General features: G+C 44.6%; 2 protein-coding genes across 2 annotated transcripts; both read right to left on the bottom strand.

Moving 5' to 3' along the window:
- Positions 1-3,847: 3,847 nt before the first annotated feature.
- LOC119442817 (glutamyl-tRNA(Gln) amidotransferase subunit A, mitochondrial-like) lies at positions 3,848-7,311 on the bottom strand. Its single transcript, XM_037707850.2, is given in 2 exon segments — positions 3,848-6,738; positions 6,740-7,311. Coding segments are annotated over 2 exon segments (1,536 nt in total). The 5' UTR covers positions 7,256-7,311; the 3' UTR covers positions 3,848-5,718.
- Positions 7,312-13,261: 5,950 nt separating this feature from the next.
- LOC119442816 (ATP-dependent RNA helicase DDX42-like) lies at positions 13,262-54,727 on the bottom strand. Its single transcript, XM_037707849.2, has 19 exons — positions 54,579-54,727; positions 54,114-54,441; positions 53,413-53,572; positions 51,684-51,769; positions 51,319-51,472; positions 49,650-49,910; positions 48,921-49,028; positions 43,249-43,317; positions 40,789-40,917; positions 40,213-40,312; positions 32,643-32,690; positions 30,463-30,660; positions 29,503-29,583; positions 28,911-29,012; positions 25,682-25,783; positions 24,409-24,533; positions 18,328-18,444; positions 16,909-17,130; positions 13,262-13,936 (listed from the first exon to the last, which is right to left on the bottom strand). The coding sequence occupies exons 2-19, from the start codon at positions 54,347-54,349 to the stop codon at positions 13,592-13,594; spliced, it is 2,643 nt and encodes an 880-aa protein (XP_037563777.1). The 5' UTR covers positions 54,350-54,441; positions 54,579-54,727; the 3' UTR covers positions 13,262-13,591.
- Between the last annotated feature and the right edge of the window lie 17,362 nt (positions 54,728-72,089).

Here is a 72,089-nt window from a genome sequence, read left to right as displayed (position 1 = left end):
TAATTGGTGATGGTGTGCTTTATATGTTGTAATGATTATTATGAAGTGCGGCACATACGCAGGGACCAAAGTTGGCATCGGAGAGTTTCATTGAAGAGCCGCACATGCCCCGTGGCGCACATACGAAGTGGCACATACTCAATAGAACATGCCCAATAGCAGGTATACCCAGCAGAGTTGCGGAATAACATTCCATTCCGGAGAATGGAAATCCCCGTTAATTACAATCCTTATAACTCTTCTGGATGATGACAGCTGGACCATTACCACTCCTGGAGTAGCTTAGCTGATCCATTCCCATCCTCAAATTCCAGTAAATTATACCCTTTTCTCTATAATTGTTTACTACTTGCGCTTGTGTGCCTCCTAGGAGAAACCATATTGTTACTCGAGCGAGGGATTAATACATTGAAGACTATTTACAACATATATTTATAAGACAACTGCACCGCTGGCCAGTTCAGCCGACAGCTCAATTTTGGTTTGGTTTGGTGCCATATGGGTATACTTCAACCCACTACGAGGGGTCGGCCATGAAAGAGAGAACAGAAATCTTTATTATAAAGTGAATCTAGCTTTGGAGAGGCGTCGTCGTTCCAGAATGCCTTGAGCTCGGGCCCCGTCCTGGGCCCTCGCGATCCTCGAGGTCGGAGCAGGCCAAGGCTCTCTCCCAAAGCTCGTTGGTGGGATAAGGAATCGGAGGATTTAGCGGTGCCTGTCTGCAACCCCCTACTATATGCCTAAGGGACCCGGGTTCTCTGCAGAAGCGGCATTCCGGAGAGAATTGTGCAGGGACTATGTGGTGGCGTGGAGCAGAGGTAGAACACCGGGCTTCTAATCTGAAGGTCGTAGGCTCGAATCCTCCTCCAGTTTACTACATTTTCAGGCATGGAGTCACGCCTGACACCGGCAAAAATTATTGCCGAGAGATAGTGGGGCTATACTAGTCCAGGTGCAACCAAATTAGGAAGGGCCACTAATCTTCAACAAAGGCACTCCCTCACCAGAACAGGAATTGGCCTCCCTGGTGACTCCTGTGACAGGGGTAATTGTAAATCACAGGGAGAGGCCTTCGTCCCGCAGTTACAGTGGCTAGAATGGGCCACTGTACTGCAGTGGACATAAAAATAGGATGATGATGGTGAGGTGGTGTCAGGTTGGGTGGGGGAATGTATTGACTTGTGGAGCTCGGTGGAATCTCTCCTGCTCTCTAGGTAGTGACTTGTGTGGGGGAAGACATGTTCCGCGGGTTAGCTTGTAATGTGTGATGTCTTGGTACGAGACTAGAGGGTGCATGCGCTCGGACTCAGATTCCTCGCCGTCGGCTCGGCGATCTCGTTGCCAGGAATGCCGTGGCGAGCTGGCGCCCAGATCATCATGACTGGTCTCTTCTGAGCGTGTTGGTATGAATTCTACCGCTAGCTAAGTTGCGACACGCCTGTTAAAGAGTCGGTCACTATGACTTGAACCTCTGTTTGGGAGAGCGCGAGAGCTATGGCCGCTTCCGCGGCTTGGAGGGGATTGCTTCGGGGGAAGGAAATGCTGCTCCGGTGTTCTTAATTTGTTCACGATTACGGTGGCTGTTGTGGCATCCCTATGGCCACAGACATAAATCGGGCGACAGCTGGTAAAACGAATACTTAAATGGAATTTTGTAACTATATAGAGCCCAAGGAACAGTTCGACTTCTTCGTCAGGGCTCCCACGCGCATCGTCCAAAAGAAACACGCAATGTGCATGTAGCATTTTTTGAATCCTTAACAAAGTTACAAATAATCTTACGTACTATTGTTTCGCGCAGGTACTGTTATTCTGCCACATTGAAAAGCAAAACGCATTGTTAGAGCAACTTGATTTCCCGCGAGCTGGTTCATCTTGAATATACCTTGCAGCGCGAAGGGACAGGAACAAAACCACGACAGGACGAGCGCTGACTGCCAACTGAAATTTATTTGAGGAAGCACCAGCCATTTATTATCTGTCGAAAAAAACAAGAATTATCAGGATCGACTAGCATGCGCACAGGGGCATTTCACGTATAGGTGTCGTACAGGTAGGTGTTTATCCAGAAAAAAAAAAACATCTCTAGCTTTGATTGTTTCCGCTCGGATGCACTTTTCTGCTTTAGCTATGCAGTAAATGCCTCAACGATTTCTCTTTCATTTATTTTTTATTTTCTCTTTTACAGATTATAAATTGGCTGTTGCTTCCCTGAATAAACTTACAGTTGGCAGTCGGCGCTCGTCTTGTCGTGGTTGTTCTCTTGTTCCTGTTCTCGTCCCTTCACGCTGCTTCAAGTTATATTCGCGTTGTTATGTTTTGCAGAACGATTTTTCTTTTTCTTATTTACTAGCACATTTTTACCAGCATCATATTTTTCAAACACACCTCTGTGGCCGCCAGTTATCGCGCTTTCTGGGTAGACAATGTGCAAGACAACATGACACATGTTCCAAATCACCTTGGACTGACGCAGGGTACGTGCAACCGTTTGCGACATCGATTAATTTTGGCCTCAATCCCTGTGTCGTAAACCAACATATGCTCTTGCTTAATTGAATCAGTCTTAACAACTAAATGTTACTGTCTTTAAATGCGCTTAATCCTTGTAACGCAGAAAAGCTTCCGGGTATTCATAAATGTAGAATGCCGTTTTGTTTGTAATTACCGCGGTAGAGGCGGCCACCTGTAAGTAGATACTGAACAAGCCAGTAAACTTGGAAATGTAAAAATTGACCAAGTCTAGCTTAAGGCAACTGGCAACTACCGGAGTTGTCACTCCACCACTCTGATACCCTGCAGTGACCCGATTTGGCGAGAAAGGAATGCGGTTCGATCCGGACAGCGATGCATGGACACCGGAATGTGCCTGAAGTATATCCTAAGAATGATAATCGCATTAATATTGAACATCTAGGTTCTTCCAATTCTTTTCGCGCATTTCGTCACTGCCGGTCTCGCGCCGCGCGGTTTGCGAGCGTCGTTTTAATCAGCACAGTGTCGGAACACTTCCACAGTTGCACTTCAGGAACGGCCACTATATCGTATCGACGCTGACGCATGAGAGTAATTCTGTGGGTTTTCCTCGCCGGTCGTCAGCGTTCTACTTCCGTTCATTTCTCGTTTAGCGAAACGTCGCCCTTGGACACGCACCACGTGTTGCGCAACGCTGGTGTGCTTCCTCCGGCACTTTCCGAGACTATATATATAAATAGACAACACAAAAACTACATGAATTGAACGTTCATAGTTCACTCTTTTGTCAGATATTTCGGGGAGCCCATGTGGTCAGAATAAGTACATAGCCTTCAGTTATGGCTCCTCTCATCGCAAGTGCAGTTAAGCTCGTTGTTGGTGTAGTAGTAGTAGTAGTAGTAGTAGTAGTAGTAGTAGTAGTAGTAGTAGTAGTAGTAGTAGCAAACTTTATTCATCGAGAACACCGCCCGCCTAGGGTGAAACGACACCTGCTCCTCTGATAGATAAAGCCAAAAATTAAGCTAAAACAGCGAAATTTCAAACAAAACGCCACGCACCTTCCCTCTCGTGGAAGCCCGCTCTCAGCCAGATAGCCACGGTCACAAGCACAAATCGCTCTTCGCAGTGCGTGTTTTGTCACTCACCATGACTAATCATCCAATGCAGAAGACGCAACGCCGCAAAAAAAAAAAAAAAAAAGAAAAAAGAAAAAAAAATAAAAGAAAAAAAAGAGGGGGGGGGGAAGGAAGATAGGGAAAGAAAGGAGGCGGGACCCAACGTCCCTTTGGGAACGCTAGTTTCTTCCACACACACACACACTCTTTCTCTCTCGCGCGCGAGCACGCACTGCAAAGAAAAGCAAAGCACCTTCGAGCGCGCAAAGTGGGGCTGACGCTAATCGGCTTCTGCTTTCCTCAACGAGTATGACACCGGAGGAACTTCCGTTGTCGTGCTCGTTACACAATACTGTACACTAATTAACGCTTCAAAATGGAAATAAATATTTTATTTACATTATAAAGTAGCATTGTTCAGTTCAGAAACCTAGCTGCCAGTCGCAGATTCATTTGTGAGCGGAAAAGCTTGAAGCACTAAGGGATGTGGGGAGCAGCACCGCATTTTTGACACTCTCACATGTTGTCCCTTTTTTTTTACCCTGCTTTTCACACTGCCATGATGGATATTGTTTGCCAGGATCAGTGGAATAGCATGTGGAAAATGTGCCCACTGCACTGCTTCGAGGCATATATGTGTCAGAACGTGTGCTACACATGCACAAATGTTTGACAAATAAACTAAAAATAAAAAATCTCACCATCTTGAATAAACCCCAAGTTGCATCTATCAATAACAATTGCAAACTAGTCCAGCTTATATTGGCTACCCCGCCCCCCTATGTAAGAATAGCTCTTTAAACCAACAATACCACCCATCCAGCAAATTGCCAGCGTTGGCAATATGGCCCCTGGCGATTCGCCAGTTTTGGAAGCCAATGGGTTAATGTGCAAGTATGAGAGGGACACATGTAATGCAGTGAACAAAAAAGATACCATATTTTTGGGGTCATGAAGTTAAACTGTGCCGAATGTTGGTGCTGTATTATGCTAGACAACTAGCCTAGGGCAATAGTCTCTTGAAAACGCATTGCCATGTTAAGTTTTTCACACCGCATAGCCCACCTATCGGGCACACAACTTGTGTATTCCAAGAATGCATTACAAGGAAACTGTATACAACAACCATGTGGAAAAATATGTGCACAATGGCGAGGGAAATTTTAATGATAAGTGGAGGGGGCCAGCCAAGCAAAAGACTTGGGATGCTACTACAGTATAAATATACAAGAGATGAAAGGAAGATAAAAAGAAAAAAGAAACCACACACACATCCACTTGCACACAAACTCGGAAAGGTAGGCAATAGTGAGCACCATAAAATGAAGTAAGTGGAAAGTGGAGCTTTATGGCACCGTCAATAAACAAAATGTTATACATCTCTGTCCTGATGGCTGCACCAGTGCACACCCTGTTTAACATCATCGAAAACAACAGCAGCAAATAATAGCTTGGGAACGTAGGTAATGACTTTTTCACAGGAAACCACAATATCTTTTTGTTCACTGCTGTAAGACCGAGCACACGTAAGATGTGATAAAGCTAAATACACAGCCAATGCATGCAGTGATGAAAGTGGCCAATTTTCAGCAGCAGTTATGACATGTAACCAGAATACAACCAGTCCAACGGGAATTCACGTGCACAAATATGATGATGCTGCCATGTCACAGTGCATGTGATAATGTTGGTATTAAGTTGTATGTATAATGGTGCTGTGCTGGTCATATGCATTTGACATCTAAAGCTTTTTTTTTTGCCTTAGGTGTTAACAGCAACAGTACAACCTATCATGATGTGCCTAAATGTCAACATTTTTCTACTTCAGTAATATTGACCCAACTCACAAGTGACCGAACTATTCCACATATATATTTTCTAAAGTAACTGAAAGTGTGCTTGAATCCTTTCATAAATCTCTGCAAATTACCAAAAAGAGGAAACATCCTCTTACAGTTAATTTGCAACCGGCTATTGTGTACCATACAACATTCGAAAATGTATGAAACAGGACGGAATAGCAAGCACAAATTAGTAAGGATTGGAGCTTTATTGGTGGGCCTGCGACTGCTCCTGGAATCTTTTTTCGAAGATTCACTGAACGTAACTACATAGGAGAGGAACTGAATTACAAAATTGATCCAGACGCAGCATTCCTACTCTGGCTGCACGCGTGGAGCTGCAAGTCCAGCCGGGGAAACTGAAGCTCTAGCTCCAGTCTCTTAGCAGCAGACAGCAGGTCCCGTTCTGCAAACCTGGGAGCAATGAGCTGCAGGCTCAGCGGGAGACCGTTATGTGAGAGGCGACAGGGCAGGCTGACTGCAGGAAGGCCAGCCATGTTGACTGGTTGTGTGCAAAAGTCTTCGACAGACACTCTCTCCCTGTTGTCCTTAAGTGCCCAGCCTGAATACTTAGGCGCTTCAGTGAGAGTTACAGGCGTTAAAAGCAGTTGAACACCAGATTCGAACACCCTCTTGAAGTCATCGCATATCAAGCGACGCACTTGCAGAGCTTTCATAAAGTACTTGTCGTAGTTTCTGCGCAGCAGGAAAAAGTTTCCAGCCAGTATTCGGCCTCGAACGACTTCGTTAAATCCTTCGTGTCTCGAAGATGCGTACAGGGCTTCCGTTGAAGAGTCGTCGTCAGCGCGGTGCCCGTACTCGAGACCATCGTAACGAGCGAAGTTCGATGCCACCTCGCAACAGTTGAGCACCGAATAACACTCTGTTGAATACTGAGAGTGCGGTAAAGACACTGAGGATACGACGGCGCCTAAGGAATCCAATTTATCGGCCACGTAGCGCCAAGTATCTACTACTTCGGGCGCCATGCCGGGACAGTGATACTCTCTCGGAACGCCAACTCGGATGCCGGAAAGCGACGGCTCGTCGTCCAACTCCAGATTCCGCGCGTGCTCGGGAAGAGACACACAAGTGGAGTCGTTTTCGTCGACGCCAGCCATAACGTTAAACAACAAGGCGGCATCGTCGACTGTTTTCGCTAATATGCCGGGAACGTCCATGGAATTTGTTAGCGGGATGAGCCCATGCCGAGAAAGTGCTCCATACGTGGGTTTCAGTCCGATCACGCCGCACCGTGACGCTGGGTTGCGCGTGGAACCACCAGTGTCAGAGCCCAAAGCACCGAAAGCACAACCCGCCGCCACAGGAGACTGCACTGCCGCCGGAACTGCCACCAGCGATATGCCACTCATCCAACGCGTTCTTACCTAGATACTTCCACGGATTCCTAGTCGGTCCAAAAGTGGAGTCAGTGGCACCGGAGCCCATTCCAAACTCGTCCATGTTCGTCTTGCCAAGGATGACCGCGCCTTGTTTTCGAAGACTCTCGACAACAGTCGCAGTGTAAGGTGGGTGAAAGTCGGCGAGCATTCGCGATCCACATGTTGTCCTTACACCAGACATGCAGAAGTTGTCTTTCACAGCAATCGGAACGCCATCCAAGGGCCCTAACGGTACATTCTTGGCCAGACGTTCGTGGCTTTCCTTTGCTTGCTCTTGGGCATCCTCAGATAACACCGTTACAAAGGCATTCAGATAGCTGGTTTCTTTGATATCTTTTAGACAGGCCGAACATACTTCCAACGGTGAATATTTCTTGCTCCTAAAATGCGTGGCAAGCTCTCTTATGGTTAGAGAAAGCATTTTAAACGCACAATCAACGAGCGAAAGTCCGCTTCGCTGTCTCCTGCCATGTGCAGCAACGGATGTTGAATGCAGCGCTCGCGCCACCTATTTCCTTTCAAGCAACAAACGCCGGAAAGCTCAACAAAAATAAAACTGAAACCGAAACCGCAATTTCTGAATGGCGCGAATGTCAAACCTGTGGTAAATCCTCTTCAGGCCACGCATGCCGCAATATTGCCGGAATAACGTGCCTAAATAAGCTTTTCACTGCAAAACCTTCGATCTTCACCACCACACTATATAGAAACAACCGATGGAAACAATTTCGAAGCGTGCTGATAGCCATGCTCACGATGATGTGGCGATGTTTAGCTTTGTTTTAGTGGTCATAGCCGGTCAGATCGTTGCTCTGCCTGTGTTATCAATGGGATCAGCTGACGGTGAACAGTAGATAATAGGGGTGACATAGAATCGAGTGGAAGGACTAGCTACGAAATCGCGGCTCTGATTTGTATGAAAAGTCGTTTCGCCTGAAACCTGCCTATCTGATTAAAAGAAGACTCGCATGCGCATCGTAAAGCTTTGTGAATGAACGTGAGGGAACGTCAGCAGGGATGATATTCTCGAGCGATAATTAACTTTAAGGGATACGATGAGTCACGTGAAATCTCGCGAAAGTGATCGCTCGAGGCGCACGCTGTCGCATTTTCGCAGCACGACCAGCTGCACTAGTGATCCACCGAGAGTTAATACTCAGACTGCCTTGTTTACCACGCAGTTAATACTATCACTGATCAAACAGCTATTTAATTTGACCTTAAACACGTACAAGAATGGCGTAATCCTCGACGAATTTGTCCACTGCAGAACCATAGAAAGTGGACAATATAGGCTGATGATGAAAGGAAACAAGTTCGAGTTTACAAGGGTTATATGGGAAATATAGTGGACGCCTTTTTGTATATGGTGTATACGCACTAGAGTTGCTGGAGTGACAACTCCAAGGTTAGAATGATTTCGGAATAATTATTTTCATATAGAGAGGTTGATTGTACTCCACAGATTTCCCTGTGATCTCCAATTACCCCTGTCTTAGCGCTAGCTGATTTCAGCTTGCGCCTGCAAATTTCCTAACTTCATCACCCCACCCAGTTTTCTGCCATCCTCGATCGACTGCGCTTCCTTTCTCTTGGTATCCATTCTGTAACTCTAATGCTCCACCGGTTATCCGTCCTACGCATTACATGGCCTGCCCAGCTCCACTTTTTCCATTTAATGTCAACTAGAATATTGGTTATCCCCGTTTGTTCTCTGATCCACACCGCTCTCTTCCTGTCTCTTAACGTTAGGCCAAACATTTTTCATTCCATCGCACTCTTGGTGCAGTCCTTATCTTGTTCTCGAGCTACTTTGTTAACCTCCAAGTTTCTGCCCCATACGTTAGTACTGGTAGAATGCAATGATTGCACACTTTTCTTTTCAACGACAGTGGTAAGCTCCCAGTCAGGATTTGGTAATGCCTGCCGTATGCACTCCAACCCAATTTTATTCTTCTGTAAATTTCTTTCTCATATGATCAGGGTCCCCTGTGAGTAACTGACCTAGATAAATGTACTCCTTTACAGACTCTAGAGGCTGACTGGCGATCCTGAATTCTTGTTCCTTTGCCAGGCTATAGGACATTATCTTTGTCTTCTGCATATTAATCTTCAACCCCACTCTTACACTTTCTTGGTTGAGGTCCTCAACCATTTGTTGCAATTCATCCCCATTGTTGCTGAATAAGACAATGTCATCTGCAAACGGAAGGTTACCGAGATATTCGCCATTGATCCTCACTCCTAAGCCTTCCCAGTCTAAGAGCTTGAATACTTCTTCTAAGCAGTGAATAGCATTGGAGATATTGTGCCTCCTTGCCTGACCCCTTTCTTGATAAGTAATTTTCTACTTTTCTTGTGGAGAACCAAGGTAGCTGTGGAATCCTTGTAGATATTTGCTAAGATATTCACGTATGCCTCCTGTACTCCTTGATTTCGCGGTGCCTCTATGACTGCTGGTACCTCTACTGAATGAAATGCTTTTTCATAATCTATGAAAGCCATATAGAGAGGTTGATTGTACTCCACAAATTTCTCAATTAACTGATTGATGACATGGATATGATCCATCATAGAATATCCTTTCCTGAAGCCAGCCTGTTCTCTTGGTTGACTGAAGTCAAGTGTTGCCCTGATTCTATTGGAAACTATCTTTGTTAATATTTTATGCAATACTGAAAGCAAGCTAATGGGCCTATAATTTTTAAATTCTTTAACGTCTCCCTTCTTATGGATTAGTATAATGTTGGCGTTCTTCCAGCTCTCTGGTACACTTGAAGTCATGAGGCATTGCGTATAAAGGGCCGCAAGCTTTTCAAGCATGATATCTCCTCCATCTTTGATTAAATTGACTGTTATTCCATCTTCTCCAGCAGCTTTTCCCTTGGTCATGTCTTGCAAGGCTCTTCTAACTTCATCGCTAGTTATAGAAGGAGCCTCTGTATTCTGTTTGTCACTACTTCGAATGAAAGTAGCTTGGCTGCTCTGGGTACTGTACAGGTCAGTATAGAATTCTTCCGGAAAGGTGGTGGCATGGAGCCGAGGTAGAACACCCGGCTTCTAATCCGAAGGTTGCAAGTTCGAATCCTCCTGTAGTCCACTACATTTTTAAGCATGGAGTGGTGCCTGACACTGGCAAAAAAAAAAAAATATATATATATATATATATATTGCCGAGAGCTAGTGGCGCTATACTAGTGAAGGTGCAACCAAATTAGGAAGGCCCACTAAGCTTCAACAAAGTCACTCTCTCACCAGAACAGGAATTGGCCTTCCTGGTGCAGTATTCGGCCACTACCTCCTTAATGGCAAAACTATGCTCGCACACAAATATTACATTTCCAGGTTTGCTTATTTGTTACGCCTCGAAAGACTGGAATGTCCTTCCTCATCTAGTAGTTGCCATTTCCTGCTGATCATAGTTTGTTCAATGATTAAACTTTTTCTCTATTTGAAAACTGTGGTAACTGGCAACGCCTTTTTGTATATGCTGTATACGCACCAGAGTTGTGGAGTGACAACTCCAAGGTTGGAATGATTTCGGAATTATTTTCAAACCTGCAGAATGAAATCGGGAATAGAATGAGAGTCCAATGTTCCGGAATGGAGTTGGAATGGAATGGGCATACAGCCCTTGAGTACTAAACGTTCATTTTAAACAAGACTACAAAACCGGTATATTTGCCAATCTTACCCTAAACCAGACTTGGCCAATTCTTTACATTTCTCAGTTTTTCACTCATATAGTACATACAGGTGACTACCTCTAGCGTGGTAATTACAAACAAAAGAGCATTATACACACTCATTTCTGAAGACCCAGAAGCTTTTCTGCATTACAAGGATTAAGCGCATTTAAAGACAACAACCTTTAGTTCTCAAGACTGATATCAATTTAGCAAGAGCATGTTTCATTTATGACACATGGATTGAGGCTAAAAACGATGTCACAATTAGTTGAACACTCCGCCAGTTCAAGGTGATTTGGAACATGTGTCATGTTTTTTCACACACTGTCCACAAAGCATGATAACAGGCGGTCACAGAGGTGTGCCTGAATAAAAATTATGCTGGTTAAAATGTGCTAGTAAATAAGAAACAGGAAAGATCATCTTGAAAAACATAACAATGCAAATATAACTTGAAGCAGTGCTAGCGGAGAACAGGAACAAGAAAACAACCACGACTGGATGAGCGCTGACTGCCAACTTAAGTTTGTTTGAAGAAGCAACAGCCAATTTATAATCTGTAAAAGAGAAAATAAAAAGAAATATAAGAGAAATCATAGAGGCATACTGCATAGCTAAAGCAGAGGTGCATCAGAGCGGCATCACTTAGCCTATCAAAGCTAGAGGTGTTTTCTCGGGATAAACACCTGTAGTGCCCCTATCAAAGCTAGAGGTGTTTTCTCGGGATAAACACCTGTAGTGCCCCTGTGCACATGCCAGTCAATCCTAACGATTCTTTTTTCAACAGATGTTAAATGGCTGGTGCTTCATCAAATAAACTTCAGTTGGCAGTCAGTGCTAGTCCTATCGTGGTTGTTTGCTTAATCTTGTCTTCGTCCCTTTGCGCTGCTTCAAGTTATGTTCAAGATTAGGCAACTCGCCCAAATGAAGCTGTTGCTATAACAATGCATTTCGCTTAGTATAAAAGTGAGAGAATAAAGTACATGCTTGAAAAAATAGCATGCAACATTATTTGTAATGCTTTAAAGATTCAAAAATATTTTTGCTGGGAGGCACGTAAGTGCACAAAGTAAACAATTATCGAGAGAAAAGCATTTCATTTACTGGAATAGAAGGAGCATAAGGGATCAGCTGAGCCACTCCAGGAGTGGGAATGGCACAACTCTCACCGTCCTGAGGATTTAAAAGGAGTGGAATTAACAGGTATTTCCACTCTCCGAAATAGAGTGGGAATGGAAGGCCATTCTGCAATTCTGATACCTACCCCTTATACATTACCTTTATATGGAGCCAATAATGTGCAGTGAAATAAACCTACAAGTGCCCCAATCGGGACGCACACCATACATGGGCACATTGCAACGAGACCACGGCACTCTTTCATCCTTGCATCACACCTCGTAATTGAAGATGCCATTTCAACAATCAAGGAAAGAAGAATTCCATGCTTTCAACCATGATACAAACAATAACTGTAGCATTTCTCCACATAAAATAGGTCCCCTTCACAGCTACCATAGTTTCCATAGGAATCTGTCATGCTGTTACATATTGTGTATGTGCCAACAAACACAGTGAGTTTCTTCATGCAAGAAACACCGTTTGATTTAGTGTTATTACAGCTTTTTCTAAAGCAAAACAAAAAAAAAATCACATTATTTAAAGTGCTTTTGCTGTGTGGTATGGGAACCTATTAAACCATACATGCACTGCTGACACACATAAACCTCAATTTGATGCGTTCGAAAGCGTTAGGCTGCAAGTGCAACTTTGTTAAATTCAGGTTTACAACTGCAACATCCGAGCTGTAAAGCACAAAATCAGGTTAAAGAGGGCAATCGCATGAAATTTAACAGCTGAGCCACCTTCATTCAGTATACTTTGAATCAGCACCTTGAACCTTGATATGTAGGGGCATGCGCTTTTAACCCCTTCGCTTCCGTTTGTTCGGTGCTCTGTCGTGCCTAGTGTTCCACGGCACATTTTCCTGCTTCATTAAGCGTGTTCTGCGTTATAAGAAAATTGCTCTAACATCTGTTACAGACATCGTATTTACAAAATGTCTGATTTATTTTGTTTACAAAAGCCTTCCACGCCAGATGCATTAAAAAACTAGAAAGTGAGAAGAAAAAAAGTTTTAAACTTGCAGAACGTGGTGCATAATTTTGCGTTTCTTGCACTCAGAACGCCTCTTAGACTTTCAAACTTGGCCCTATAAAACTAAGAACAGCATCGAATGGTTCTGCTTTACAGTTTTCAGTGGTATGTGCGGAATACAATGAGTCCACTCGGAAGCTTGTACACTTTTATTTTACCCTCATACTTTGGTTGCAACGGCTACAACAACAAAGCGGAGTCTGATGAGCAGGAAGCTTTCCATTGTTTTACAAAGTCCTTCTGAAAGTGTAGACAAATATGCCGATCTAGTGTAAGAAACCCAAAACAATTAATAAAGAACCTGCAATGTGCTGCCATCTATGAAAAATAGCCAGAAATAGCCATTCATAGAGTGTCCGGCGAATCTCCGGTCACTTCGACTTTGGCCTTGGCCGTCGTGGCCAGCGGATCGCCAGCTGTGGAAGCGAATGGGTTAATATGTTATGCTTTAGAAGTTAATTCACCAAAAGCACATAGCTGGAAAATTTTACTGAAAGCAGATTCTGACAGGACCATACTGCAGTGTTGCTGCAGCGATGGTGCAGCAATGAAGTTAAAATGAAGTCAGACTGCAAACTGCATGATTTTTTAAAATATGTTTATTTTTGGGGTATAGCAACAACTGATGAATGCACAATGAGTAAATCTACAAACAAAAAAGAAGGTAATGTCAGGTTCATGAAGCATGCCGTGTCGCTTAATATTATATGACATTAGAAATGTGACATGATTGGAACAAAGCTCAGCCACACTGAAGAGTGAAGCCATAACAGCGGTGCAGTCCTTGACTTCTCCTTTCTTGGCTTTCGGTATCAAGCATGCATGCACAGTAATTATCAAGGAATATGTATGGTAGGCTATTTAAAATGGTCCTTGAAGTACATCACACCACTGAACAAAAAAGCATCGACCTAACAATCCCAGCGTGACTTCCTGTTCTTCCGCCTTTCCTCTTTAGAGGTGCCACTCGGCTGCTGTCCTTGTTGCTGCCCCGAGTCTGAGCCGAAAGATCTGTGCTGGCTCGAACTGTCCTGAGAATGAGGACGAGTGCTGGAGTCGCTCCCTTGTGAATCTTGATGTGCCTCGGTCTTGGAGGCTGGTGACGTAAACTGCAGTGGCGAAGGTACAGCGAATGGAACAGGAGGAGTGAACGGTGCGTGGCGCGGTGGCGAAGGTGGTCGACGGGGTGGTGAACGTGGCAGTCCGAGCTTCCACGAAGTGTCCGTAGCTGCTGTGAACTGAGACTTGTACTGAGCCTGTAAAATACAATGCACACAAGGTCACTGCGTGTGATGTGTTGCAAATCAAGACATAGGCTGTATCGAGGAAACCATGATATTTCCGGATTTTACAACACGGATGAACATAATGGCAAACGCCGGCAAGGTAAACTATCTGAAACGACAAAATTTTAGTTACATACGCTTTGCTTCATAAGGAGTCTTGCCTTTACATTGGAACAACAAATGCAAGCCCATGCAGTAACCATTGTAGATAGAGCAACACAAATTTTGCATACAGCTACAAAGTTTATTATAACTGACATAAATGTTGCCTTATGATTAATGTCATCTGAAAACAGATTAAAATGCGACAGCTCCAATATTAATGTTGTATTCACTGAAATGCAATACCTGCAGCCACAGCTGGGTGCATAACATTCTGTATAGTACGAGAATCTCTAGGGTTGTTTGATTTAAGAGTGAAAAGAACACTGAAGTAAAGTACATCAGTAAGAATTGGCTAGACATATATTCCTTACACACAGTTTAGCTGGCTTTATTGCCTTGAGAATATTGTGGTAAAACGTACCAAATGGTTCATACTATTCAATAAATGAGATGCCTGCAAAAAAGAAAACTGAGGAAGAAAGTCATTTGGGGATTCCTAGACGCAACAAGCGACTCCTAGCAGTCCAAATGCAGCTGTGTAATGAAGGTTCGAATGAAATCGTAAACCGGTTTCTCTCTAGCCTTGCGTGACCTCCAGCACTAAATGTGCGAGAAGACAGCACACTTGAAACCACAGCCATCTCGGCTCACCCAACTTTGCACCTACTGCAGATTACCTCAAAGATAGGGCGCGTGCGGCCCTGACAGCCATGCGCAGTCATGGCTGGGCTTGACGAGAAGCTGCACACACACCTTCCCCCCACTCCCCCCCTACCATGCGCTTGATCATGCTACCACGCTTTTCTAATTTCATCACCCCACCTAATTTCCTGCAGTCCTTGACAGCGCTTCCCTTCCCTTGGCACCCAATCTGTAACCCTAATTGTCTACCAGTTACCTGCCCTACGTAATAAGATGGCCTGCCCAGCTCCATTCTTTCCTCTTAATGTCAGGTAGAAAATCGGCTACACCTGTTTGCTCTCTGATCCACATTGCTCTCTTCCCGTCTCTTAACATTGCCTAACATGTTTTGTTCCATCGCTCTCTATGCGGTCCTTAACTTGTGCTGAAGCGTCTTTGTTAACCTCCAAATTTCTGCCCCATCAGTAGAAGTTCGTTAATTGATTTCACAGCAAATGCTTCGAATGTCGAATTATCGAGGGTTCAAGAAAACAATAAACAAATGCTTGTCAACACGCATTTGCCAGCAATTGTTTCTATTTTGTAACAATGCGGAAGCTGCAATTCTCGTCATCGCGACTGTAGAGCTACCAGTTCGCGACTTCCTTCCTGCGGCCGCGGCGCGCGTGTTCCTGAGACGCGTTTTTCACTACATCCCGTTTAGCCAATCGCCGCCCATCGCCGGTGCACAACCGCTCTTTGCACTGAGTCTTTCCTCAACGTGATTGCACGGCGACCTTGCGGTTCTCACGCACGCATAGAAAATACCGTTTGGCAACTGCGGACGAAACCTGTCGATTCGCCGCGATCTCTGGCGATACCCACATTCAAAGCGCTGTTTCGGAATCTTCAAGACGATCGTCTCTCATAACATTAGGCACCAAATAACATCCAGTCCGTCGCTTGTTCCTAATCGCGGTCATTCTTTCCTCTTAATGTCAGGTAGAAAATCGGCTACACCTGTTTGCTCTCTGATCCACATTGCTCTCTTAACATTGCCTAACATGTTTTGTTCCATCGCTCTCTATGCGGTCCTTAACTTGTGCTGAAGCGTCTTTGTTAACCTCCAAATTTCTGCCCCATCAGTAACACCTTGTTAATTCGGTTTTCACGAGACCGAAAATAAATGTTTACATTAAGCGAATGTCGAATTATCGAGGGTATCAAGCAAACAATTAACAAATGGTTATATATCAACACGCTTTTATTTACTGAATGAATCAGCAAATCCCGTTTCTATATTGTAAAAAAAGCAGTGTGGAAGCTGCAATTCACGTCCTCTTGTGAATGATTAGCACTGGCAGCTGCGAATGCCTCATGACTTCTTTTGCAGCAAGGCCGAGGCGCACGTCTTCATCTAAGACATACTTTTCACTACCGCACGTACAACCCGATTATTTATTCGCTAGTGTACTGTTCGCCAACACATCGTCCGTCCATCATGATGTAGCCGGTGCTCTTCATCGCGGGCAGCTTTGCACGGAGTAAAAACGAAACTACCATTTGCTGCAACAACTGCGGACAAAAAAGCAGTCGCTATCGACACGATCATGGATGGCGACTACACTACTTTGAAGGCACGTGGCAGACTTGCACAGAGTCATAACGAAGCTGTTTGCCGCAACCGCTGCAGACTACAGATGGCGACGACACAGTTATAAAGGCACATGGCCAACGCAGTGTTATGCAGCGGCGATAAATGCAAGAATAAAGGCTTCAAATGCCCAAATAGGCACGAAGCGTTCTGCAGTGCTGTCATTCACGTACGATTTTATCTGACGACTATGGCGATGCAAACACCGCCGCTTTGTTTTAGTTGTGCGCTAGAGCTGTTATTACTGTTTTGCGTCGCACATTTGTGGCACTCCCTGAACTCCAAGAGTTGTCCAAATTAACCAATGTGCGGCCAAATACGTCTGAATTAACGTGAGTTTGATTGCATTAAATCATGCATACACCTGCCAGATCCAGACGACAAGTCTGAATTATCCGATTTTTCTGAATTTATAAAGGTCGAATGAATAGGTTTTACTGTACCGCTAGGCTCCCATTTATGATTTAGTAATGCGTGCCATATGTGCTCCAATCCATGTTATTGACCTCAAGTAAAAGCGAAGTAGGTCTTTGAGCAAAAATTAAGAAGAAAAAGTGCTTACCTGGAAAGCTGCCCGCATGGAGGACAGCCTATCTGTCTGAGGACCGGCCCCGTGGCGAGGCATGGAGGCGGATGAGGTTACATTGCTGCTGGCACTAATGTCAGAGGAAGTCTTGTTTCCTGAAGCAGCCACAAACCTCGGTCCTGAGAGCACACTCGCGGTATAGCTGCCCAGCCCAGCCATGGGTCCAGCTGCAGGAGCCTGCCTCTGGAGTCCACCACTCTGTTTAGATCAACAAAACGGCAGTTTTACACAGAGAGCTTAGGAGACAAACTGATTTCTCTGCATATTACTCCATCATTCACTCATTCTCGAACAAATCATGAAGGATCTGCAGGCAAAGAAAGCTGTCATTAACTATCCGGGGCAGCTTGAAGGAAGCATTTTACCCATGGGTAAGTTTACCCAATGCTATAAAGACTTTGTACAAGTGATAGCAAATTGTTGAATGACAAAATGAATTACACTTGCACAACACTTTCCATCACCCTTAAACACGTCCTATGCAACAATTTACCATCACTCATGCAAAATAGCTCAACCATGAGCAATTTCTACCACTGGGTAAGATGCCTTGTACAAGCAGCCTCTGCACTCAGGCACTAATTGCACCTGCTCATTGGAATTGAGCTTAAACGAGATATGCGCTAAAAATTTGCAATGGAAATGGGTTGTGTTTGCTGAACGCACAGCCTGATGTACTCCAGGTATCACACAATACAGCAATCTACACTGCACAGGTCATGTGTGGCTTGAACTGCTGGTTGCTGGTAGTCAGGCTTGTGACAGGCTGGAAATCCTGGTAGTACAGAGACAACTGATGTGTGCTCACCCAAGTAAAGACTTGAAGTTTGCTAACTTTGAGTGATGTCTAGAAAACAAGTAATCTCAGAGCAGCTTAAAAAGCAGCCCATAGTGGCAGTCAAGTTTTTATGCCTGTGCAACTTCACTTCAAGATGCTTTCGACTTGCTTTATGAATGTACCATTTCAAGCATGCTGATTTTGAAGAGATTAACAACCACAGGTGGCAGAAAATAACAGTGTTAAAGAATCACAGTTTGGTGTGGAGTTAGACTGCTTCGTCATTAAACTTGGCAGCTACATGACGTATAGAGAGTTAAGAACACTGTGTCACTAACCATAAATAAAAGTGAAGGCATGCATGAAAATGAAAACAGCAGCAACTTTGATCACGGCAGCATTCAACACAGACAGGTTATGCATATCATGTCTGGGGCAAGACGTCCTTGGCAGCCAAAACTTTGGTCACTGTTAGACAATGGCCAATGGGATGTGCAGGCATGCCACATTGTTTTCTCAAAAGGAGCCTGGAATAAACCGTCACACTTTGATCCTCGATTTTCACACACTACACTAAGAGGCATGGTGCTATCAGTCTGAGAAGCAAACACACTCACACTGTTGGCGCTGCCAAGGCCCGGCCGCTCCCTTGTTCTGAAACCAAGTCCATGGCCTCCCACATTGAGTTTCTTGCCATTGCCTTGTTTGAAGCGTGATTTCTTGAACCACTGGCTCTGTAAAAACGAAAAATACTCCAATTCAGAAATTACTGCTTTGTGCAGATAATTCTTAAGGCTCAGGAATAACTCCTGCTGGTATTTCACAGCCTAACACAAACATTAAAAGTACTTTAGGACGTAATGACAGGCTGTATGGCTGTTCGTAACTTTGACAAGGTATACACTGAGAAAGATGGTGTGCAGTGGTAAAAGGAAATAAATCTTGAGTACTGCTTTAATTTGAATACTGTATTTGCTCGCATAATGAATGCATTTTTTCCCCTGAAAAATATGCGCAAAGTTGGGGGGTGGGTGCGGTGCGTTCATTATGCGGGGTAAAATTTTGAGCAATTTTTTTTCCACAGCCACCTCTAAAAAAGTGGTAGTTTCGCCCGAAAGGCAAACCATCGATTGCGATAGCAAATGTATGGACAGCTACACGAAGTAAGGATAATAGTTTTATCAGCCGTATAAACTTGCAAACATTCGCTAACTATGTAAATTAACAAGCATGGTGTCAGTGCACACAGGCAAACACTCACTGTCAAATCGTTGGCGTGAAGAAGCGCAGCAGCAACAGCGAGCGAAGTGACCTTCGTGCTGTGTATCGCTTCAATGCAAATTGAGCGGTGAGAACGGAGCACGCACAAGGGTATAAGCTGCTGTTGCACTGCTAGACTCAGCTCTCGACGCAGATTGCTTTCAAGGCGTACGCGGCCACGCAATGCTCAGTTGCTGCACTCCCCCCCCCCCCCTCCTTTCCTCCCGCCGGCCGCCATACGCGCGATGGAATACGGCGCGTTTCCTCCCCACTTTCCTCCCTCGAACGCAGGAGATTGAGGCGCGATCGTCGGCGTCGAAGGCAAAAATGCAAAAAATGGCAATAATTGCTGCCGCAATAAATGTAGGAGACAAACGGTACGATTCGGCGTCCGATACAAGCGTGCTCGCCCGACGACATATCAGACGTCGAATCGTACCGTGTCTCTCCTACTTCACGGCAGCAAAGTTCAGGGTGCATTCACTATGCGAGGAAAAGAAAAAAAAAACACTTCTTGACTGGACAACTGGGGGCTGTGTTTATTATGCGAGTGAGTCCATTATGCGAGTAAATACGGTATACGAGGGCTGTACCGAAGATCTCGGCCTAACATTGAAAACTTGTGCAGCGACACCAAACCTTGCTTTATGTGTCAGGCACCCTTCAAAAATCACCCCACAAGATTTCGTGGATTGGTGGTGCACAGTATGATTGTGCCAGCCTCTGGTAGGTGTTAATACAAGCAGTCAAATCAATATGGAGAGCTTGAAAGCATGTGTGGTTATGGAATTCTTGATTCAGAAGGGGCTAACTGCAGCTGAGATACATCACATGTTGGAATGTCCTCTCCTACTTCATTTGTGCAGTGACATCAAACTTTCTTTTATGGTTAAGGCACCCTTCAAAAGTTGCTGCACAAAAATTCATGGACAGGTGGTGCACAAACAGTTTTGGTGTGATCCTGGCGGCTGGATGTCCTTTCTTATAACATAGTAAAAAAAAAAAACGGGCTGCTGTATTCAAGCAAGGACAGAACAGCATTGAAGACTGCAGGGTGTTGTTTTCTAAGAGAGATAGTAATACAGTTGAGCCCGTTTATAACGAACTCGGCAGTTCCGCGAAAAGTGGTCATTATATCAGTAGTTCATTATACAGGGTGTTTCAGCGAACACTTTCAAAATTTATTTAAGGTTGCCTGTGGCAGATAGCCCAATTCTAGTTAATGAGCTGGTCTACTCGAAGAGGCGGACATTACTTGCACAAAAAATTGGAATGCATAATCAACTAATTAATAAAAGTTCACTAATTAAGTTTTAACTAATTACCTGATGGCCCATATTGCAATTTACAAATTGTAGCCGTGGAGTTCGCAAGGCGGATTCACTTAGAATTAATTCTGAGGATGACACCAGTTTCGAGATATTAATTCCCGAACTTTGCGGAGAAATGCACTGGCGTTCCAGTTAAGTTTGTGCTTCAATGCATAAAACGATGTTTTGTTAAGCAAGTAACTGGAATGCCAACGCATTTCTCCGCAAAGTTCAGGAATTAATATCTCGAAACTGGTGTCATCCCGAGAATTCGTTCCAAGTGGATCCGACTTGCGAACTCCACGGCAACAATTTGTAAATTGCAATATGGGCCATCAGGCAATTAGTAAAAAAATTAATTAGTAAATTTTTGTTAATTATTTGATTATGCATTTCAATTTCTTGTGCAAGTAATGTCCGCCTCTTCGAGTAGACCAGCTCATGAACTAGAAGTGTGCTATCTGCCACAGGCAACCTTTAAGAATTTTTGAAAGTGTTCGCTGAAACACCCTGTATATGAACTTGCCCTTAAAACTCTAAAAAATTAACCGCACTGAAGCTGACGTCAGCAGTTACTATTCAGCGGCACTTTGGTACGAAAACCAGATTTTCAGTGTCATTTTTGTTCATGGTGCGTTCCCACACCTAGCTGCAAACTTCCATTAGAAATGTCCGTCTGCAGAACGAAATGCGGCGTCATGTAGCTCTTTCAAAATGGTGCCCGGTTCCAATCACCTGCCATTTCGAAACTGCAAGCGCAGCCAGCATTTTTTATTCGAGAGCTTGTGATATACACGAGAGCGAAGCGTTCTAGTTGCCCGGAAGTGTAAACTTTGGAAACCATTGCGGCATGCCTCCATTCTGCGAAGGTCTCAGACATCATGGTCTCGGCATTACGACTGCGTGTCAGCCACATAAGAGCTGTAAAATTACGTCATCTATCTTGCTTTGGGCGAAAAAAATGCGATGTTCGAAAGGCAATACGTCACCACGAACCGTTATCAGCAATTGGCAACGCGCAATCGAAGCGCCGCCGAATTGTGATCTCCTGATAACGGCGTAGTAACCGCCGACCCTTTGCAACATGGCGTGGCATCAATGCGTGGCGCAGCGTTCTCACCGACTCAGGCCACGTTGACAGGAACGCTTGAGCAGCCATTGTTCCCATGGTGGAAAGACATAGGTGGTCATTCCAAATCGTTCAAAGAGGTGTAATGCACATGGTGCCACACGGACAATTGCACGAAAATGGGACTGACGCCAGTTGTGGCATTCGATATTGCAGTGGCGCCCACACCAGCGCATGCCCTGGAGACATGCCTCAAAAACGTGACCTTCTTCGCCAGGAGCGTAGCCGGAGGGGGGGGGGGGTACAACCCCCCCCCCCCCACTTACACACCCTTTTTTCTCGTCGCTTCGCGCTGACATAATTCAAGAAACCGGTGCTACTATCACACTTTCATTCCTGGGCACTTCCGTTTGGGTTGGTAATTTACAGCGAATCATGTCTGCATATGGAAAAAGAAACTGTAACAGTGTTTGTCAAGGCTTTGATACTCTGCGAGGTTTTGGGCGAGAATGCGGCAGCCGCATTTTAGATGAAGACGAAAATGCTCGAGGCCCGTTTAGATTTAGGTGCACGTTAAAGAACCCAGGTGGCCTAAATTTCCGGTATACATTTCCGCCGCTACCCTTCAGGTGCCGGTTAGGCCGCGCTCGCGCAGGATCAAAAACCAGCAATGTACACACGAAGGGGTTGATGATAGTAGTGAAATTCCACCGACTCGCAATAGAATGCACGAAACAGACAGCCGACAAGCATGAATTACTGCTGTGCGCAGTACAACGTAAGTAAACTCTTGTTGCAGGCGCCGACAGTTCTCGTCGGAGTTCACGCGTCCTGAGAAATTGATTATGTGCACTATGCACTGAACAAGACCGGAGTTCATTCCTGCATCACTAGTACACCAATCAGTCGAGATTCTGTGAGGTACAAGGCCGCTTCCTGTTTGCACCAGCGTAATTAGTGAAGCAGAAATGAGTTGCACGCACTACTTAATATGCGTACACATGCCATATCTATGCTGTGTGGTGAAATATTCTGTACAATTCTGAATCTGTTGACGTAAAGGCAAATGACGGCTGCACGCTCACACACAGCGGAAGACACAGCGGTCCATGCACTTGCCGCAGGAAATGCAACCCTCTCGTATGAGGGAGCAGGGCGACGAAAGCTTCGAAAAAAAAAAAAAAAAAGCATTACGCTTTCTTGCGCGTATTTAAGTTTTATAGCGCAAAGACGCAGCGAACAAGCTATTGCATGGGAGTAGGTATATAGCCTGGTCACACGTGCATTTTCACGTGTATAGCCGTCCTTGACTTGCGAAACGCACTTCGCCCCGACGAGGACGACGCCATCTACGCTTAACGGAGATGAACAATTAATGATGTCTTCTCCGATCGGGCGGGTCGTCTCAATGATGCGTTTTCGAAGACTGGTCCATTCAGTGGCGCGATGAGAGACCGTTGCTCCAAACGCCCACTGTACCTGTCGTACTTACTGTATTTTACTGAGCTTACTTTACGTTTTACTTAATTTCTTCACAAGCACACGTAAGGGGGGGGGGGTCCCATGTCTTTGATATACATGTATAGAGTCTGCTTAAACTACCGATATTTATTATCGAACCCGTCACATAGAGGAAAGCAGACGCTTGCCCCCCCCCCTCTCGGGCCGGTGAACCCCCCCCCCGGAAAAAATTTCTGGCTACGCCCCTGTTCTTCGCGGCCTCCAAAATCCATACGAGGTGGTCGGCTGCTCATTGCGAAGGCTGTGTGCTTAGTTTGGTCGTGCTTCCCCTGCTTTGGCACTTTGCGTGTGCCCTCTTTTTACCATGACTGGGTTCGAAGCGTTCGTCGTAGCAGTAGGGCGATTTAAAAAAATGTGTATCTGGAAGCTGTTTCCATAGGGAGGGTTGGAATCAAAAATGCACTGAAATGTGGTCATTATAACCGATAGATCATTATATCTGGGATCGTTATAAGTGGGTTTGTACGCTGACAAATTCTTGTTGGTAACAACACATGGCTAACACAACAACACAACCATAACTTTGAGCCAAAAATCGGGCTCAAAGTTATGGTTTCTTTATAACCGCATGGCTGTACTATCATCCTCAATGGCTGAAGCAGGCATTGACGCCACGCTGTGCAAGTGGACTGCGGACTCATAGGCGAGCATCCCAGAGGAACTTGCGTGCTGTGCTTTTAAAAAGTGCGGCATTTTGAATGCGCTAGATGGTGCAGGAGCTGACTGCCTCTGGGAAGAGTTCTCAGATAAGGAACTGTCAAAGACAGTGCAACTGAGGACATTGAAGTGTGAAGTCCAATGCAAATAAATGTTTTCGCTGAGTTTGTCCCACTTGTATTATACGTGGATAAAACTTATTATTTTTTTTCTTGGCTTTCTGCTATCCCTAAATCTTGCTTCGTATTGACATGCATACTAGATTTTCTTTTTCCGGTGACTGCATTTCACCAGCTAACAAATGTTGAAAGTTATTGCTCAGCGCAAGATGTGCATGCGTCGGAACATTCTCGATTGTTGTTGCCAATTCTATCTGTTGCCCATGTTGCTGAACCTTGTGTAATCAGACTGCATGCACAACGCGAATAGTGTTGTACATTCGGGAAGGGACGTGGGCACCAGCGGTTACGCTGGAATTTTTTACAAGTCATGCATAAATAACCGATGCACTTGGCCCACAGATAACATTTCCATGATCGACACATGTACTCATCACTATCGTTCTGCTCGAGTATAACTTATTTTTTGGGGCACAGTTGGTTCCCTCAACAATAAGAGCTAGTTTTGTGAATCACCGTTGTGCCATGGTCCGATTCTTTATCATCACGACAATGTGACAGTATTATATGTGGGTTCATATAATATGCAGGTTTTTATGGAGAATGCATGTGCTTGCTGCTTGTAGTTCCTCTTGGTTTCACATGTTCAGAACAAAATTCCTTGGTGCTTGTGTTTTCAAGCAGCCAAAATGAGGGTCTGTTTGTTTTGCAAATGCAGCCAACTACTAAGAGCGAAAACCTGTCACTGTTGTTTGTTGTCACCTGCATGGCAAGGTCCATCAGCTGCTGAGGTACGTGCTGGCTGGCCCCTTCCAAGTTACGCACGAGGTGGCCAGCAAACTCCTTCTCTTTGTCCATGATCAGTGTGTATGCCACCCCTTTCTCACCTAGAATAGGGAATACAATGCAATGGGCAGTGCTCAGCACATGTAGATAGTAGTTTCGGCCTAGCTATAACTCTGGTAGTGACGAGCTCTTTTAAACTTAAACATGCTCAAGCATATGACTAAACAGGTGAACACCCTCATTAGCAAGACATTAAAAATCAACTTACAAATTCAAATACAAGCGTGTAAAACACGGGTGACCTTGCACACTCTCATTTATCAGTGGTGTATCTATACCTCGTATGTCTTACAAACTTGCGATTTCATGCACACTGTGACGGGCTTACATGTGCTCAACACACCTTGAGTTTTCTTTTAGACAACTCTAAAGTGAAAAAAAAAAAAAAAATTAAATTATGGGGTTTTACGTGCCAAAACCACAATCTGATTATGAGGCACGCCGTAGTGGAGGACTCCGGAAATTTGGACCACCTGGGGTTTTTTAACGTGCACCTAAATCTAAGTACACGGGTGCTTTCGCATTTCGCCCCCATCGAAATGCGGCCGCCGTGGTCGGGATTAGCGTACACAAGCAAACATGAATAGATCACACTCCGATGACTGCAGACAACCGCTGTCAAAACGCCGGCGTGAGCAAGCGCTTTAGCAGCAGTGAGCGAAGGTTCGTGCTGTCTTTCGCTTCAACGGAAACAGCGGCGAAAGCACAGCGCATACAGAGGTAGGAGCCGTGTGCAGATCGCTTTCCAGATATGGTGCGCGCGACTGCCCGCAGCCATGCACAAGTACGCTGCTGCTGGCAGAGTAGAAGCCGCACCCCCTCCCTCCCGCACTGCCTTCCCGCGTTCCTCCTTTCGCGTGCGAGATTGGGCCGCCAGCTCCCCTTGTGCCCGGTCGCAAGATACGCCGTTGGTGCCACAGTACAACGTCACCCCTTCTCACTCCCTCCCATCCCCCCACAGCCTTTCGCGTGACGGAAGACGTAGCGTTTGCTCTCCCCCATGCATTCGCTCTGCATGAAAGCATGCGTCCCTCACACGCTTTCACTCGCACATACAGTATACGGCACACGGCGACGATTTTATCGCACTTGGACTTTATACGGAACCTCACGGCGACGGTGATGCTGACGGCAGGAATCCGCATGGAGTGACCATATAATTGCTATCTCAATAAAAGTTTTGTGTTACCTGCACGGCCAGTCCTGCCAACTCTGTGCGTGTGGGTGTCGATGTCACGAGCGATGTCATAGTTCACCACAGTCTTTACGTGGGGGATGTCCAGACCACGTGCTGCACAAGTAGGAGAAAATAGCACCTTGAAGAAATGCACTTCCAATAGAATTTAGCACCAGTTTGCCATGTCTACAAGACTGAAACTACCATGGTGGCCAACATTCATCAGGCCTGGTCGCAGCAGAACACTTTAAGTCGCAGCAGAACACCTTCACCAAAAAAGGAAGGCCCACTCGGGGTCGGCTCTACTTGCAGTAATGCTGCTGATGATGTGAACATGCATACGAGTATTTACACAGTGGCAAGTATGTCTCAGACACAGAGACAACAATGTGGGAGCCACAGATGTATACAAGACTGTACACTCACAGCATTGATTTAATTTACCATGTTTAAGGTTACTACAGCAGCCTGCCACCCATAAGCAGCCAAGTTAGAGAGCTTTAGCTGAGCGTTTATGGTCTGCTCCCTGCGGACCGATGTATTGCAAGAATTTGCATGCATCCGCTCAGCAAGAATGCTAGTGTGCGTGCACACAACGGTCATGCCGGCAGCAGAAGGCAGAATGCTGCCCTTACTCCACTGTATAGCAAATCGAGTGGAGTGTGACGATGTGTCAACTTAGTTTCGTAGCCAATTTGACTGCACGTTGCTTGAGTCTCTGGGACAAGCTTATCATATCATGCTTATTGCTATGACATGCGTACCAAAAATTGAAAATCAATGCAGTTCTTTGCAATGCGCAGTGAGTCAAATGTGAGTGGAATGGACCATCAGCGACGTTCAGCTAAGCCTGTCTATTATTGAATGAGACTGCACAGTGAACAGCTTTTCATTCTCAACTTTGTAAGGTACATGGAGAGAAATGTGATGATTGGTGCAATGGTAAGAACGCAGACTAGAAATGAATGAACTTGGTCTCCTTTCAGTACTTGTGCAAGGCTTGTGTGCTGTGAGATGTTCAAGAAAATGCATTGTGCTCCGCAGGGTATAAGAGCAGGCCTCAGTTATGGCATGGTTTTGCCGCGTAAGAGTGGTTGGATGCATACTTCCACCAAAGCTCAAGACAGACTATCAAGACATCAATTAACCCAGGAAATCGACCATCTACAGCCCTTGACTTGGCAACATTTACCCATGCAATAAAAAATTTTTCTAAGTGGTTGCCATATCCTTAAAGGGACACAAAGCAAATATAAAGTCAAGCTAAAGTGATAGAATAATTCTCGAGAACGTTTAAGGCATCAATATTATCGCGAACAGAGCTTCAGTAATCGAGAAATTTAAGTAAATGCAGGACACAATTTGAGAGTCCCCCAGGACATTTAAGTACTAGCCCGATGAAGTAGGCACTGCTCATTATAATTATGTCACTAGTAACCAACCACTCATAATAAAAAGGTCACTGCATTGCATTAAAGGATGGAAGAAAATGTTACTTGTCCAGTTCTATTCAAACTTTAGAAAAAAAAGAACTCATTGACGTTACCCTTGACAACGACGTGGTCAGTGGAAAGGTTTTGTTTTTGCTCGACTCAGTGCCACCTATGCTTTCGTGTTTTTCTAGTTTCGTTATCGTGTAGTACTGCGCTGGTTTTCCTGGCTCGTGAAACTCACACAAACTGCAAGTAGCAGAGAATGCCCCTTCCATGCGATGTCGCAATTTACTTGAATGGTCTACGCCACTTGACCAAGAGCAGCTGCAGCGGCGAATCCAATGCGCTGTCTTGGCTCGCTTTCTCCATGGCGTTTGCGTGTTGCGCAGGAAACAGCAACGCCTTCTGTTGGTTGTCGTTTAACTCATTGATGGCAGTAAAGGGCAGTGATGCCGTATGCAATGTCACCACTCTCCGCTCAGGCGCAGTCAACTTGAATTGCGCTAAAGCTATACTCAAAATATTTTAAATAAAAAATAATTAAAAAGTTATGCGGACCCTTTAGATGCAATTTTCTCTATAAGTCTTTTCTTGGCAGGAAAAAAATGCTGTGAGGTTTCTGGAATGGTATTTTAGCAGTCCACATTGACTTAATATTTGCCTTTAGTGTCCCTGTAATAAAGTTGAGGTCCAAAGTTCTGTGTAAACACTTCTTTTATGATAGGTGGGATTGTTCTACAATTTTGGGGCTCCAAGTTCTTTTACTCACATATAAGATGTGCTTTCAAAAATATAGTGGAAGCTGTGTCGAAAAGTGGCATTTCATATGTGTAACTGGAAAGAAATAGGCTATGTTTAATATAATTTCATTCTATTTATTTACATTTTATATTCAAGTGGAACTTCAAAGGTATGCCCTAGCAGAGGGCTTTGAACAAATGTGCTATTATACTAGTACATAAATTAATCATGTCAAAGATGCTGCGGTGGTACAGCTTGCAGAAATTACAATTGATATATAGTATTAATATATTGTTCTAGGAATATGATTAGCAAGAGTTTAGACATCACATTTCTCATCTACTAGCAGTATGAAAAATGCTGACTGCAGCACATACCTGCAGATTATATTTAAATTATGTGCTGTCAACTTGTTTTACTGCATACATTTTAGTATAGCTTCATGTGCCATAATGTGATGGTAGGCAAAACCAAAGTAATTCACAGGACAATTAAGTAAATGTTAAACTATATTAAACTTGCAATCTCATAGCAGGGACCGTATTCTGAAACGATCCACTTCGATGATACTATGGCCTTGGCCAACGGCGCGCGCTGGTTGGCTGTTTTAGCAAAATTTGATGAGCCGATTGGCTGGTTGAGCACGAAATCATCCAATTTTGCTCAACCAGCCAATCAGCGGGCGCCTTACAGTGATACTATTACCAAAGTGGATCGTTTCAGAATACGGCCCCAGATGATGAACGTGACAGCTAACAAGCTGAAGTACTTTAGCAGGTACAAAACGCAGTTCTTACAGACCTCCCTAAGCATTTGACAGATGATGTATATTTTTTCACTAGCACAATGTGCTTCATTTCGAAATAAAACACCAAGATCCTCTCTCGAGTACCCTATAGAAATGCCAGGGCTAGGAGGGCAACTCTTTCCAGAATCCTCTGCTCAATTTTCCTTAATTCAATGCAGGAATGTTCTCGGAAATAAATCGTACATTAAAAAATTGTCTTTTACATTTTAATTAGAACAACAGCAATAAGAACATCTTTCAGCACAGCGTTATGACTCACCAGCAACATCTGTGGCCACAAGAATAGGAAACTCCTTTTTCTTGAAAGAAGCAATCACCTTGGTTCTGTCATTCTGTTCCATGTCTCCATGTAGAAGACCCACTGAAACATGGATAAGAAAGTGTTTTTGCATTTTGGGAGCAGTTCACTGCTCAATAATATTCTCATGGACACACAAGGTTGAAGAGTTATTGCGTTGCTGTGTCAGGAACTATGAAAAATAGTGGATGTGAAGGGCCAACATATTTAACTAAACTTAGCAAAATGCTTAGCTAGTCTTGCTGCCTCCTTAAACATTGAAGTGTAAACATAAAGCAAATGTAGGCAGCAGTTTTACACACATAAACATGCATGCACAAATAGCTATTTCAAGCAAAGCTTTACAAACAATATTTTTCACAGGCTAACATCAGGCACCCTTCCCTTATCCAGATGTCCCAACCTAAACAATGCCTGGTTTTTTTCTGGCTAGTAGCGATCCGTGATTACTTTTCGCACTTGGGTTGTGTTTTTGTCTTTTCAAACAGAACGCGATCATGGGTTCCAACCTGTCTGACAAAGAATTGATGACTCGGTGATGAACAGCACTTACCATTGTGGTCGTGAGCTTTAAGATTGTTTGCCAGCTCCTCTGCATTTGCCTTCTTGGTGACAAAGATGAGAACACTGCCAACTGTGCCACAGCCCAAATGGAAAGGAGAAGTAGAAAGAAAGACAGATTTTCACAAAAGCCCATTTCAACGCAGCCACACAAGCGTATGCATTTATGTACAGGGAAATGAAATAGCAAAGGGAACACTTATTCATTATTTGAGCAATGATTACTGCTGACGCATGACTTCGAACTCTGCTTTGCTAGCACTGAGTAAGGACAATAAACAACCTTAAAAAATGAATTATACAACCCCTTTTAGACTTGTTACAGTGTACACATACAAAAATGCACCAGTACGAAGAAAAGCACCAATGAAGGCGCACCCATTTCACAACTAAGAAACATTGACATCACAATGTGCAGATGGACTTTTACTTAAGTGAGATTTTGCAAGAAAACCTTGATTTTGAGCTTCTCTGACTTAGTATATCGAAAAGTCTCACAAAAGCAAGTTACAAAAAATTATTTACAAGAGAATTTAAGAGATTGCTAGTAAGAGTAGGAATAATGCTCGCAGCTCGCTTACCCACAAGACTGATATGCAAGCTTTTACATTTCACAGCAAATGCACGAAATGGGAAGCAGTGTCTGTGGTAGTATTAACAAGCTTTAATACCATGCTCTATAGAGAGTTCTACATTTCGTCACAATAAAAACATGGGTGCAATGACTGCGGACTCAACAGTATTCTTGATGTCAGAAATTGTGAGGACATGAACACCAAATCTTTACAGCCCTTCAAAAAAGAAAGAAAAGGTTCCCACTTATTATGCAAAATAAACTTCTCCGTATAACCAACTCTGCTTTCCCATGACGTAACCAGCGCTTTTAAAATGCTGCTGCTAACAACAGAATCTACAGAAAGCTCATGGACAGCAAGGTAAGATTTCCCCCCACCTGAGGTGAATTCCACCAAGTGTGTGGTGAGCCAGTTCCATTTGGACGTTGGTGGGTTGCTAGGCATCACGAGCACAATTTGTGTCACATCTTCGTTAGCTTCTCCCACATCACCCTGAACCACCTTGATTGGGTCCGTAAGCACATCGCGTGCCAGCCGCTCCACCTTGCGCTTGAATGTAGCACTGAACATGAGGGCTACATGAACAAACCAGAAAGTCATCTCACACTCAGTGATTCACTGACAAACAAAAAGAGGTAGGTAAAAGGAACACCAAGTGCACTACAAACATTAGGCTCTTCCCTAAGAAAGACAGCTGGTTCCTATGTGAGTCTGTCTCAATGCTCGAGTGTAGGACCTAACTAAAGGTTGCTCGATGTGCAAAGATAAAACTATATAGCACTCCTAGGACTGATGGAGTGCAGTAATTTAGGTTGGGGAAACTGCTGCACTATTTAATGGTGAGAATTATATCCTTCGGGTCCCAATTAGTACCAGTCTGTGAGCCACGAACCAGGCTGAATATTCTTTAAGTCTACATAAAATGAGAAATGCCCCATTTTATTGGTTTCTAACTGCATCAAAAGTGTAATGTGGAATTAGTATTAAACTTCAAACATTCCACGCTAAAGGCTTACATAGGCTGCCCACATCCCTTGACAATCGACACAAATTTAGTATCCTAATAAGAGAAACTGAGAAGAACAAGAAGAAAAAAGAAAAGAAGAAGGGATCAAGGCAATGTCACGTTCAGTATGAGCAGCAAAGCACGAACCATGGTCGGAGCACTTTCGCGATCAAGCTGGTGGCACTAATGTACTACACTCTGGAGAAAAGATTTGTAGACCCCAGGCGCAATGGGAATCGGTTTAAGGCTAAGCAAAGCTTTCATTGTTGTTTGTCATGTTTGTCAAGAATGCTGTTTTTGTTTACTGACCATTTGCAAGTATATAGAGAACACAACCAAGCTTTACAGATTTTCACCCAGGAATGACTCACTCAACATAAACTTGAGGCATTCAATTATCGTATCCCTCTCCAATGCAGCAACGCTCATACCCTTACGCTTTCTGTCATCTGCTTTCATCATGAAGCAAAAATAAACTGCGAGAGGCACATTTGGTGGCTTCTGCTTATTGCCATGGTTGCCTATTATCTTTCTCAAACACTGCTGTCGATCTATTGCAAAAAGAGAGAGAATTCTTGTGAAGCTAAGGCAGCAGTGCACCATGACAAAGCACACTGCGTTAAAGGTAAGGACACCTCGCTTCTCGGCGGGTCAGTCACTTTAAAAAGAAAGTAAACGATGAAAAGCACAGGGTACGCATTGCTGGAATGGTGAAACCATCTCAACATTTTCCTTGAGAGCACTACATGGTAGCGCCACCAGCAGGGAGAGTGCTCCCGCCATGGCTTGCGCGTTGGAGCTCACATTGAATGCCAGGGTTCTCCTTACGGTGAGTGACAGTGGAAATGCCGCCCACCGCTGAGGTTTACTGCCCACCACTCCCGGTCTCAAATCTAAAATTTTGATCGGTTGATTGGAGCGGTGGGCTTACCACCCATTGCTCCAGTTAATCATGCACAGCTTTCCGTTGACGTAACACCGCCATTTCGGAACCATCATAAAGAGGAGAGATGAGCTTCAGACAGATATTTCAGATACTGCGCCATGCAAAAATAAAAGCAAGATAAGCAATTAAAAAATTAAAAAAAAACTAGCACCGTGATTCGTTGCTCCAGTGCGGACACAGAAGCACGCTTATTGGCTGACACATATTCAAATTGCTGGCACATGTTTCGTGCACATTTTGACAGCGGCGGGGTGTGCATTTTTTTTTTTTTTGTCCCAGTGAAGTTGGCCGATTGTGGTAGGATGCATCGCTGGCTTGTGTTAGCTTCGTTAATGTGCCTAAAATGTAATATTGGTAACTGTACAATTTAAAATACTGCAAGGTCGTATTGGAGGGAAAAAAAAGAGAGAGAGATCTGCTGTCATCTCCGCTCTATGACATTGTTTTGCCATCATCTTTCAATAGCACAGCATGCCTCGATGTTCTCAGCTATGCTGGTAACTAGTTCATCAGTTTGAGTGTTGGCTTTCTGAATGCTTTCAGTCTTTTAAAATAGGCATTGCAACATAAACAGTGAAAGCACAACGGCAAGGCAAGATACTCACTCTGCCTGTCAGGACGAACATGGTCACAGATGGAACGCACCTGGGGCTCTGCAAGAAATTAACAATTGGCACAACTCACAAGATGGGCAGAAAAATAATGTAAGTGGATGGATGGATGGATGGATGAATAACTTTATTAGTGTCCTTTAGGGCGCGTGCTAGCGCGCAGCGGGCCGCTCCCACGTCGGGACAGAAAGGCCGAGCCTCTCCGCCGCGTCGCGGGCCCGTTGGACAGCCCATAACTGTTCTTCGAGGTTGGGGCTGCGTAGAACCGCATCCCAACGTGAAGAACTGTTGCTTTCATCGCCGCGTAACGCGGGACACCGCCAGAGCATGTGAGGTAAGCTCGCTAAGTCATTGCATAGTGCACATGTGTTTGTTGTCTGAATTTCGGGGTACATTTTGTGAAGAAGTAGGGGGTTTGGGTATGCCCCCGTCTGTAGAAGCCTTAGTGTTAAAGCCTGAGGTCTATTGAGTTTACAATGCGGGAGGGGGTAGATCCTACGAGCCAAGTAAAAATGCTTAGTAATTTCGTTGTACAAGAGAGGAGAGTCCCGATAGTCAGTACCCCCAACGTCATGCTGCCCGCTGGTACTCGTAGCTACGCGGTTGATAATTCCTCGCGCAGCATTGTGTGCCGACTCATTGAGGTTCGGCGGGGCACCCTCGATCTGTCCCATGTGGGCTGGAAACCAGATCACTGTGTGTGGCTTGATCTGCTTGCTTCCTAGTATCCCTAGGGCCAGCTCGGATATGGTTCCTTTGGCAAATGCCCGAACGGCTGATCTCGAGTCACTGTAGATTGATGTCCTCTTGTCGTCCAATAAGGCCATCGCTATTGCAGCCTGCTCTGCGGTCTCAGAGGACGTCGTCCGAATCGAGATTGCGTTCGTTACTTTACTTTCATGGTCTACGCTAACCGCAGCGAAGGCCTGTCCGTCGGCGTAGCGAGCTGCGTCTACAAAACTGTTCTCCGAAGCCCGTTCCCGAGCCTTTTCCAGGAGGGCCTTCGCGCGCGCCCGACGTCTTCCCACGTTGTGTTCCGGATGGACGTTTCGTGGGATCGGGGCGACAGTGATGCGGTCCCGCTGCTCTCGAAGGATGCTGCAGAACTTTGTTTTGACTACTGTGGGGGGAACGCCCAGCTCCTGCAGGATGTGTCTTCCAGCTTGTGTGGTAGATAGCCTGACGAACTGGGCCCTCTCCTGCGCTTCCGCCAATTCCTCGAGCGTGTTATGCATGCCGAGTTGAAGTAAGCTTTCCGTGTGTGTGTATATGGGGAGGCCGAGGGCTCTCTTGATTGCCTTCCTGATTAATGCGTTCAGCTTATCCCGCTCCGATCTTTGCCAGTTGTGCATGGCCGCGACGTAAGTGAAATGACACATTACGAACGCATGCACCAATCTCACGAGGTTGTCTTCTCCGAGGCCTTGCTGCCGGTTGGCCACTCTTCTTATTAATCTGATGGCATTGTCCGTCTTCTTAGTGAGACGCAGCACTGTCTGGTTGTTAGAGCCACTCGACTCGACCATAATGCCGAGAATCCGGATGGCATCCACCCTCGGAATATAGCCTCCGTCGTTTGTCCGTAGTTTGATGTCGCATTCGGCGAGTGGCTTCCATCCCTTTGGTTTGGGGCCTCTGCGCTTGGGTCGATATAGTAGCAGTTCCGACTTGTGAGGTGAGCACCGAAGGCCCGTGGACTCGAGGTATCTCTCGGTAGCATCAATCGCCTCTTGCAGGGCCGTCTCTACCTGTCCATCACTACCTCCCGTACACCAGATGGTAACGTCGTCTGCGTATATGGTATGACTGATACCGTCGATAGCAGAGAGTTTCCTGGATAGACCAATCATGGCGGGGTTAAAGAGGGTTGGGGATATGACTGCCCCTTGTGGCGTCCCCTTAGACCCCAGCTTGATCATGTCTGAAGTCAGGTCCCCGATGTAATGTAATGTAATGTAATGTAATGTAAGTAATGTAATGTAATGTAATGATGTAATGTAAGTGGAAGCTGCTGTCATTACATCAGCAAAACTCAATGACTGCAACATGGTTCCATACAAGTGAAACTAACCGTACAGTCAACTTCTATTAATTCGACCTTGACATGAACGATGAAATTGACTGAATTATCAACGGGCCAAATTAAACAAGTTGAAGAACAAACGTCAAAACACACCCCAATACATTTGCCAGTACTGTTGCACCTCAATATACCAAAGTTGGTAAAATGGGCAGTTTACTTCATTACATTGAAATCTGACCTGTTATGCAAGTAAGCATAGTCGCCGACAGATTTTTTTTTTTTTTTACACAAAATGGGCTGCAAGATTTTCCAAATTGTAGCAAAACCAGAAAAAAGTAATTTAAATGAAAAAAAAAATCATTTTGTTGAGTTTGAGAGCCGGCGACCACAGATACGGTTTCATGCGGTGTTGATGATATCTTCACTTCGGCGGTACGAAGTGTAGCCTGAGAAGCTTTCATGTCTACTCTACCGCTGTGGCTGACAGTGTTGCCCGTAGTGGGACAACGCCACTATTACGATGAGCACAGGCAGAGAGAAGCGAACGCTTCGTCTGCCTCTCGCTTCAACGTTTTTTTGAAACTCAAGATTATGTGGCCTCCAGCACTAAACATGCGGGAAAACTGAGCACATGAAGCAAACAGCTATTCGACACAGCGTCATCCGTGCCGCGAAACGAAGAGAAAAACAAGGTAGAAAAGCTATGCAAGCATTGGTGTGGCATGCCATAACGCCCGTTAGTTTTCTTTATTGCGGTCATCGAATGAAATTAGGGACTTTTCACGAGAGGCCTCGAGCCATTGGTTGCCCACAACCTAAGGCGGACTCTGTCATAATACTGCATAGTTCCGAATAATCTGCAAATTTGCATGAATCTCTGCACATGAAGATAGACTATTTTGGCTTACTCAACCTTTGCACCCATCATAGATTATCGCTGAGATAGGGCGCGCATGGGCTGCGCATGGGCTCAGACGCACTGACCAGTAGCGCACCCAGGATCTCTGCCAGGGGGGGGTTGACAGTTTTCCAATACCATCTAAACAGCACTAATTTCGATTTCTTCACGGGAAATTGTCAAAAAAATGCGCTTTTTGCGAGTGTGCAGACGATTGCGCGTCTTACATCTTAGTTGCAGTACTCAAATGCGTAAGGAAAGAAAAGGGGTTAAACAAAAGGGGGGGTTAAGTCGGCCTCAGGGGGGGGTTCCAACTACCGAATCCCCCCCCGTCGGTGCGCCACTGGCACTGACAGTTATGTGTAGCCATGGCCAAGCTAGAGGAGGTGAGGCACGCTCAAGTGAAAGGTGTGTTTGCAAGTAGCTGCATACAATTGTCTCTACATTCCTTTGCAGTGGCAATGAAATTTAGGTATATTGAATCGTGTATTAACACCCTTTTTTATATTTAGGTTCAAAATGCATGGTTTTCTATGGATGAAAATTTATAAAAATTAAATATTTCGTTATATTGAGAAATTTGTTTAGTGAAGTTTGTTATATTCAGGTTTAACTGTATTTGCCTGATTCTAACATGCCCCCAAATCAAATGCGCGTCCGCTTTCTTTGTGTCCAAAGTATCAAACTAACTTAGAAATGAGATTAAGGCTCTTATTCTGGACATTCCACCATTTTCTTCGAGGCGTGACTTAGACGCGACGCTTACAAAATGGCGCTGATGGCCCCGCTTTGCTTTCGTAACGTGATGCAAATTTGATGTTTCGCCTAAGAAACTGTAATGTAGGCACTGCACCTAGCGCTCTTGATAAAGCAAAACAGTTTTCCTCCCCAGTAAAAATAAAGCAGCTAGATCAAACCATACGATTATTCCATCAAAATCGTTTCTCGCTTCTGTTGTCAGCATGCGCAGAAGCTGTCGTCTTCTTCATTAGCTAAGATGCGTGTCCTCGGGAAATGGAATGAGTCATCGTATAATGGCGCTCACGCGCTTGTTTTTTACCTTGAGACAACATACGCGACCTGCCAGTGGTGATGAGCACATGCTCTAGGCTACGTTATCGCTAGCTCGTGAAACGCAAGTGACTCGGCCCGACTTGTCTGGCTGAGTAGTGGCTGAATATCATTGATAGCGTTGTGCGCGCCACAGGTGGCAGTACCGGCGCCGGTACTGCCATCTCTTGTTCACTTCGCTGCTTACTCACACCGCGAGAGGAAACTTCAAGGTGCTGCCTTGCATAAATTTTTTATAAATTAAAATGTCACCGTTGTCATAGCCTCTGGTGACGCGAAAAGTCAATAATCTTGATTACGATACAAATGCAGTACAGTGTAGACCGCTTATGACGTAAGTCGCCGGAGTCGCGAATATCCGCACTATAAGCGGTACCGCACTATAACCAAAGCAACAATTTTCAAGACCTGCACATATGCAAAACATGTGCACCGAGCCGCCACGCGTATGCGACAGTCGAGGAATGCGGCTAGAACGTTTGCATTCAATTTACAGTCGAATTTCGTTAATTCGAACCAAATCACGCGGCGGCGCCTCCGACCAGCATTGCTCCGGCACCGCCGTAGAGTAAAAGCTTAGGAGACCCTCAATGTCGCGTGCGAAAAAAAAAAGAAAGGAAAAAAAAATGCGGCGGCAATTTCACCCTCTCTCAAATGGCAAGGTCGCCGATTCTGCGTTGCGCCGGAACATGCGTGTACGTGCCGACGTCTCAGCAACGCTACCGTAGCCAGGCGTAGAAAATGGCAGTGAACCCTTCTTTCTCCTTTATGCTTCCTCTACTTTCTAGTCACGAGTTGACCTTGCACGCTGCGGCTACGGCGCTGAGGGAAGCAGCAGCGCTGTCCCCGGCCGGCCAATGAAACTGCCCACGCCGGCAAGCGCCCGCTTCCTGATAACGGCAGAAAACGAAACTTTGGGGAGCTGGCGCCGGGCCGGCTGGAGCGGCCCAGCGGCAACGCCTGCACGGCGGCGGGCGTGCACGGTGACAGTCGAAAGTGAGGGAGCTCCGTGGGAGGGTGAGGGGAGCCACCGAGGCGGCGAAGTTGCCAAGGCGAAATCCGCTTCCCTGCCGCCCTCCTCCCTCACATTCCACGGTTTCCGCATGCGCCCTTCGCCGTGATGTGCCGGCACCGCCCGCTCCCTGAAGTTTCGTTTACTGCCGTTATCGTGAAGCGAACGCGACAGAACACCCATACAAACTTGTTTCGCGGCCCTCGCTCGCTATGCGCGCCGTGATATTTCACGACTCGCACTCAAGATTTTGGTTCCAGCCTCACTGGCTGTTCGTTCGCACCACGTGCCCTTCTCCTCCACTTCGTCTCTCTTTCTTCCTCGAGCACTCCTTGGGGTGCCCGTTTGAGGGGAACGTTCGCCGTCTCCGCTGACTTACGTACTCCCAGGCAGCCGCACTGTAACCGGTATTTCGTTTCCCGCAACTGCACTATAAGCGATACGTGTATACATGGAGTGCTATGGGAAAATCAACGGGCGTCTGAAAAGACCGCACTATATCCGGTCCTGCACTATAAGCGGTTACGTTATAAGTGGTCTATACTGTAATAAAAAGTCGTCGCAGAAACTTTGCTAGTTTCAACCAATATTATTTGAAATAAACGTGGTTTTAATGAAAATGATGGTTCAAAACACAAATGCCAACACCTCCCGAGAGCGATGCAAATACTATGATCCCGCGTAATGAACAAAAGATTTTCACGGCCCCAAATGACGGGGAAAATGTGGCGGTACACATGCCTTTTGACCGCCATTGAATATGGCCGCTCATTGCCATAATTCGCGCAGCTCGTCGCACCACAAATTAAGGTGGAAAATCTCTGCAATGGGGGCCCAGCGCAACATCACGTAACGTCAAATTGACGTTTACGAAACCACTCTTCCTGTGACGCTCCTCACTGGATATTCCTTCAGCCAATCAACAAGCTGACATGCCGACTATCTTGGATTGGACTGGACAAACTTTATTTGTGTCCTGCAGGACGCGCTTATAGCGTAGTGGGCGTCTCCCACGTAGGGACCGACAGGGAATACCTGGCAGCCGCTTCGTGGGCCTGCTGGACGGCCCATTGCTGGTCGGCGAGAAGCGAGCTTCTGAGGGACTTCTCCCACTTGTCGAGGTAGAGTCGGGATGAGCGTTTCTACACTCCCAGAGCATGTGTGTGAGTGTCGCCGTGTATCCGCACGAGGGGCACATGTCGCTGGGGTACGCATCAGGATAGAGAACGTGGAGTTTGGCGGGGTTTGGGTATGTGTCTGTTTGTAATAAGCGTAGGGTTAGCGCTTGCGGTCTGTTAAGTTTGGGGTGTGGGGGCGGAAAGATGCGGCGTCCAAGGTAGAAGTGTTTGGTGATTTCATTATACGTAATAGGTGCATCCCGGTTGGTCTCTATCTCGGCGAGGTGCAACACCATCACATATTTGCGAAATTGTAGATGCATTGCACGGGCTTCTACACGCTACCGTCCGCTTTCTTTTTAAAGTGCTAAAGTCGCAATATAGATGCCAAGGACATGAAAAAAGTATTAGTCGATAAAATTTGCAGCTCCACGCCACATTTCGCCATTCTGATGAAAACGCAAAATTGCATTTTGCAAAACTTCCGTTTCCCGGCACAAATTTTAAAGCATGTGACCTCTCGACAGCCAATAAGATAGTCAACATGGCGGATAATGGCGGCCGTGCAGCCGCCATGCGTGTCGAGAATAGAGCCTTAAAACTTTTTAAATTTAGAGAGTAGAAATCTCACGCGCATCTGACTTTTTGTTGCAAGAAAAATGGACAAAGGTGTAATATGTGTTTCACAACGACAGCTGGTTTACTAAATTCAGCTTCGCCGCAATACAGCCATGGTTTGTGGTCAAGCATATGAATGCCGCAAACGCGGCCTTTGTTTTGCATTCGATTGCACCCCACAGGCAACTTTCGGCCCCATTTTCTTGGGTTGGGGACGGGGGGGAGAAAAACACTGTACGGGTTAGGTGCGTGCATGCTCACTGGTAAAGTTTAAATTATCCAGCACAAACTAATTTTAGGATCGAAATAATGAAAGTTTGGGCCCATAGTAATGCATGGGTGCCAGCCGGGATCGAATTAGGTAGAACTGGAGTCGAATTATTGGAAGTCCACCATATTTTCCTTGCAGGCATTCTCTTACAGTCAGCTGCTGCTGCCCCATAGTAAGTAAAGAGCCCATGAATTATACTGCTTGTTTCTATATTCTTACAATCCAGATAATCCCATGTGCTCCTGTAACAGTCCTTTTGGACAGCATATTATGAATGGGAATATTTAAATAAGATTTCAACACAAATTTGGATGATAAGTACATGACTGGAATGTTCAGGTTCAATTTGCACATCCGTACGAACAGTACAAAAGAAACTAAAACAAGGCTGCTGAAGTGTGAGCAGAGTGCTTGACAGAACTCAAGAGTGACCAACTGAGGATAATATCATTAAACACTGTTATGCTCTTATCTTTTCAAAGTCAAAACACTTAGAAATTCCAGATATCTTTCCGATACAAAAAAATATACGCTGCTAGAGTAAGCCGCTTACCAAAGCCCATGTCAAACATGCGGTCTGCTTCATCCAGCACCAAGAATGTAACACGCTCCAGGTTAGTGGCTTTCATTTTGATCATGTCAATCATGCGACCCTGTACACGAGAAAAGCTCATGTGAATACATATCACTTACTAAAAACTAAAAAAAAAAAAAAAAAAAAAAAACTACGCACAGAAGAGTACAGTACATGTGATGCCAGTTTGACACATGGATTTGTGTGAACAAGAATGCTATATCAGTGTGCAAATTGACAGGTAAAATATCCCATAACCACCAAATAATTCAAGGCATGCTGCTCGTTGCTGTTGGGTTACGGCAAACACAGCGTCTGGATGACTGCCCCTTCAGTGTAGTTGCCGTGACTACGGAGCACACTGCTTCAAGCATCTGGTACATTCCACCAAAAATTTATCCACATACTCCAGACCATTTTACCCTCACATTTCTTTAGTGACATTATCTGGTTGCTGAGCTGCCCCAACACGAATGACCAGTTCCTCCTAAATGTTTCTTGCTTTTGCACCACACGAAACAAAACAAAAGCACAGCACAAGATCAAAAGGCTTACAGGGGTGGCGACGACAATCTCAGCTCCTTCCTGGAGTGCCTTGGACTGCTCCCACTTACTGCCACCACCAAAACAGCAGGCAGCAGCTACACCATACACTTTTCCAAAGCGCTTGGCTTCGAGATAAATCTGCAAGTATACCGTGCACAATGTAGTTAGTCAAATGAGTCAAAGCTTCTAAAAGAGAAGTTTAACCTCATTGGTATGATAGTTTCGTAGGTTTATAGTGCAAAACTCCAATTGTATTGCATAAATTTATGTATATACAGTCGAACCACCTGTATATGTTGAATCTGAAGGAGATCACAAAAAAAGTTTGATATATCAAAGTTTTATGCAAAAATTTTCAAGCGGATATTACTTCTGTTTATTATACACAATAATTCGTTATTTGTGGGTTCGATATATCTAGGTTCAACTGTGAGTGTACCCTGCGGTCCACGTATAACGATATATCGGTTATAACGAAGAGTCGACCTAAGAGTATCAACGTATGCATAGGGCTATGAGAAAAAAAAAAAAAAAAAAAACACATATAACGATATATTATTCACCGCATATCGGATATAACGATTGAAATCTTGCTTCTGGGCAGCGTTTCGCATGCAGAATAATCATGAAATTTGCGTTCCTAAGTTGCCTGTTCTAAAGACGGGGCGAACGTTTGCCTACGCGAGTTCGTATTTGCCGCCATTACCGTGCACCGCTTCCCGCCCGCGCGCGCATTGCAAACGAAAGCCACGGAGAGCATCGCAAGTTGGCGCAGCGTGCACAAGATGGCGCCAGCTGCTTCGCGTCCGCGTTGCCGGCGGTCAGAGGAAAGGAGAGGGGGGGGGGGGAAGAAAGTGATAAGCGAGCGGCGCCTGTGCGGCCCTACGCTGCCTTTACAATCTCCCTCTCTCAGTGAGTGCGGAAATTCGCCGTGGAAGGAGCGGGAGGTGCGCCGACAAAGCGCCAAGCCGTGTCTCTCGAGACAAAGCTGCAAATTTAGCAAGACTCGAAGAAGTATGAGCTCGCGCAGTCGATGATATCGACGATTATGAAAACCGGGAGTGCCACGATCATGAAGGCTAGAAGTAGTGGCCATGCCGGTCAACGGAAAAAGCGGGCTTTGTGCGCCAGGCCGAAACCCTCGTGGGTGAAACTAACATGGTGGAAGCCGCTGACATTACCGAACTCTGGGAGCACGTCGCTACTGACGATGAAATAGGTGGTGCTTCGATGGAGAGTTTCTAAGTGCTGGTAGTGCTGCCTCGTTCTGCGAAGAGATCTCCGCCAGAACGATCGTTGTCCCGACAAACTGTGACGCTGTGCAACAGAGGCGACGACAGCAGCAGCAGTGACGACGAGATTGACAATGGCCCGTCACTGACACCGACCCCGATGTTCAACCAAAGTGCAATGTCGTCGATCGAGTTGTTCATTGATTTCACACACGCTAAATTATGCCGCCAGTGTTCGTGCAGCAGCTAAATGCGATGCACATGGAGGTTGTGAATCCGAAACTTCTGCGAAAGCAAGCGCAGATTTCTATTTCAGCGCGCCCAATGATTGAGACGCTATTTAGAGGTATAAATAAACATTTCGTTTTCCCCAGCCTACTTTCTACAACATCGATTTTTTACCGCAAGTGGCAAATTTGGTTTTGGGACTTCAAAATAGATTCATTCTTTTTTTTTTAACGGCAGTCCAGATACAGCGATGATCGGTTATAACGATCGGATTTTTCGTTCTTCTTGATGTCGTTATAAGTGGACTGCACTGTATATATATACAGGGTGTCCCAGCTATCACGCACCACGATTTAAAAAAAAGAGGAACAGCGTTACGCGAAGCAAACCTAGTGCGTATTGTTTCCAGTACAGTGGAGTAGCCGCCAGTAATTTTTTCGTTACTGAGATTTAATTAATTAATTGTAATTAACTATCAAACTCGAGAAGTACTGTCCTAATTATCAAAGTGTCAATGAGAAAGTTGTAGAGCAACATGAAAAACTCCCGATACAGCTTTCCATTGCTCAATATGTGCTACATAAAAGTGTTTTTCCGAGCATGAAAGAAGCCCGCAAATACGCGCAAAGTGCATCGAGCGGCCAGTCATGCGGCAATTCTGCGTGTATTCGTGGGCTTCTTTCACACTCGGAAAAACACATTTATGTAGCACGTATTGAGCAACAGAAAGCTGTATCGGGAGTTTTTCATGTTGCTCTACAACTTTCTCATTGACACTTAGATAATTAGGACAGTACTTCTCGAGTTAGATAATTACAATTAATGAAATCTCAGTAACGAAAAAAATTCCACTGTACTGTACTGGAAACAACACGCACTAGGTTGGCTTCGCGTAACACTATTCCTCTTTTTTTTAATCGTGTTGCGTGATAGCTGGGACACCCTGTATATAGCTTGCCATTGTTCTGTTTTCATGCTGTACTCGTACTTTCTGAAAAAATGTGCTCACCTGTTGGGCCAGCTCCCTGGTTGGTGCTAAAATCAGGCCAATGGGACCTTCCCCTGGTGCGAGCTCCCGCTGTTTATAAAAATAAACAACATTGCAAGATACATGTCACAGAGGCTTATGTTGTTGATATGAAGTATTCCTTCAATTGAATTCAGATGGAGCATGCGGTTCAGGAGTTGACATATCTTGCATTCACACTTCCCCCACTTTCAGCATTGACATTCCAACCAAGCAAAAGTACTTAATTAATCGACACTACCTAAAGACTGTTCTCACTGGCAAGACCAGAAATTTTAAATTATAAAGATACGCAATGTTAAAATAAACATGCAAGGGTCTAGATTCTAAACTGACACCACTGTATGAATGTTCTATGTGTCAAGATGTTTATTGATGGGGTACACAATGATTGAAAGGTCGAACTCGGTACGGCAGTCAGAACCCTGCGAGCAGTCCGAACCGGCCCAGTGCGTAAAGCACTGGTGATGCGCCTGACTGACTGGCACTTCTTCGTTGTATTTCATACGCTGGAGATGCCTGGCTAACCAGCACTTCTTCGTTACATAAGCATTTTATTATTACTATTTTTTCATGAATTTTGGACAAAGCATAAAAAACATAGTAGAAGAAGATTGCAGCTGCTTGTGTAAGTTGCACATGGCCCTTTGTAACTACCGTATTTTCCGGTGTATAAGTCACATTTTTTTCCCTGAATTTTTCTTCGGTGCGTCTTATATAGTACTCCTTTTTTTTTTTTTTTCCGGAAAAACTGCTGTCAAAATCAGATTGGATGCTATGGCCACACGAAGCATGCTTGTTTGACCTCCTCTGGCAGTTGCTACGGGTTCTGTGCACGCATATGGATGCACCGCGTTCTTCCCGTGATCGAGTTGCCGAGCGCGAGAAGGACGGAGCAGCAATGCAAGCGGCGGCAGGCTGACTGCAAGGCGACCGACTCCTGAAGCTGTTGCACCTGCAGATCACTTTCAAGATACAGCGCGTGCCGCTGCACAAACTACGCAGTTTCTACCAGAGTACAAGCCAACCCCCTCCCTCCCGTGCTGCCTTCCTGTCTTCCTCCCTTGGGTGCGATTCGGCTCGTCGCACGCTTTCGCTCACATATACGGCCTATGGCGCGCGGGGACGATGTTACAGTGAAATCTCGATATAATGAACTTCAGGGGACCGTGGTAAATGGTTCGTTATTCTGAAAAGTCGTTATAGTGAAAGCCACAAAATTAAACATTCCGCCCATTAACTTACTTCATAAGTTGTCATCATATGAGCTATCCACGAAGACGTCGCTGTTGGCTCTCGGCCCGCGCTGTTGCTATTTGCCATAGATTCCGGCGCCACGCACCACCGAAGCACCATGTAGTAAGAGTGAAGCGCTCAAAACAGCCGCCGACGCCGAGAAAACTACGCAAAAAAAGGAAGCTCCATGTCGTCTCCAAAGCGCAATGTTTCTTGTTTGTTTGTTTATTTTCAGAATGCTTGCCGTGGACACCGCAACTGTCTCGCTTGAGGCAGACACCCGAACTATTTTAAAGCGCAAGCGCGTGTAAATGACACCGCCCAGAAAGTATGAAAGTACAAAGTGTGACCGTATGGCAACCCCACGAGTATGGAGGTCACATTTCTCCGGGCGCATAGCTAATACTGCCGCCGAAAGCGCGAAAGAGGCGCGCGGAAAGAAGGGCGAAAGGAAGAGATGCGCCTCCGTTGCTAGGCGACACTTGTCTGGGCGGAACATGCGCTCGCAAATCATGATGAGCCGTCGCCTCAGTTAGTGTACGAACGGTCCTGCACGTGCCAATCACCACTTCGGGACCTTTTCAGAAAGAACGGCTCGCTTGACTGTTGAGCTCACCCACTGTTACCCTGCCTCGGAACGAAAAAGCGCGAGTCGAGAACGAAAGTATATTGCGGTGATGCCTGACCCAATGCGCGCCTTCTGGCCCCGCTGGTCCCGCTGCTTTACCGAGCTGCGCTGTTGGAATATTCATCCACGCAGGGCCTTCAGGCACACTGCGCCACTGTAGCGCGCAAGGTCGCCGTCCTAAACCAGGTATGAATCTAATACAACGTGCGCTGGCGTGTCATCTGAGGGTTGGGTGGTATGGAAAAAGCGTGCGTGAACGAACCTATGCGCGTGCGGGCGACAGCCACTTCCCTTATGACATGCCACTGCTGTCACCAATTTGCGTGATTGTCGCGCTGCTTTCGAGTCTTTTTCGGAACTCGCGGAGTGATTATCATGGGCGATTGGCCTTTCAATAAGCAGCCACTCAGGTCTCAGGTTTTCCCGCCCCGTGCGCCGTAGCGTCCGCTTTCTGTGCCTTGTTGTCTGCTAGCCTCCTGTTTCGGCTGCCGTGACTGGATACACAGAAATCTGAGAATCCCAGATTTTGGAATACGAGTTCATAGTACTAAGGCGTTGTTAACATGACATGGAAACTGAATAACGATCATTATTCTGAAAAGTTCGGTATTCTGAAGTTTGCAGTACTGAAATATTTTTGCATTGAAACTACAGTTAAACCTGCTTATAACGAACCTCCATATAACAAATTCCTGGATATAACGAATTTTTTCTATTCCCCGCCGTTACTCTATAGAAGCACATGTATTTGAGACCTCTACGCAACGAAGTGGCAGCGGGAGACCCCCTCGAAATAAAGAATTTTCCCCGCCGACAACCTACAGATGTCTCCCCAAATTTTGTCATTCTTGCGCGAGCAGCAACCGGAAGCACTTTCTCCACTGCGACGGAATGCAGAAGAGGCAGCGTCGCACTTGGTGCGCTCGAATTCACGGCGACTGCGAGGCAAGAGCTAGCGCACGTGTGCGTGCGTGCGAGCGTGCACGAGGCGGGTCTGCATTCCTCGACCCGGCGATCTTGCCGCCGCGGGCGTGACGTTTCCCTCTCCCTTCATTCAAATCTGATCCCGCCGCTTGCTGCAGCTGGCCTAGCCCGTCAAGCAGGCACTCTCTTTTCCTGTTGATGTTGCCAAAGGAAAAAACTAAATTTTTTTTTTCAATGCGCTGGCAGCGCCACTCTTTGGTTACTGCGCAAGTCTCTGTGCTTCACTTCACTAACCTGACGCTAGGTGACACTATACGACGCTAGGGTGCCTCGATGGGGCGCGCACATCAAGGCACCCTACTACGACGCTATCGTGTCGCTCGCTTTTCGTTTCCGACGGCTCGCGCTTGTGTGAAACGACACGCGTCCACGCATCCAGTACCTGTCACTCGCACACAGAGCGTACGGCGCGCGGCGACGATGTTGCCGTGTTTGGACTTTACACGGAACTTCAAAGCGACATCCTCGGTGACGGCACAAATGCGCTTCGCAATAAAATGTGCTTCTGCGCGGTTACTACTCCAACGGCGACAGCGAATTCGCACCCCCTACTGGCAGCTTCTCTGCGTTACCGGGGACTTATCTCGAAGGCCATGCTTTTGTGTGCGGCAATCGGCAACAGGGACGAGCAGAAAATACGTCATGGTGGCCATGTTGTAAGTTTACTATCGCTACCGACTGTCGTTCGGGCGTCGCAACTCGAGAATCGAACGTCTGCACACGAGATTTTGCCGATTTTGTGCATGTGCGTGTAGAACAAGAAAAATAGTACGCACTAACCGTTTGGTGGGCAATCAGCGACTACGGCTTAAGCGGTCAGCCAATACATGGGGTTCAATGGGTGCTGGGTGGGGGAATCCTCGCGACTATGTTTAAACCGCAATTACGCATTAAGCACGTAAGTATTAACGAGGTTTGACTGTACTATCCTTACTTCGTATAGCTGCCTGCTAATTTACTGTTGCAATCAATGCTTCGCCTTTCGGGCGAAACAGGGAATTTTTTGTTCTTTGTTCATCGCAACTTTAGTATATTGGTAGTAAATCTTGAGCGATAGTATATACAATGAGCATTTCTTTTTAGAATTTTCGTGCCAAACCTGCATATAACGAAATCCTCTTTATAACGAAGTTTTTCGGGAATTTGCCAATTTCGTTATATCCAGGTTTAACTGTATAAGAAATCAGCAGGGGATTTCTAAAAAGTTCGTAAATCTGAAAAGTTCATTAATGTGGGGTTCGTAGTAACGAGATGTTACTGTATCGCCCTTGGACTTCATACGGAACACTGTGGCGACCACGACACCAGTAATACGCCTGGAATGTCAATATGATTACTATCGCTGCATGGGCTTTCGGGTGACAAGCGAAATCTTATGGCTGGCCAAAACTGGCAACATGACAAGCGACAGCGACGGATTGATTTTCGCGACCCAGCAAAATGTGCCGCTCGTCGCCCCAAAAATTATGTGCATGTGGTTGCAGCTTAAAGCATAGCGGTTCGTTGATCCTGCCAGATGATGTCATGCTACATAGCAAGCAGGCTCAGTTATTAAAAAAAAAATCATGAGCCATTTCACTTTGTGAAGGTGGATGACCAGCGAAGCTGTTTAGCACATGACACAGAGGTGACATAGAATATTTAACAAAGGTACGAACACATTTATTGTCTTGATCGGTGGTCATCGAGACGAAGGGTACACGCACACATTACTCGAGGAGAAGCCTGCATCGGTTTGCCAGCAGGCGGCAAACACCAGCGATGACGATTGTGCACAAAACGCCAAGTGTATGCAGGATGCCATGCAAGAGTCAGTTGCCGTTTGGTGTGTTGCGAGGAGGGAAAGGGAAGGAAAGGGGGTTGGCGCATGCTCCACCGAGCTTCCCTCGCCTCAGATCAGTTTTGGCGACCGGATGGGAAGGCCACGCATGGTGTGTTCTGCCGAAGAGCAGGCAGCGTTTAAGCAACGCTGCCGCGAATGCACTCGGGAAAGGGCTCGTCGTCGATGTGCGGATTCGAGAGTGAGGGCTTCCGACACCCAGAAAAACGTCAGCGAAGAGCCGCGGACCCCCGAATTGCGGGAGCGCGATGTTGAGGCCAAACGTCAGCATCGTTTTGTTCTCCAGGATCCCGATAACAGTGGTGCATGCCTTGGCAACGATAGCGCCAACTTCCCCTGGTGTGACGGCCAGGTTTCAACGCGAGTTTCTCAACCGGAACTTCGGAGCCAGCTACAGTGCGTGTGACAGGTTGTGGTTCGAGCACAACGTGGTACTCATCAGTGCAATTCGTTCTGAGGAACACCGAAGAAACACACAAGCTGCGCTTACCCCCATTTCCTTGACAGCGGAGGGGCTACTGAACGAATGAATTGTGGCGCAAGGAAAAAGAAGGAAGACCAAGAAGAAAACAGGATAGGGCGCCAATCCTATCCTGTCTCCCTTCTTGGTTTTCCTTCTTTTTCCTTGCGCCACAATTCATTCATTTAGCTATGCACCAACTTGCCCAACGCACTACCTTGCTAAAGAGGGGCTACTGATTTTTTTTAATGCTATATATCTTAGGATAGCAACACATTAATGACTTATAGTGTAGGTTATAACTAATTATGTCGCATTATTATTTTTCATCTCTGTATTCTTCTCAACAGCATTTCACCAGCGTTTCCCAATAGACACAACAAAATGGCTTTACAATGTACCTTGCTCGAACATAGGACTAGAAAAAGAAAGATGTACGAAAATGGTGTGATACAAGCCCTTTACCCCGTTATTTGAAGCTGTAGATTCCATCAAATGTCACCCACCTGATCCATGATGTGTGTCAAGAGGGGCCAGATGAAAGCAGCTGTCTTTCCTGAGCCAGTCTTGGCAATGCCAATCATGTCTCTGCCACTCAGTGCAACTGGGACTCCCTGTAATGCATATTACCATTAGGATACCATTGAAAAGCCAATCTTTACTCAGAACTGTACTGCTGAAAGCGTCAAAACATTACTTCAGCAGAAGCGTCAATGAACATAAGTGTATTTCTTGTGAAAACAATAAAATATGATGAAACTGACCATCCCCACAACAGCCCAATAGTACTGGTGCTAAAAACGAATATGAGTTTGCTGAATAACACATCCAGGCATTCAGCTACAACTCTGTGTCTAAATTTAATAAAATAGACACAAAGTAAAGCAAGAAGAACAAACTAAATCTTACCAGCCACCCTTTACAGAAAAAATTTTGTTGTTTCTCACTTGTTGTTCTAAGCACAGACATACAATGTATTTTGCCTTTGAAATGCCCTTTGCTAACAACCTCTGATGCATGTACATGCTGATGTCTGCTATATTTAGATTCTATCTAAACTCCTTTTAAGTCGAGGACATTACATGGCATGTTTCCCATTAATACGATACAACAAAGATCAGGAACTCACTGTATAGAAGCACACGCAGTTTCATTGGCTCTACCGAAGGCATTTCATTAAAACCGCACAAGGGCAAAGCTGCATAAAGATAGTGTTGCTACACATGACAGCGCACCTGTGCTTGGATGGGTGAGGGTTGTGTGTACTCTGCCTTGCGGATAGCCTTGAGCATTGCTTCGTCAAATCCCAGATGACCAAAACTTGTCACAGGTTTTGGTGGAATAGCTCCTGTCACTTTGACACCCAACGTTGCGCGCAATTGATCCACTTCAGCATCACTGAGCGCAGCTATTTCTTTATGTTCCTCGTAGAAGTTCTTGGTGAATTCCGTGTACTTGATGGTTGAGTGGTCGATAGGTGGCAGTGGATCAATGTACTAAAAGAGAAAATGAATGAATTATACGTTAAATAGAGCAAATTAAGTCATGCATGTATAAGTGAATGTGGGTCAGTTCATCATCATTCGGTACTGTTCTTATAAACAGTATGGTTTACTATTAGCTTTTGAATGAAGTAATATTACTGCCATAGCAGACCAATGCATAGGTTTAGCAAACATGCAAAAGACCCTTGCAGATAGACTGAATTCAAGTCAAAATTTGAGGACAAATAGAAAAAACAAGGAAGAGTCCCACAAGATGTCGACCAAACCAAATAACTACAGTAAGATGTTAGGACTTTGAGCTTAATTCCTTCCGAAGTTGAGTTGTCCTTCTGTATTTGTGTATTCTCTGCACTGTACTTTCACAGTTCTGTAAATGAAATTGAAACTGAAATTTGAAATTTCCCAAACTAACCATTGTCTTGATCCCACAAATCATTGACCTGCTCTGAATGAGTATGAGTGCATGTTATTTATTCACGGCTGATGTCCGCACAGCAATGCCCGTGTTTGTTCAACATTATGTCTGACATAATTTTTATGCAAAAAGCCATACGGTTACAATGGCAAGAAATAGGCACCCTTTCAGAGCTGTGGCGCATTCATGACACTTCCCTTGCTGCAGCTTTGAACGAAAGCTGCATAATTAGGCACTCTGCAGAATAACAATGAAAACTATGCAAGCACATGCTATGGCATGCTGCTGTTCAGCTAAATAAAATGTTAGCTGAAAATACTAACACGCTATAATTAATTCAATGTACATATCATCTTCATCATCAGCCTATATTTATGTCCACTACAGGACGAAGGCCTCTCCCTGTGATCTCAAATTACCTCTGTCTTGCGCTAGCTGATTCCAACTTGCGTGTGCTATACTAGGTGGCAAAAAATAAAAATACACAACGTAGCTAGGTGGCACCAAATGAAAATACACAACGTAGCAGCTTTAGTGGTTGGTAGATATCACGGTTTCATACGTCTTGTGACGAGACCACTCAAATCATTCTTGCCTTTTATTTACCAGCACAGTGGTATTCAGAAAATAAAAAACAAGCAACCTTTCTGTGGCCATACCACATTGCACTGACTTTATATTACTGGGAAAACGGGTGTAATGCCATGCAAATAGTCACAAACAGTTACAGCACTTTGCGTGAATGTCACCCAAGACCCCTGGTAAGCTTTTGTGTGAATAAAATAATCACAAAAAAAGACAGAGAGAGAAAGAGAAGAAAACGCAGCCTCTGAAAACTAGGCTTTTGGGTGAAAACCAAGCCAACAAGTCTACTCTACATTTGAAAAATAAAAATTGAGAACAATAAAACCTACATATGTCACAGAAGGACAAGATCATCCTCAAAACAATAGAATAATTGCATGTGGCTTCAGGAAGCTGTACCTTTGACTTGACAGGGGCAATTGGATTGCCATCCTCATCATACTCCAGCTCAATGTCACTGTCATCCTTGTCTGCTCCAGCATTAGGGTTCTCTTCAATGTAACGATAGTAGGATTCTTCATCATCTTCATTTTCTATGTCATCACGGACACCCCTAAGAAAAGGAGGCACGAAAGCGAGCGCAGAAGTTAATCACAACTCGGTGAATCACAACCGCACTACAATACACACATCGCCAAATTCTGCCTGCAACTCCCAAGAAATTGCATTCCACTTGTTAGCATTCATTGCACTGCTAAGAAGTCTGCCTTATTGTCTAATTTGCACTAGAGAAAAGGGCATGTAAGACATCTCTTTATACTTACTTCAGTTCATCCTTTGATTTGGTTTCCTTTTCAGGCATCTTGCTGTTCTTGGATAACGAAGGTTTCTTATCTTTCTTCAGGTTTTTCTATAAACAAAAAATATGAAACAGTGATTGTTACAACTAGCACCAAAATTACGCAAACTGTTGGGACAATCTAAAAAACCCTACAGCCTGCAAAGATGTGAAGAAGCTCCTGTGTTCTTGCCATGTGCCCCTACCCCCGTTCACAGTTATAAGAAGTATAGTGGCATGGTACCAGAATAAGCAATCATATCAGGTTTACCAAATGGTTACTCAGACATCACAATGAAGAAATAAAATTGAAGACAGCATATGCAATCAACCCACATTAATTTTTGTTTGGATTAGGTAAAGCTATAAAAATAGAATTACGAGTTTTAATGGATACTTTGTGAACAAGGACAGAAGGAAGAGGTTTTCCCCAGACACACATCCAAGATAACACAGCTGCAAAGCTTGACACGGAGTCACATGCTCATGGTTCTGACACGACTGGGTCTGTGGTGCCTGCATGTTGTGGCCCATGTTAACCCTTTAACTACGAAGGATGAGCCCTACTCATCCAGGCCACAGCTTCTCCTGCTTTGCTTGCCGGAGATGAGCCTCACTCTTCTGTTCAGTTCCCGTCATGCATTTAAGTTTATGCCCTTGAAAGCACTCTTTGATGCTTTCGATTCGTTTTCACTATCTGTTCAGATAATTAGACTTGAACCTCACATGCAGGCTGAGGGAAGATTCTTTCAGGTCAGACGTTTTGATATTTCAGGTCATAAGAGATAAACCACACACATATTTTTAAATCTGCATGTAATCTGCAATATTTTCCTAAAATAAAACAATATAATTAATCTTTTTACATTTTTTAATGAAAGAACTTGGGAGTTAAAGAGATAACATAGACAGCAGCCTGAGTGGGACTGTGAGTGCAGTTTGATTACTCATGGCCTTACGACTGTCCTTCTGACAGCTACTCCTGGCCGCGTTATTCTACTGTGGGAAGGCAAAGACTGAATTAAGCCCCCAAGTCAAGAGTGCAGATCAATAATGGTATTCTGTGGCTTTTTTTAAAACCCAAGATCTACTATTAAAATTGTTTATTTAACAGCTCTCCCAATGGTGACAGCTGTCACAATAAAGTTGATGGCTGAACATTACACACTAATCTAAACGGGCCAAGTGAAAGTCACTACAACGACAACTTCAAATCTAATTCCTATGAAACGTAATTTGACCAAAGTCATTTTGAATGTAGAATAAATAGCAGTTGGCTATGTAAGTTACTGCTTGCTATTACTGAACTCTTTTATGCCTCTTTCAATCATGCTATTGCTTGACATGGGGTCCTTTACACTGTTGTTCCCATTGTACCATAGGGTTTTGGTGTAGCACATTCAACACACGTCACTAATGCAACACAGATGCACACACATACACTATGCCAAAACCCTCGTGTATGACATACCAACAAGCCCAATGTGCAACCCTAGTTGTTTCTCCTGCCCTAAGCATACAGTGTCTCCCAAGAATATTTTTGATGTTGCACTTTTTAAAGGCATTTGGCGCGACATCAACAGACAACATTTTATGAGGGTTTTCATGATCACTCACCTTTTTTCAAGCAATGTCTAACTTTCCCATTTGAAGAAAACGGAAGAATTTAGACTCAGAGTTGCTTCGATTTCAGGAAACACATTTACATTGCTCACCTCAATATCAGCCATGAAAGCATCTAAAGGGTCCTCCTCACTCTCAGAGGAATTCTGCTGTTTCTCCCGACGCTGCTGCTCATCCCATGTAGGGCTTCCAGGGGCTGGTATATATGCCAACTGACCTCCACGGCCATCTTCCTCATCCTGTTCAAAGTACCTGCAAGAATAAACATGGCCTTAGCCACTGAAGACAACTAAGAAGCAAACCCAAAAATATCAGCCAACGTTAACGCTTTGTTCACGTTGGTAGTTTGCTTTAAGCACATACGAAATATCGTCGTCATTGTTTAACTTGGCGATTTAAAGCAGCTGATTGGCTCATATAATCCAGCTGCACATGTAAACCACTAAACGAATGAACGTAGACGAAAAAATTTGCAACTTTATACTCACCGGCTATGTTGTAACGCTGCAATTATTTTGGCAAATCGCACAAATGGCGCCTCGAATAAATAATCTCGACACGACCCTGTTTACAAGTGCTAGATCAGCCAACAAAAATTACTGCGACATACTAAGACACATTGCAGATTCCAGCGTGTAATTGTCGACAATCCTGCTTGCGCACAGTAAGATTTATGTCATTTTGTTGCGCGCTCACGGCAGCCAAAATCTGCGTCTTTTTTTTGGTATGCCTTTATAGTAAAGAGAAAAGACGACACATTATATTTAAAGCGCAGCACGAGATGAATACTTACTCTTCTTCGGTCTTCGGCCGCTTGCGAAGGTTTCCATAGTTGATATCTAAAGCGTTTTGCGTTATAGTGCTCAAGCCAGTGTAGCCACGCCGGTTAACAACCGGCAATGCGGGCACAGGTGTCGTTTCTGGTTGCAAAGCGCTGCGACCAAGCTGCGAATCGGATTTCTTTGAAGAAACCGCGAAGCTTCCGAAGCCAAAACCTTTAGGCCGCCCTTCGCCGCCTTTGTGGAACATGCCGCTCAGTCGACGCGGCCAAACACCACGAACAGTCGATTACGCAAAGACCGTCGTCTCCTAGCTTTAAGGACTGCAGGAGGGGACGTCACCTGGGTATGAGAGCAAAACTAGCAGCCAGCAAAACAAGAGCATGACAAAAATACAAGTCACAAACATCTGTCCCGGTGCTTTCGCTTTAGCACACGGAGGAACAAGCTGCTTACAACGAAACAGTGGACTGTCTTACCTACAGTGTCGTGGAGCTATCCCGCATCATGCAGAGTGACATCTAAAGCAAAAATGCGAATATTGTCCAGACATTGAGATTTGTCAGCAATCGCGCAATCCACTCAACGCCGCAAGCTTTGCGGATTGCTTTGGCTCAAGTTGGATTGGGTCCGTCAACAAGACTTGCAGCGATGACGATAGGGCTGATGCTCGTGCTTGTGTTTAGGTAGAGTGTACCCAATCTAGCACACTCTAGTTTAGGGATCGTTTTAGTATGTGATAACTTCTTAGATGATAATAATGTATACCCAGATACAATGATAGGATTTCGCAAAAACCTTTCGACACAAGATGCGATGCTTCAACTTAAGCATCAGATAATCGATTATAAAACGCGCTCTACAAGGGCCATCTTGCGCCTTGATCTTAAAAAGGCTTTTGATAATGCCAACCACGCAACCATATTGGAAAACATCGAACGAATAGGACTAGGGCAACGGACGTATAACTACATCAAGAGCTTCCTATCAGATAGCAAAGCAGACATCTCCGTCGGAGGGCTCACGTCGCCCGCGATCGACATGGGGGGGAGGGGGGCACGCCGCAAGGCTCTGTTATTTCCCCAATGCTGTTCAATCTCGTTTTGATGACAATCCCCGAAGAACTAAATCATATAGAGTCCCTCAATCACACGATCTACGCGGATGTTATTACTAACTGGGTCTGTGATGGAAGCGACGGTTAAATATATATAGAACGACTCCAGACCGCAATAAACACAGTAGAGGAACCCCTCATAGGAAGAGGCCTCACATGCTCTGCAGAGAAATCCGAACTTCTCTTATACCGCCCCACACTATGGGGCAGGCCTCCCGAAGCATACGACAGAAACAAGGCTCATGAGGAAATCAAGCTACATACCAAGAAAGAACGGGCGGAATATTCCAATAGACAATCAGCTCAAATTTGTGCTGGGAACAAAGGTACAAAGGTACAAATGGGGAAACCATAAGGAAGTTAGACACAAAGGTAATGAACACCATGAAATTAATCAAACGAATTACTAACAAGCACCAGCTAGGGTATGAAGGAAGAAAGTATCATACGGCTCATACAATCATTCGTAATCAGTCGGATCACATACATAGCAGCCTTCCACAATTGGTTAGCAGCTTAAAAGCCCAAAATTAACATCCTCATAAAAAAGGCATACAAACTAGCACTAGGGATTCCAATCAGTACGAGCACGGATCTCTTCCTAAAGTTTGGACTCCACACACTGGACGAACTCATAGAAGCACAACAAACCTCTCAGGTGGAACGACTAACCTAAACCAAAATAGGACGGTATATACTACGCAAGCTAGGAATCAATTACCACAATCAATAGGGGGAAAGGAGGACGATAACGAGAGAAATTCGTGACAAACTCCTAGTAAGAAATATACCCAAGAAGATGCATCTAGTTTACAACAAGGGCAGACGCATGAGTAGAGCAGAGAAAATGATCCAAATTGCTATGGGTCAGACGACAGATGCAACCTTCGTACATGCGGCTGAATATCCACACAGAAATTGCTACGTGGCAGTAGTCGTAGATCACACCCGGAAACCCCTTACAAGCGTGTCAGTTAGTACCAAACATTCCGAGACAGCAACAGCTCGGCTTGCCGGTCCCTACGTGGGACTAGCCGGGTGGCGCGGGGTGTCCCCTGCGTCTTCTCTGGACCTCAGTAAAGTTATTTCACTCACTCACTCACAGCAGAGGAGGTAGCCATTGCATTAGCATTGCTCTCCACGAATGCTCAGTACATCATATAGCGATTCTCATCATCAGAGTCAACGAAGGAAAATTCTCCAACGCAGAAAGGAACGGCAGGCAATTGCTCTGGTTCCCAGCGCATACGACTCCAGGCATACCCGCAATCAACCCCAACGAGGTAGCACACCACGACGCTCGAGGTCTTACTCACCGAGCTGAGCAAGGAGTGACTTCCATCGGTCAGGGGAACGCGGAGGAGATCTGGAGAGAAAAAGACAAATTAACAAGATTTAACGATATTACCAAATTCTATCAAAATCAGAGGTGACTATTACCACCGCCTCACACTAAACTGAACAGAGCTGAGTCCGTTGCTTGGAGGCGATTACAAACAGAAACCTAGCTATACGAATCCCTTGCAATTAAAGACTTTCTACCCCGAGATACACGCCAGCGATATATGCAAGCTATGCAAGTCTGCTAGAGCCACCTTTCAACACATGTTGCGGGGATGCAAAATATATCAAGATAAAATGGCAGTCTCCCCGGACAATCTGCGGGCGCGGTGGTCGGCCGCGCTGCTCAGCTCAGAACTCCAAGACCAACTTTGGGCCGTCCAGCGAGCCATGGAGGCCGTGCGGGAGCAACAGCTCCCAGTGGCCATCTAGGCGGCCCCAGGCCCGGGCCTCGCAATCGTCGGATTTCAAATAAAGTTATGTCAGCAGTCACTCAGTATATTCTAGTAGACTATAGTTTCAGCTAGAACTAAAGCGTATTAGCTAGATCGTACCATAATTTTTAGCATGGTGTGATGAGCCCGAGTGGCTAGGACATAGCGAGGGGCGGGGGTGCGCAAACACATATTTTACGTCGCTGATTGTTTCCGGCACCCGCTGTCTTTCATCTATGCCCTTGGTAAGCTGATACCAGGGCCCTTCAATACTTTTCATGTGGTCACGCTATGGGAGCGCTTCATATAGTACCACGCACCGAGGCTCTGGCGCAAGTAGTAAAAGGGCATCGGAGCAGGCGCCCGACGGACGCCGCAGACGTTCTGTGCGTACGCCAGCTTTCGCGCAAGGATCGACTGTCATAATCGGCGTGTGAATATTGCCGATACAACGTACAATTCGCCCCCATTTTCTGTAGAGTGTTCAAGAAGGTTAAACGCGCACAATTTTGGTACAACTACAACGCGTTGTTTCATTTCCAGGGGCGGCTTGCACGGACATTTAATAAAGAAAGTAATAACGAATTTAAAAACGCGTTCTTAAATTCGTTATTATTTTCGTTATTAAATGTTCGTGCAAGCCAACCCAGGTTCACCTGCATTTGTAACAATGCAGAGGCCTATTTCATAATTCAAAGGTAGACTTGGGACTACTCCATCGTTAGAAACCGGCAACAGAGCGATTTAACATTGCACTTTTATGTAATTACGCATAAAAAACCTGCGTTGTTGTTTTTACCTGCTCGCGTTTCAGTTTTTGTACGGTACATCTCAGAGTAGTGACAGCATACTTCGGGATAGCGACAGTGCCTATCGTCTGTTGTGTGGCTGCGTGTTGATCTAGCTGTAAGGGCACCTCACTAACCAAACTGTACTAATTAAAAGGCTAAACTAATTACCTAAATTAACTCCATATCTAATAAACATTAAGCTAATTAAGATAGCTAATTCTGACCCTAACTTAGCCAAATTAAAGCTAACTTAACTGAACTAACTCACACAGCCAACTGAAGAAATTCGTGAATTACCCAATTAAACCAACTAATTATCCAGCTAAGCCAAGCAATTAACTAACAAAACTAAATAAACGCTAACTAACTAAACAACTAATCTAATCAACTAATATGTAACTTAACTAAACTAACAAAACCAACTAATCAAGTAACCAAAATAACTATTTAACTGAACTTATAATTAGCTAAACTAATTCTATAACTAATAAAAATTAAGCTAATTCATCTAGCTAATTCCGAACCTAACCTAGCCAAATGAAAACTAACTAAACTAACTAACTGACAAAGCTAACTGAATTACCCAACTAATAACTAAACAAACTAATTAATTAACTAATATAAATAAACACTAATTAACTAACTAAACTAACTAAATGAACTAATAAACTAATATCTAACTTAACGAAACAAACTAACCTAACTCCAGTAACCACATAAACTGAACCTACTAATTAAACTAAATTAAAATTATTAGGCTTTATGCGCCAAAACCACGATCTGATAATGAGGCAGGCCGTAGTGGGGGACTGTGGAAAATTTTGACCGCCTGGGGTTCTTTAACGTATACCTAATAATAAGTACATAGGTATTTTCGCATTTCGCCCCCATCGAAATGCGGCCGCCATGGCCGGGATTCGATCCCGAGCCCAACATCATAGCCACTAAGCAACCACGGCGGGTTTAAACTAAATCAAAAACTGCTAACTGACCTAACTAAACTAACTAAATAAATAACGGAGCTAACAAAAGTAACTGAACATATAAATAATTACTTAACTAATAAGTAAACTAACTAAAAAGCAAATAATAAACTAAGTAACTAAACTAATAACCAACCTAACTAGTCTAACTAAACTAAATAATAACTAACCTACCAACGAGAAAGAACTATAAATAACAAACTCAAATAATTAACCTAGAATAATTAACTAATCAAGGTAGTTAACAAACCTAATCAAGTAACTAAGCTGTCTAGGTAAAAATAATTTATTCAGCTAATAAATGATTAAGTTATTCAGTAACTAAACTAATAACTAATGTACCTAACTAAAGAAGATTAAGCAAATGTCTTTCTAACTAAACTACACTAACTAAAACTAAGAACAAGAGCAACCAAATATAACTTACTTATCTAGCTAACTAGAGAAAAGTGTAAATAGAGACAGCTGACTAAAAACAATTTGTGTGTGGAATGCTACTAGGGGGGGAGGGGGTGGTGTCAATCCTACAACGCTGCCGTTCATAATTCAAGCACAAAGGCGTATCACGTGAAATTATCTTGCTAAAAGTTCCCGTTGTTGCATGTTCACTCTGAAAACACGCTTGAACAAATGTGCAAGGGGTGCCTTTCCTCATGAAAAATTTGGATGATCACGCAACCGGGCGATCTGGCACGGTGGATTGATCCCCTTCTATTTAGGCTATAGGGAGCCTACATGCAACGTTGCATATAGGCTCCCTATTAGGCTAGTGCCTCTGGTGCCATCTTCTGTCCTTATATGAAATTTTAGGAAGTTACATGGCCCAAAGGAAAGCATAGAAGGACCTCGCTAATAACAACGGAGATTTTAATTCGAAAGCATTACGTGTCCCATGAGGCAGAAAAGCCGGCGTTGTCGTCCGCAACGAGTGGCACCAAAAATACGTCATCAGCGCCTTGTATGGCGTCAGTAGTAATACAGAGTAAGTTAGAGTAAGGTGACTTAAGTAGTAGTAAAGTGGATTAAGGTGGATTAAAGTGGATTAAGATTGCTACAAATTAGAGCAAGGTGGATTAAGGTAGACTTGTGAAGGACACGTGACAATGTATGAGGTCACGTATCGGGGTCACGTGATAACTTGAACTTAGAGAAGTCATTATGCTTTCGCATTCAAATCACGTAAGGATACTTAAGCGACAGTCAATTTTTTTGAGTTGGCACCCTAAATTTAATTCAGCAGTAAAAATTCGACTTTCTCCGAGCATTTCAGCTCGTGAACAGCCCGTTTCACTTGTCTGACGATGAGGGATTAGATAGCGCTAGGCCAAAAGGATGCCCTTGGAGATTATGGCGCGCCGCCCCGTTGCAGGTGCGGAACACCGCAATCTGGGAACCAATCAGATGAGCATATAGAATTTTCTTACATTTATAGGAAATTTTACGCTGCTCAATAAAAAATATAATCCTTCCACAGCAGTTACCGACAGTCATCAACGCAACCTGCGTCGGAGTCCCAGAAATGATTATAAAATAAATGCTTACGTACTTCATTCGGATAGACAATAACTTCTGTGCACGGATTTTATTTTTCTTTCTGTTTTTTATTTTATGTTATTATGTTATTTTTTAAGCCAGTATAATTTTCGTTTCTCACGTCGTGTTTTAGCGACTCCACGCGGGAGGTCAGCTAGGAACTATAGGGTTTGGTCCAGCAATGCGGCATACTTGGATATCCGCCACCGTAGGGCGTCGGTGAAGAATAATCATAAAAACATCTAGAAAACCGACCCTATGGAATGGTTATACAGCTTAGTTTTCTATTAGACAGCTCCTATGTCTCATTTGTTTCCGTTACTCATAGGGATCTGTCTGTGAGGACAGTACAATGTGACAACGCATTAGTCCCACAAGCACGCACACCGCAAGCACACACATCCATGATTGTCATAAAGAAAAAAAAAAAGGAAAAGATGAAAAAGCTCTCTAACTGATTATACAATTCTTAACTAATGCAGAATCTGCCACTAGTATTTGAGTGCAAAGGAAAATGAAACTGGACGAAAAGGCAACTTCGCTGCTGCGAGCCGAACCCGCTCCATTACGCGTGCTTTATTTCTGAGCCACGGCGTTTCCCCTTTCACTTGCATTTCTCTTTACTAATCAGATGTTGTCCATTGCAAATTTAAGCTATAGCGATGAATTAGGGTCAGAGCACGTGTCGGTAAAGTTAACCATAAAAAAAATTTTGTTTACACCCATTGAGGGTTATTTTCTATCAACGACAACTGCCATCAATCTTGCATACACTTCCTTTATTTAACACTCTGAGCTCGTAGCTTGTCTGTCGGAAACGCGTCCCGCTGATACGCGTATGCCGTTCGTGACGTGAAAGTATAGCGTATAAAGGAAGTGGAGGCAAGAAATATGACGATTATTGTTTGGCCGTAAGATTAGCCCCAAAGGGTGCAAATTCCAAAGCGAATATAACTTTCGTTGGCTCTTCAGCCCGTTTTCGTGGTCGATGTTCGAACATGTACTAACAATACGAAGGGCGCGTGAAAAGGGCCCATGCTCTCGAGCAACGAAGTTGCAGGGCGCATTCGTGGTCGAACGTCGACAGTAAATGTATCAGATTAAGAAAAGCTTCGTTGCGAACGCAGGTCTCACGAACGTATGAGTTCTATAGATATGTATTTGAAATGGTAAAATAAATATTTTGTTCACAGGCAATTGTGACAATGCGACGGTATAGGACTCTTTTCTGTTGCTGACGTGCCTTCGTAATAGATGTCCGGGCTGGTGCACCCCATCAACGACTTGTCACGTCACGGTAGAGTGCCAACACCCACCTATAGTGGCATCAATCCTCCGAGCACCAGCAACATATCTGCGGTCGGAGGCCGTCTTGTGCCACGGCGAACCTCGGGCCCTGCTGAAGCTCACCCAGCGGGCCCACGATGTGGCGGTGGACATTAGTGCCCTAGAATAGGGGCTCCGACCACAATAACTGAACCCTGAATAAATGTTGTTTCTCTCTCTATCGCACAATTTGTTAAGCATATCTACCGTCCAGCTCACCCGGTAGATACACCTATGGTTTAAGTTGCGTTACTTGTCTTGTTTGTTAAGTTGCGTCGCGTTTCTCCGCCAGCTTAGGCTAACGGTAACTGGTAGCGTTTGTGGAAGGATGCTGTGCGTCTTACGGCGGAGATACGCATTCAGTGCCACCATACTTGGAAACATATTTGTGACTACTTTCACTGTTTTTATGGCATTAAGTGGCGGCAGCTTCTGCGGTAACCTTGTTTCGGTTCTGAAATCAAGTCCTAAGAGAGAGAGAGAGAGAGAGAGAGAGAGAGAGAGAGAGAGAGAGAGAGAGACAAGGAAAGGCAGGGAGGTTAACCAGACGGACGTCCGGTTTGCTACCCTGCACGGGAGAGAAGGAATTAGGGATTAAAAAAAGAGAGAAGGCGAAGAGAGATATGGTTCACTCGTACCGTATAGGTGTGCGTCTATACAAGCGACTTTTCAGGTCCGTTGATCTTAGAAAAGTGATGAGAACACGCGTAAAATAGTTTTCAATTTTGTTTTAGAGTGTGGTTGCGCTGCATTAGCAAACTACGCTCTAAACTAAGCCACTGCTATTGTGACACAAGACCTGCTAAGGCCAGAAAAGAAGCAAGTATGAAGGACCGATGGCTTTCAGCAGATCGCCGTCACGTCATGGATCTTTACATGCATCTGCTTGGGCCTATAGTTGATTGCATTGTTATCGGTAGACATAGACGTCAATTCATCCTAAAGGAACCAAAGTCTGAATTTAGCCCACCAGAACGGGCTATATACGAGAAAAATACGTTGAAATTATTACGTGACACTGACGCAGCGGCGCGGTGCATGGTTTCGGCGCGAGATAGAAAAAGTAGTAATTTGGCCTTAATTTCCTCTTCTACTGATAAACCTCGTACCACGAAATTAAGGATAATATATGTTTCAAGGAAAGCTTTAAAGTTCGAACTGATTTAGCGTTTTTCTTTTGTGTCCCTTTAAAACCACACATTTTTTTTTAATTCGTGCGATTTATTTGCCGAGTGCATACAGAAATTAAAAACCACTACTTAGTGCACCGTGTGTATCTCTGGTTTTCTCAGTCTTTGTTATCCCACGCCATACGTCACTTTTCCTGGCACTGAGTGCCAGATCGACATTACTTAAATACATTCTAAGGTGTTATATACGTGTCAACTTCCATGACATGATTATGAGGTACGCCACAGTGAGAGACTCCGGGTTAATTTTGACTATCTGTAGTTATTTAACATGCACCCAATGCAAGGTACAAGGGCGTTTTTGTATTTTGCCCCTATCGAAATGCGGCCGCCGCGGCCGGGATTTCATCTCGCGCCCTCCGGCTTAGCAGCGCGACGCCAAAGTCACTATACGCCACCACGGCGGATACGCGGACCGACATTGAACAAGGACGAAACTTTTGACGAATAAGCAAATATCAAGGTGCGATCAAATATGGGAGCTTTTCTGCGCAGTGAGCGACCTTGCATGAAGCCTTTCAGCAAAAAAAACATGCAGCACTGAAATCGAAGAGCACGGTTTTCTGCCCGTCATATATCCCGCAGCACATTACTGGCTTCGGGGTGGTCATTTAGATTTCCAGCCTCATGAGACTTCCCGCGAATGGATGCCCGTTCATGGCAAATAAAGTTGTCAGATCGGCGTGATCGAGGTCTCGTACAACGTCAATGCGCGAAGCCATCCAGAAACTCAGGAAGTTAAGTCAGCCTCGGTCAAATTTAGAACGCCGCCCATCAGTATATACGGCGCGTCTCGATACGGCTTCTTCATTTACCTTTCGCGTCGAGCTGAGTGATCAACCGTGCTCGTACGAGCTCTCTAAACCAACGACCTTGAAAACTTTGCCGTCGAGAGAGCACAAAACAGGTTCTGCCATCCATTCACGGCTTCGTCTAAAGTGGGCTCTGTCCCCGTTGTTGGGCAGAATTGCACTGATATTGATATCAGAAGTGAAGGGACATCGCTATCTTGGTGTGTGAATACGGATCCAGGCATTCTTTCAACAAAAAACTGAACTGCATGGACTCTACAGTTCCATGGAACTTCCGCATACGGCTTCATGCATGTAAAAAGAGCGTAACAGGCAAGAACGACCGTCAAGCGCTCTTGTATTCAGTCGTCCTTGTCTGCATAGCACATCGTTTACTATACAGGAAATAACCATACGAAGAAAACAGACAATGAAGCTAAGAAAGCATAGGATGGGTTATGTTTAATCGAAAAGTAAAGAAAATATAGAAAATGGGAAATGAAAGCGGACGAAAAGGTAACTTGCCGCAGTTGGGAGACGAACACACGCCTTCCACATTACGTGTGCGATGCCTTACCAATTAAGATACAGGGGCAGCTATCCTCCCGGTCATTTTCCTTGGGTGTATGCGTTACGAGATTAACTCTGTTGATTATATTTATTAGCACCCCTTTTATAACGGGGCGGCAACAAATAGTCACCTAGCCTGCTTGATTTAATCAGGTTTTACTACATCTATCACCATCTATCACCATCTAGCCTTTTGCCTATCTGATCTCGATCTTAACTTTCGTATTTAAAACCTTTGTGACTATATGGTAACGTTACCTACGCTTGCAATGACTCTGGTTCTATCATTCTCTTTTCTGTTTTTTTTTTCATGAATACTCTAAAAGTATCTTGTTTATATCGACAGCTGACCAGTTAATCCGTCCATCTTATTTGAATCGCAACTCTTCTGGAAGGTGGACACTACCTACGGGTCTCGTTGGGTGAATATTTTGGCGTTCCATTTCGATGTGCCGAGTTGTTGCCGGGCTATTTTTGCAGCACACATATAGCTCATTCTGTTTCGAATAATTGCTCCAGTATGTTTTTGTCTTTAGGCAAACAGCTCGGGCCTCAAATAGCAAGTGTCTTGCTATTTGAGGACTTTTGTGTTAGCCTTTGTCGTGAAGTTGTGTTGCTTAATTGTGAAGCGTTTTGTGCCGTTTGTCTCTTTTGTGTTATCGCACTGATTTTCTTTTCTAATTCTTTCTTGCCATTCTTGTAAATTTTCGTGGTCTTTTTTTGTTTTCATCCTTTGCTTTCAATTCAATTTGCCGTGTTTGTTTCTCTGACTTTCTTCTTTATGACTTATGGTTGTCTGTTTTCACTTTTAATTATTCTGTGCTTGGTTACCCCCCTTTTTGACCTTTTCTTCCATCTCTCGTCCATGATTTTGAGATACACATATGTGCGCATTTTAGTCTGCCATTTCTTTTCATCCATGTTTCTGACTATTTCTTCAAAACCAATTTTCCTCTGCGCTTCTCTGACTTCAAAAGAAGCCCAACTCATGTCAACCTTGCACTGCCTCATTTGTGGTTTTACCGTGGGCTCCTAAAGCCAGTCGACCCACTTACCTCTGGTTAATCTTATGATTTAAAGCACAGTATTGCATTTGCGAACGTTAGCCACTGGCACCTATACACCTTTCCATTACTTTTCCATGACTTTTCCTGGGAGTCTTAGCCAGCGCCGCTCACGACCATGGCAGCAGATGCGTATTTCTTTCTTTCTTTCTTTCTTTCTTTCTTTCTTTCTTTCTTTCTTTCTTTCTTTCTTTCTTTCTTTCTTTCTTTCTTTCTTTCTTTCTTTCTTTCTTTCTTTCTTTCTTTCTTTCTTTCTTTCTTTCTTTCTTTCTTTCAATGTCCCCCTTTTTTTTACCACAGGCTTTTTTGCAGTACGTCAGTACATAGCATGTTTAAAAAGATAACGAAGTTCCACATCTACTGCCTTCCTTGGCCGTGAGTTGTGTTGGCTAACAAACCGAGATTAATCTCGCTAATCTGGTGATCGCGAGAGGCAGCGCGTGGGTGACGCGTGGGCGTGATTTACAGCAGCCGCCGCGGACAGATCTCGGTTCATGCAGCGCATTGTTTTCAAATATGGTATCGGTGGCGTCATCGGTGAACCGATGACGCGCGCTACTCTGTCGCCATCTCGTAGCCATCGCCGCCGGAGAGCCCGCCTTGCGCGGGACTACGCTTTTCTTATCACGCTTTCGCCATACCCTCCTCCGCTCTCCGCCTCATGGTTCGGCAGCTCGACGTTCACCCTCAGCATCCTGAATTTGCTGCTGGCGGGCAGAGCGGCCCTCAGCCGTGTTATCCACATAGTTGCGGCGAGCGTCTTCGGCGCACTCGCGCTTACGTTTCTGTTCCTTTTCGCAGTGGCGTAGCCAGAAATTTATTTCGAAGGGGGGGGGGGGGGTGCATGAGTCATCCTTGTACACAGAAATTTCCGAGAGGGGGAACGTGGCCCAAACCACGTGCAAATAAAGGAAGGGACAAAATGACAAAAAGAACAGAAAAAGCCAGTAAGAATCGGAAAACAAAATAGTAACAACACGAGTAACATTAAAACGTATTCTTACGTATACAAACGGGTAAAAGAAGTAAGACCTACGCCTTACACAGAAGCAAATCTTTAGCATTAAAATAATCTCGATTATAACCCTAGAGTTTGAGAAGGATAATATTATAATTTCCGAAAGTTCATGTTGTAATCTTGTGTCAGAAAGAAAGTCGCAAGTGGACATTTGCTTCTTCCTCGTCCGGTCTTCGTATCGCCAAGATTTTGCCCAAGTTCCGAATGTAAGACGTAGTGAGCTACAATTGTTTTCAAGCACAACGCAAAATAAACACCCATAGAGTCGTCAAATTAAACTGTGAGCTATAAACGTATGATAAGTATTAACGAAGGAATGGAGCTTTCATAATAAAGACGATATTATGGCCGCGTTCGCGCGGATCAATTGCATCGGGTTTATACGATATCATAATGCACTTCCGCGAGCGAACTCTCTGCGAGAAATTGATAAGAGGGGCCGCCCTCGTATAAGAAATGCATAAGCCGTCTTCGGCGGAAACAGACTTCGTTCCGTTCGAGGGTTTGCGTAACGCTCTCTGTATACGCGTGAATTGAGTAAATGGCATTATTTGTGATTTATCGCTCGTTTTCACGGCGAACAAGAAAGCGATCGAATAAATTGCGTGCGTTAATGAGACCAAGAGACTGTGTGAGAACTGCTTACAGTGAGGATGGGAGAGAAGCATGTAGTCAAGACGTATCTTAACGAAGGACATACGCAAGAACAAGAAAAACCTTCGTTTATGTATAGTACACTGACTGCTATAACTATAGCTTCCAGGGGCGCGACGTTTCTGAAGCCCTTGCAGATAGGCACTTTACAATACCAAGTGACTCGAAAGCGCGATCGCATTAATTTGAGAACTGCTAATGCAAATGAAGTAAGTAGGATCATGAATACGTGGATCCCGCCTGCAGCCGTGCGATAGTCTTCTAAAGAATGGCTTGCTCAGGTGCGGTAGCTTATTGTACGGGAAACGGTATCAACGTGGCTTTCGAATGGTTGTTCCGCGTATGCTGGCTCTTACTGCAGTGTTATAACATGCGCACGGTGCATGTTAGAAATATGCAGAGCCGAAATGAAGTTGATATCATTGACTGGTTGGTTTAAATCTCCAGGCATCTAGGCTATGAGCAGTGGATGGCCACTGGTTAATGCTGATCACATCGACTGTTTAAAGAGCATCTGAATAAGATAAGTACACAAACGCTTTTGCATTCTGCCCATGGTAGAATGTACCCGCATCTTGCTCAGCATATTGCTCAGCAGCAGAATGCCATTGCCACCGATACACCGCGGCGCGCTTACGTATATCGAATGTCAATATGTGCAGAAGCAAACCACGTGGCTCGTATTTTAATTTCGACAGCAATTAACCAGATGAGCCAAACGTTAGTCCAGCGTCGAAAATCAGAGAGAAAACGGAGCTACTGACAAAAGCGCGAAACCACATCCCGCTTTTCAAACTACTCTTAGTTCAATGTCTCAAAAAGAAAACAGCTTTGGATTTCCTGAGGTAACATAATGGGATAGTTATGTAGCAAGCTACAATGCATAAAACGACGTTTTATTAAGAAAGTAACTAGAATGCCAAGGCATTTCTCCGCGAAGTTCGGGAATTATTATCTCGAAACTGGTGTCATCTTCAGATTTCGTCGCAAGTGGATCCGCCTTGCGAACTCCACGGCTACTATTTGCAAATTGCAATATGGGCCATAAGGTAATTAGTTAAAACCTAATTAGTGAATTTTAATTAGTCGATTGTGCATTTAATTTTTTTGTGTGCAAGTAATGTCCACCTCTTTGAGTAGATCAGCTCATCAACTAGAGTTGTGTTATCTGGCACAGGCAACCTTTAAAAAGTTTTGAGAGTGTTCGCTGAAACACCCGGTATATACAGGGTGTCCGAGCTAAATGTAACCAATGTTTTAAAAACGACGGAGTTGCTAGAGTTGCGAGAGTTGCTGGCGCGTACTTTCTCGCGGCCACCGGAAAGGCCAAGCCCGTCCCGGACAGCGCTACAGAGACAAGCGGATTTCGTTTCTTGATTGGTCGTCTGGGAGCGCTGAATAGTGGCGCTATAGCGCTATCACGCGCTTGTTATTGTATTTCGCGGGATTTCTTTAAAGACAAGTATACAAGATGCTTCATCAATGGTACTTAGTTGCACACACTTCAGTCGGCTATTTTTAAATGTGATCTACAACTTTCATATTGGCAGTTTCTTGCTGAAGCCAATATTTAAAAAGATTGGCAATTAGGTTATACCAATTAATTGGCTTTGCAAAAAAAAAATACCGCAGACTAGGTCACGCTATCCTCAACCTCACTGAGATCATTTCAGACCCCTAGCACACTCCGTCGTTTTTAATACCTTGGTTAATTTTAGCTGGGACACCCTGTATAATTCACTCAATAACCGAGATAAGGCCGAGCCGGATTCACTCGAAATCACAATCAATAGAAGTCATGCGCACAGCGCTTATACTCGGACCCACAATAAGAAAAAAAAATATCCGAGAGACGCCAGTCTCTTGGTAGTGTGAGGGGACTCAGGCTGTGAAATAAATCTGTCTCCTACTATGAGGTTTTCTAAATACTCGTATAAGGCCATCACTTCAGTGAACAATTGTTCGAGGTCGCACATGAACTTTCTGCAAGTGCAAAAGTGCAACCGTTATTAAAGGTTATATATATATATATATATATATATATATATATATATATATATATATATATATATATATATCCGGCCTTCATTCTATATATAAGGCCATCATTTCAGTGAACAATTGTTCGAGGTCGCACATGAACTTTCTGCAAGTGCAAAAGTGCAACCGTTATTAAAGGTTATATATATATATATATATATATATATATATATATATATATATATATATCCGGCCTTCATTCTATATATCCGGTCCGGCCTTCATTCTGATGAAGGCCGGACCCCGGCCGTAACGTCAATAAACCGCTTCATACGCGCGTCTACTTAACTGTGAATATTTACCCGGACCCAGAATCGCTTTTTTCTGGTATATATATATATATATATATATATATATATATATATATATATATATATATATATATATATATATATGGGCTCGCAAAGCTGATCCTCCCCCCTCGGAGAAATGAAAACTTGCCGCATTTGTAGCAAGCCACTTTCTGCCATACTCGTTTCTGCCGCAGTACCGCCAGCTGCTGCTTATATCTCATCGAGGTTTAATGCACAGAAGGATGGTCTTTCCGATGGTTTTAACCATTTGTGTAGGAATGTGTAGGATTCGTGTTTGGCAATATCGGTAGAAAGTGACAGAATGAATAGAGCTCTGGATTGAAAAATAAAACCCAGTAAAGGAAGCACAGCTGAAGCTTAGTGCACTCGACAAGTGGAATACGTAATTTTCGACTTCGAGCAAATCGCTTCTCCAGTGCGTATTGGGTTTATTGCGCCATCCAGGAGTATCAGGGGCAGAAATCACAAAGCTTTCGGCTGCTATGGATTATTTGCCACTGAACTGCCGGTATTGCCAATACATTCACCATCACGATTGGCGCACACCTCCTTTTACGAACAGTTCTGGCATAATACCTTTTTTGTGCATACGCGCCCAGATTTGATCAGGATTCTTGTTGTAGAAAAAAATGAAAATTGGCCAGGAAGAAACTCATAATATATATTTATATACACATAAAGTGAAATGCAGGGAGGTTAACCAGAGTGCAGTATCCGGTTTGCTACCCTGCACTGGGGGAGAGGGAAAGGGGAGAATAAAAATAAAGGAAGCGATGATGGTAGCTATACTGGAGAATGATGGTATCTATAGGGGAGAACTCCTCTGCTCAATATATTCCGGCGCTGCTTTCAGTGGATCAAGTGTAAGCATTGCGCTTTGAGCAGACGTAGTATGTAGGTTATTTGAAAGCACGCGGATTACGTCCTTTAATGACCTTAAGAGTATTACTCTCACAAGTATCGAGGCAGATACTCGTAAGAATATCTGCCTGACATAAAATATCCAAGCCCCATGTCTCATTATTATGATAAGTTATATTTATGCAGACTTCTGCCTTCCTGAACTTGATAAAGCGAAACATAACAGCGGAAAGAAGGCAGATACGAAATGCTCTTCGAGACGGCACTGACAATCTCCCGCGGAGGCTTTTTGTTAGATTTGCAATGTCATTGACCTTTGTTTCGCTTTTATATATCCCGTTCCGACTGCCCCGTTTTTTCCTTAGTCTCCCTACATTTAATCCCGTTGTTAGTGTTTCATGCGGATCACAGAGGATGTCATTTTATAGCCAAAAAGAAAAGGGAGAGTGAAGTTGGCGCGTCAAACAATGATGCCGGCTACATCACCTATGTATACGTGCCATATGTTAAAGGAAACAACAACCACAACATCAGACACTGTGAAAGAGAGAGAGAAAAAGAAGAAGAAAAATTGCTGGACGTTGATTGGTGTACGTCTTGGCAAAGTGAAAGAGGAAAAGAGAAGAAAGAAAGAGAGACTCCGCGAGAACTCATCTGGACTCAATACGAAGACATCCTTGTCATTAAAGTATGCATGTCTGCATTCGGTCTTCTATAATGCGGACATGCATAAATTGGTTCTTACATTTCAGAATTGCATTCCTCTGTGACAACTCTATGAATACGTGTGTGCGTGCAAGAATGGTGCATCTTTGCACGAGCTTCATGAATTATTGCGTTGATTCTTCAGCGAGGGCGCTGACCGACTACATAGACAAACTTGTTATCCCAGGCAAAGGCAAACAACAGTACGGCAGAGACGTACAAGCACATCCAGTACTGCTGGTACTGGATGTACTGATTATATATTTTTCTTTCGAATGATATCGTTTAACCGCCGTTGATGACGTGACAATAACTTCCAAGTGGGCTCAAGTACTCTCGACTTAAGAAGGAATTGTTTTTTTCTCTCTCTTTAGAAATGACCCCACATGACCTTGTGGGGTCTCACACGTGCTCTTGGGACAAAGGAACGACAACACAGTAGTGCAAACAATCAAAAGGGCATTTATTGCACCTTTCAAACACTTATGCCTGCTAGCCGAATTACTACACATAGAACATTCAGATGCGCGCGCGACAAATCAAGGAAGTCCGAGTCACCACGACCAGATAGCGAGCGAACATGTTCGCCCGCATGCTAGACACCAACGCCTAATCGTTCACTTGTACGGTCACGCGAACGTTCGAACGATCAGGGTTTGTCCATTCCGGTGTCGTGCTCCCTAAGCCTTATTGGGGCAGTCCAGCGCCAAAGAGACGCACTCTTTTCCCTTTGCCCCTAAGTAACCCCGCCGTAAGGTGGCGTCAGCAGCGCTACACCCGCGCCATCTCTCGCAATATGCTGCAACCACACCGACCGCTGCCGCCATAAAGCCACACGGCGAAGCCGGATTACAGGAGACGTTAGCCGTGCGGGGAAAACAATTTAACATCAGGGGACGCGTTAGCGTCGCGCATCCCCACAGCCTATACACATAAACGGGGATATGAAGGATAAACTTGTCTTTTTGACGTCGCGTACGTGTCCATTTTAAATAAACGACATCGACAACCCTACCCGGCAGGTCGTTGCCATGCCTAAGCTGCCAACACTTTCCGAAAAAAAAAAAAGAAATCGAGACGACACGATCAAACCAACAAGAGAGGTTCTTGTATCGCAGACTTCACAAGCTGTAAGACCAATAACCAGCTTACGCGCTTTCTGTTTGGGTTAGGGCCTTGCTACTCTTAACTGAAAGAGGAATGACTTGCATGAAAGTATTACTTGAGTAGAACCTAGTGGCTTTAAACTAAAGCATCC

Source organism: Dermacentor silvarum, chromosome 2 (genome assembly GCF_013339745.2).
Source record: "Dermacentor silvarum isolate Dsil-2018 chromosome 2, BIME_Dsil_1.4, whole genome shotgun sequence".
In the NCBI taxonomy this organism is placed as follows: Eukaryota; Metazoa; Arthropoda; class Arachnida; order Ixodida; family Ixodidae; genus Dermacentor; species Dermacentor silvarum.
The sequence above is the reverse complement of the archived record's forward strand: the minus strand, read 5'-3'. Positions and strand labels throughout refer to the sequence as shown.

What these genes read in the sequence shown, in the direction of transcription:
- LOC119442816 (XM_037707849.2), bottom strand. Translation starts at nt 54,349, where the DNA reads ATGTTCCACAAAGGCGGCGAAGGGCGGCCTAAAGGTTTTGGCTTCGGA. An exon ending in AAATCAAAGGATGAACTGAA is followed by an intron (nt 51,473 to 51,683) that starts GTAAGTATAAAG and finishes TCCTTTTCTTAG; the next exon opens with GGGTGTCCGTGATGACATAG. An exon ending in CCAGGGAGCTGGCCCAACAG is followed by an intron (nt 40,918 to 43,248) that starts GTGAGCACATTT and finishes GTATACTTGCAG; the next exon opens with ATTTATCTCGAAGCCAAGCG.